This window comes from Monomorium pharaonis, chromosome 8 (assembly GCF_013373865.1).
Source record: "Monomorium pharaonis isolate MP-MQ-018 chromosome 8, ASM1337386v2, whole genome shotgun sequence".
In the NCBI taxonomy this organism is placed as follows: Eukaryota; Metazoa; Arthropoda; class Insecta; order Hymenoptera; family Formicidae; genus Monomorium; species Monomorium pharaonis.
Genome location: NC_050474.1, coordinates 10,717,993 through 10,790,081, shown reverse-complemented (window position 1 = coordinate 10,790,081; position 72,089 = coordinate 10,717,993). Strand labels below are relative to the sequence as shown.

Sequence of the window (72,089 nt, the reverse complement as noted above, 5' to 3'; positions counted from 1 at the left end):
ATTCAAATTTTTTTGCTATATTGTAATTCATTGTGATGGCCATTCCTTTATTTAACGGCTAAAAAAAAAAAAATATATAATCAGCTTTTACCGGAAAAAAAGGGGTAAAATCTATCCCGGCTGTAGAGGTCAAATTTTAATTTACACAATTAGTAGAACAAAAGAATTATAAGTAAAGTGCGTGTTATCCAAGATGAAGATTTCGATAATTTGCCCAATTGACAAAATATTTAGAGCTAAATTTTGGTTTATTTAAAAACTTTTTACAAAGAAAACTAGGTTGCATTTATAAAAAAAAATACATTGTCGTCTTCGTAAATTGAGTAAAAAATAAAAATTACGTAAACAATAAAACTATCGTATAAAATTTCAGAAATGTTCTTTTTCTTAAAATATTAAAACGTCGTGAAATGTTTTATAAAAAAAAAATTTTTAAAGTTAAAAGTTAAATCAGAAATAAAAAAATTTTTAGACGCTTGCATAACCATAGCTGATATCTCGTAAATAGAAAGAGAGCTTCGCACAATGGAATATTTACGACCAGGACAGGATGATATTTCAGGTAGAAATCAAAGTATTAACCGGTTATGGGAAAATTGCCAGTTCTGTTATAAGAAGGGGCATTTAGCCTCTAATTGTAGAACACAAATCCAATGTCAAATTTGCAAAATCCACGGGCATGCAGCCGACAAGTGTTACTTCCGCGATGCTCCATCTCAACAACCTGTTAATATAGTACAAGAAAATTACGTCATTTGCCAGTTATGTTCTAAACCCGGTCACCATGCTAAATTTTGTAAAATTTATAAAACTAATGAACAAAATAAACCTTACGTAATCTGTCAATGGTGTGATAAACCGGGTCACACGGCTAATAATTGTTGGAAAAAGCAAAATAAACAATATAACATAAATAAAAAATCAAAAATTGCATGCCAAATTTGTTATAACTTTGGGCATATAGCTAAAGATTGTCGATCTAAATTAGAGCAAACCGCAGTATCTGTAGATTCATTATTCTGTCACTATTGTAAAAAACGAGGGCATCTTCTTAAGAATTGTAAACTACGTATCACAAGTAATAATTATATGAATGAGCCGGAAAACTCCGATGGCTTCTTCGAAGTCAGGTATACAATTGGGGACCGAACGAGTTCCACATCCATGGGCGTCACAGAAAATGTTAACCAAAACGCTTGGGAACCCCGACCCGTAATGATAAACCTCGACAAACACAGTCGTCCGCCTACTGTTCAGATAAAAATTTGTGAATCAACTTCTCCTATAACTTTCGCGTTAGATACAGGTTATGAAATAAATTTAATTAAAGAAAATTTTGTGCCCAAAAATAAAACAATCAATTACGACAACATATTAGAATTAAATGGTATTTACGATTATCCAACTTACACTCTAGGAGAAATTAATTTACTTCTTTACGGAAAGGAAATAACTTTTCACATTGTAACTAACGACTTTCCGATCTTACAACCAAGTATATTAGGCAATGATTTTTTTTATCAAACTTCCGCAAGAATAAATTATGCAAAAAGACATTTAGACGTTTTTGGAATTAATCTACCCTTCTTTTCACCTGAAATGATTATAGTAGCACCGCGATTAAAATCACCATTTTACATTAGAGTAGAGAACCCTGAAATAAGAATCGGGGATATACCTAGATTAAAAATAACGCATGGAATTTATGCGATAGAAACTCTAGCGGAAGTTAGCTCAGGAAAGGCGTATATAGATGTTGTAAGTAACTTGGACGAAGAAATAGAAGTCCAGGTACCAACCCTACGTCTTAGATCTTTCTCAATTGTTGATCAAGAAGTCTCTAATAAAATTTATGAGGAAGAAATAAAAGAAAATATTAACAATAAAGATAAAACGAACAACAATTGTAACGTAAATTTGAAAAACGATGAAGACAAAATTATAAATGAAAATAAAAACATAATAGAAGAAGAGAATAAAACAATAAATAAAGAAATTCAGATGTTAAATAAAAAAGAAGGGATAATTGAAAACAAATCCGAAGACGAAATTGAAATTAAAGAAAAAGATAAACATACACTAACACAAAAAAATAAAAATTTGAAGGAAAAATCTATTCTAGAACAAAAATCAGGCTCCTATGCCTCTCCCGAAGTTCTAGATTCCCGAATTGGAGGGGGAAATTACCAAACCCCTCGTGAATTAAGTAGTGATCCAAAAGTCCTTGGAAATGAGGATTTCCATATCTCTCCTGGATTGCCCAGAGATCCAAGAATTCTTGAGGAGGGAAGTTACCAAACCTCTCTTGAATTGACCAGAGATCCAAAAATCCATGAGGGAGGAGATTTTCAAACATTCCTCGGGCTGCCCAGGGATCCAGAAATCCTTGGAGGGGGAAGTTACCAAACCTCTCCTGTTTTAATTGATGATCCAGAAATCCTTGGAGGGGGAAGTTACCAAACCCCTCGTAAATCAATAAATAATTCTGAAATCTTAAAGGGAAAGGAATATCAAATCCCCCTTAAAAATTATGATACAATAAAGGAAGATCTCCAAAATTCTATAATGTATTCTTCAGTCGATTGCAAGGAGGGAAGCAACCAAACCTCACTATGTAACACGACACGATTTTTCTTAAAGGAGTCAAAAACAAAGAGCTCCTTAGTTTATCTAAAAAAATTAAAATTCACAAGAATCGGAATAAATATAAAAAATAAATATAATAAAAATAACAATTCTCATATTGCTATCGAAGAGCTTATAAGAAGAACTAAGTTTTATAATGCAAGAAAATTATATGATTCCAAGAAGAAAAATAAACCACTTTCAAAAATCCTTGTATCAATGCAAGTCCAATCACAGAAGATAATAGAAAAATTCATGCGGAGAAGAAAATCGAAACATAAAGAAGAAATAAACAGCAATGAAATTAATGACGATAAAATTCTTAACCTTAATGATCCGGAAAATGCAAAATTAATTTCCACGATACTGAAGGACTCCAATGAAAAGGACAAAGGCTACGAAGACTTCAACTTCTCTGATGAAAAAAGGGGAGATTCATTATCTAACGATGTACCTGTTAAGAACTCTAACCAAATGTTATTTACATACGAGGAAATGTATCAACCGCTAAAATTACAAATTAAAGAAAAAATATCAGTCCATGAGTCTTTTAAATCTAACAAAATACAATTTCAAGACCAAAGAAATTATAAATTTATTACTATTTTATACTACATTATTAGTATGATTACTACATTGTTATACATTTATCATTACATTTGTCAACATTTGTCAAAATTATTCAAGAGCTTGAAGAAATATAAATACGAACCTGAGGAAATCGAGAACAGAAATGATCCCCCGGACAAAGGATACCTTACCTACGATGAAGACATAAAAGACAAGAAACAACTAGATTCGCAAGAACAAAAAAATAAAATTGAAGATAGAAATGATCCTCCAGACAAAATAAATGATATCAAGGATGATGGAAGAACACGCGACAAAGACGGAGAACTAAATAATGATAAACAAAACCAAATTTCAAGCAAGTTACGAATAAATCCTCCACTAGTAATATACAACTATTTGAAAATATTACAATCGATATCTACAATTTGTTAATATTATAAAAAATAATATATGCACTTCAACTATATTGACGAGAAATCTTTAGACTCCAGCCTATGGAAATAAAAAAAAAAAAAAAAAATCAATCAAGATTCTTATTCCAAGTTTTCTTACATTGAATAAACCAAAAATTAAATTTAAAAATTATACAGCCTACTCATCAGTAAAAGATAACAAAAGGCAACAAACTGACAATATTTGGAATCCATAAAAAGCTTCTAAAACCATAAAAATATTTTGCAAAATAATAAGTTATATTATCTCACTTTTAAATCACATGCTGCGACATGTATCTCTATCCATTTAATGGATCCTCGAATCACATGCTACGTCATGTAGAAAAATTTATACACTACATCCTTCTTCATCATTTCTAAACAATTATCCCGCCACGCAAAAAGGAACCGAGAAGAATAAATACGAATCCTTAGGAAAAGGGACAATAAATGCAACAATAATCTAAGCTCAAGCATCATGGCGAGAGCGAAGACAAATAATTATTGGCTGGAATCAAGATGAAAGACATCCAGCACATCACCAAGGATAGCAGCATATGAAATATAAATTTATAGTGGATAAGGAATAGATAATTGTAAAATTCTTTAATAATGTCAATTGTTAGTTTTATTCTTATAATACCTTTATTTTCGCGACAAAATAACATATAATTTTAGCCTATAATTGAAAGAATAACAAATAGAATAATAATTACGTAACCAAGATTGAATAATAAAAAACATATATAGATAAAAAAAAAATTAAGAATCTTTAATATTTTTCTAAAATTAAAAATATTCCTAAAATTTGTAAAAGAAAATAATTGTGTTAAAAAATCAATATATTCAAAGGTTTTAACTAAGCTACAAGCTTTAACTCAATATTCAATCTTGTTTATAAGCCTAATAAAATCTTAGTTTGATAAGATTCTATAATCTAAGTAATCGTTATTATTGCGTCAAAACAAAATATTCCGTTTAGAAATTTCGCGTGACAAGTCGAATGAATGATATACAATAATTGTCCACGCTGCAATTGCGTCTTTTCTTCATATATAAACCAAGTTAAATTATAAAACGAAGTAGAAAAATAACCAAGAAATATAATATAACTTAAGCGAATCAGACATTAATGAATATTGGAATTCATATTTAAGATACCTTTTCTCTCTATCAATATTTTCATCGACATTAAAGTTACATATATTAATAATTTTATATCTTCATTGTTTTATACTAAACATTAATTTAAGGTTCAAATTTATATTGCATATTTGAATAAGATATAATGTTACGAAAACTTGTTACATAACATTGTTCCATATTGCCAAAATAAGGCAATTTTAGAATTTAAATGTTACTATAAGACAAATTAATCATAGTGTTTCAGAAGTTTTCCTTTTCTATTAAAAGGAGATATATGAATATAATATAATAAATGCTTAGATAAAAGAATAAATTAAAATAAAATTATTTGAATAATAACAATTTAAATAGATCACCTGAGTGTCAAAAAACAAATCCGGCAAAATGCCGCTTTACTCTTACAAATTTTAAGCGAAGAATGAAACCTCGCTAATTGATTATTTGATCCAATTCCGGCACTTGATGCCGTTCAGATGTGTTGCTCTGTTTGAGAACTCATCTTCTGCAAAATCATAACTACTCTAACCCTGCGCGAAGATATCGGCAGGATGAATTGATTATTTGTCGCCCTCCTGAAATTAATATAAAAGAATTTTATTTGATGCAATATAAAAAGTATAACAGTGGTAAAATTGGCGACACACCTATATCAACAAATGTTGATATGCCTGTGGAATGCGATGCACAGGATCGAGAAACACTCAATTGTCTCTGGACAAAATCCGTTCTTAATGAAAAAAAAAACCAAGGAAAAAGGGAGAATAGAAAAACCTAGTTGACACTCACGTGATTCTAAAATATTTTTAGAAAAAAACAAGAGAAAAAAAACATAACGGTAATAATAATTTTAGAAAAAAAAGGGAAAGCTTCGAAATATATTTAATACAAATTTTTTTTAATTAAAAAAATTTATAAATTAAAAGCGCGTATACATGCGTAAAACAACTTATTAAGTGAATTATAATCATTATCTACTGCGTAAAAATGTGCGTACATACGAATAATCTAATTTAGAAATTAAAATAAAACATACACGTGTAAAGGAAGACGAAAGAGCAAGAAAGGATTTTAAAGATTGCCTTTTCCTTCCTCTTTCTTAACAGACAAGCGTTGATATAAATAAATACCTAAACGAATAAGGAAAGATAGGATATTAATGCGATACAAAATAAATATAATAATCCATGAAAAAGAGAAATCGTTGCTCAGCCTATTAAATTCTGCAAATGTTGTGTTCATACGCCCCCAACATTTGTCTAAGGCGGGGAGTGTTACGTCCGGCAGACTCCACGATTTCCCTTCGTCAGAGGAACAAATAATTTTACAAAAGAAATTCCGTTTCAACGGTCTCCGATAATTTTTATGTGTCTAGGATTAGTCTGTTAGAAACGTAATAACAAACATAGATGGACGAAACGACCAAGTAGATAATTCCGACTCCTTTGAATATTGAGTCAACAAATAATAAATTCTGAAGATAGAAATTCAAAAAACAACCATGGGATCTAAGCAAAGTTTCACGTTTGCTCACAAAAAATGAGCAATAAAGTATCTAAACATAAGCAAAAAATAAATAACCGTTTCCTCCATCTGCAACCCATACCGTAGCGCGTCTAGCACAATAGAAAAAATTATTTATCTCTTAAACCCAAAGGGAAGATAACCTACGCGATAGGTCGGATCCCTTCGATAAAATTGAAAGAATGTGGGAGGAAACAGAGAAACTTTCGACAGATTACTTAACGTATGATTGGGCAAAAAGGAAAAACTATTTCTCCAATAAGAAAACTTAGAATTCACCCACCACACAATCCTGAAAAAGAATCCTACCAATTAGAATATTTGAACCACCTATCTCTGGATCCTCCCCTTGTAAGACTCTATATATATATAATACCAAATCTTGAAGGGAGTCAGTTGTTTTTTTTATACCAGTTAGTAATAGTAGGCAATAGTAGTCAGTAATGAAAGTACCAGTAATAAGAGTTTAGCAGTCAGTAATAGATAGTCAGTAATAGTAATGGAGAGTAAAGTTTTAGAGTTACAGTTTTTAGAGTTAGTTAGTTAGTTAGTAATCATGTAGAATCAGTGCGCAAGTAGACTTTAGTGCCGTTCCATCCGGGCAAGAAATCTATTCGATTCCGACAAATTTGCTCGAGAACCAACAATGAGTAAGTCCCACAATCATAATTTCTCTGGTTTTTACGTTATTCATGGTAACATCTTCCTTCCATTTTAATTCTTTAAGACACCCTCCTATTATTTATAAATAATTCTCTCTTAGAGTTTTTCGTCCCCCTTCTTTACTCGGTTTGCGGATGCGAGCCTGGCAGCTCGAGAGTCCGACCGGTCGTTCCGGTGCGCGGATTCAGAGACGGTCATTCGAGAGTCCGACCGGCCGTTCCGGTGCGCGGATTCAGAGACTGTTGCTCGAGAATCCGACCGGCCGTTCCGGTGCGCGGATTCAGAGGCTGTTGCTCGAGAGTCCGACCGGGCGTTCCGGTATGCGAATTCCGCCCTTAGTGTTCGAGAGTCCAAACAACAATTCACGGTTTTAATTTTCAAGAGTCTGCACTTTCCTAACCTTCTCTCTCCGAATTACTTAAGATATAATGTAACTCACAAACAAAAAGCTGCCCATTAGTTTTACACTTCCGAAATTTATATTAATAACCTTTGTGTTTTTTTTTATTTTATTAATAACCCTTTGTTAAACTTTTAAAACTTTTGTAAACTCAATCGAAAATCTATTTTTATAACCCTTTGCGTATTTTTAAACATTGTAAACTCTTGCGAAATTTATTTAGAACCATTCTTATAATTTAATCTTTATAAATTCATAGCCAACAAATTATGTTAAATCACGACTTCAGCGCTTATTTGTATTTCTTTATATTTTCATTTTTATTTGTTATTAGAATAAATACTTTTGTTAATTTTATGTGAAACTTTATCATTTATTTTAATTAACAACGATCTCGTCTATCCCGAACAAAGACTGCACCTGGTCCGATCCCGAGTTAAAGCGATTCAATTCGTTGACTCGAAACTTGGACCGACGAACGTACGACTCGAAACGGGTTATAGCGGGCCTATCGGCACGTTGACCTATATTTTTGAGTCATAAAAAGTGCGTTCGACCCGAGGCACATACCCTCCTTAAACTGTGTGCCTACGGGAATTCTACACGTTTTGTTACGTTCTTCCCTGCCTTACCTGTTCTCCCTGAGATATCCTTCCTACCGAATAAAGAGTAAAATCCCATAAGGCTGGACGTAACACGGGTTTTTATTTCATTATCACATTTAATTCTATCGCCGTTGATGCGACTTTCTTCAGTCCGCGTCCGTCAGTTCTTGTCGTCTTTACGGTCTTTACGTTGTGTTTTGCGTCATGTGTTTCCGAAAGCCTTTGTCTGACGCGTCTACCGTTCGTGACGGTGAAGAGGAGAATCCGGACGTATTTTTTTCTCTTCCCGTTAGTGACATTGAGAGTGATGACGAAGATGATTTCTTCGATGAGTTTTTTGTAGTTGACGACGATTTTGCTGCTTTGACAGGTATGGATTTGTCGGCGGTGCTTCCCGCGGATGCTGAGTCTGATTCAGACTCTATTCATAGTGCTGAGACTGTAGTTTTGGTGCCACGGTCTTCGGATGAGGAGGCGTCTTTTTTATCTGAGCAACCATCCGAGGTGGACGTTTCGGCTTATCTAGCCGATTTTATCAGTGACCTTGAGTGGGATCACGAAGAGATTTTTGGATTGATTATTAGTTTGGACGGTTCCTTGCCCCAAGAAGGAGGGGAACCGGATATTGAGAAGGTCGACTAGCACTTCTCTTTTTCCATATATACTTTTATAGTGTTTAGTGTAGTTTTAATTAGTGAGTAGTGTTTTTATTTGGACCCTTTCTTGGCGATTTCTCTACGTACTGATGAGTTTTTCTTACTTATTTTTATTTTCTTTCATTCTTATGCTTCTATGAATGGTTTCAATCTATTTGCGTATACGCGTGTTGACGTTCTGCCCTTTTTTATTGTATAATTTGCGTCTGAGTGTTTCTCAGTGATTACGTAGGGTCCCGTCCATTTCGCGTCTAGTTTTTTGGATCTCCCGCGGCGGAGAGTCTCATCATACAGGAGTACTTTATCTCCTATCTTGTATCTTATTTCTTTAGTAGTTTTATCGTAGTATTTCTTGGCTTTTTGCTTTTCTTCTTTAATTTTCTCCCTTGCGATCTGGTTCGTTGCCCTTATTTTTTCTCGCAGTTCCTGTGCGTAATCCTCGTAGTTATACGTAGGATTCGGGGGTCTGCTCAGGGCTGTCGGTAGTTCGGCTTGTCTTCCGAAAACTAGTTCGAACGGAGTGAATCCAGTCGCCGTGTGGGGGGTAGTGTTATACGTATGCATTGCATACGGGATCCATTCGTCCCAGTCCGTCTGCTCTTTATTTATAAAATGTCGCAGATATTCCGCTAATGTTCGGTGCGATCTCTCAAGGGTGCCGTTGCTCTCAGGGTGGTAAGCAGTGGTTTGAATTTTGTCTATCTTCAGTAGCTTACACGCGTTTTTGAAAATTTCGCTTGTAAAATTTGTCCCTTGATCTGTCAGAATACATTCGGGTGTACCGTATTCTAGGACAATCTTTGTTACAAACTCCTTGCTTACCGTGTTTGCCTCTTGATTTGGAATCGGCATCGCCTTGCTGAATTTTGTCAGGTGATCTTGAAACGTTAGCAGGTATTTATTTCCATTTGCTGTCTCTGTCAGTGGTCCCACGATGTCCAGAGCGCATTTTTTGAATGGTCGGCTGGGGGTATTCGTAATTACTAACGGTATCTTATTTCTTTTGGATAGTTTGTTTTTCTGGCAGAGTTCGCATTTTTTAATATGCTTTTCTACATCTGCCGTTATTCCGGGCCAGTTATATTTTAACCGTATTCTTTTTAGGGTTCTTTCGACCCCTTGATGCCCTCCGGTGGGTGCATCATGGTATTCGTGTAATATTTGCCGCTTTTCTTCTTCCGTGTAGCTTTGCACGGTCTCATTATTTTCGTTTTCTTCGTTTCTCGTGTGTATTCGGCTGTGCTCTCCGTCTCTGTCTAACGCGAGCATTTTATCAGCCGTCTTCGTAACGTGAACCTCTGGTTTCACGTTGCGGCTCAACGCATCTGCGTTTGCGTTCGCGCGTCCGGCCTTATGTACGATTTCGTAATCGTACTCTTCCAATTTTAAACGCCACCGAATTAATCTCGATCCAGGGTCGTTTACACTGAATAGCCATACAAGGGGCTTGTGGTCAGTGATAATTTTAAACTTAGTGCCGTATATGTACGGTCTGAAATGCTTGACGGCCCATACTATAGCCAGTAATTCTTTTTCTGTTGTGCTATAGTTTTGTTCTGCACGGTTTAGCACTCGACTCGCATATGCTATGGGGCGGTCTTTGCCTATCGGTCCTTGCGATAGTACGGCTCCCACTGCGTAGTCGGAGGCATCCGTTGTTACGTTGAATTCTTTTGAGAAATCAGGATACTGAAGTACCGGTGCGGTCATTAGCTTCTCTTTTAGTATGTCGAAAGCAATCTGTTGCTCCGTGGACCATGCAAATTTTTCTGACTTTTTTGTCAGCTTAGTTAACGGCTTAGCTATCCTCGAAAATTCGTTGATGAACTTTTGGTAATATCCGGCGAGGCCTATGAAAGATTGCACGTCTTTCACCTTCTGAGATGCCGGGAAATCTTTTATCGCCTGTAATTTGGCGGGATCAGGGGAGATTCCCTCTTCTGAGATTATGTGTCCCAGGTAATTTACTTCTTTCCGCAGGAACTCACATTTGTCCGGCTGCAGTTTTAAATTGGCTTTTCGTAAGCGCTGTAGTACTTCCTTTAGACGTTTATTATGGTCTTCCAGACTTGAGCCATAAATAACTATATCGTCTGAGTATACAAGGCATTTTAGCCCTTGCATTCCCGTAAGAACTGAGTTCATCAGCCTTTGGAATGTTGCAGGTGCATTTTTTAAACCAAATGGCATTCGATTAAATTCGTAATGTCCATATGGAGTGGAGAACGCTGTCTTTTGCTTATCACGTTTTGCCATGGGTATTTGGTGATACCCTGACGCTAAATCTAGCGTAGTAAAATACTTGGCGTTTCCTAATTGGTCCAAAATTTCTTCGATATTGGGCAATGGAAACGAGTCGCCGATCGTTAGATCGTTTAATTTTCGGAAGTCGATGACTATCCGTAGTCGCGGTTTTCCGCTTGAGTCAGCTTTTTTTGGAACCACTAATAAGGGTGCATTCCACTGACTTGTACTTGCTCTGATTATTCCATCCGTGAGCATCTGCTTCATTTGATCATTTATTTCCTCCTTGTGCTTGGTGGGGAGGCGATACGGCCATACGTTTACCGGTGTCGTGTCAGCGCGCGTGTGGATCTCGTGTTGCACGGCGGCCGTGCAAGACAGGGGTTCTCCGCTCAGATGGAAGACGTCTTGATAATCTTCGCATAAGCGCAGGAGGGCCTGCCGTTCCTCTGAGTTGAGGTATTGCGTCCGTAACAATTGTCAAATCCGCTCCTTCCGAGGGAGATGAGATTTGTTTTTCGGTTCAGCGACCACGGTGTAAACCTCGTGAGGATTTGTCTCGCTTAAATCCTTTACCGTAACGACCGGTGTGTTGATCCGTATTGTTTTATCAGTGGTATTGATTACACTGATTGGACATAAAAAATTTTTTGGTTTTACAAGGCATCTGCCAATGTAAACTCCTGGAGCCGGTTCTTGAGCCCGTACGACTCCAGTTTTGTTTCAATTAGTCACGGCCCTTACAATCGTTTTGCTGCGAGGTTTTAACACGGTTTGTTGATATGATTTGAATTTCAGAGTAACGTCTCTTATCGTTAACTTTTCCTGGTTATAATCGCACGTTACTTGTTGCTTTCGTAGGAAATCTAATTCTAGGATGCCATCATATTCTAGCGAAAAGTCATCCTTTACTACGTACATCGGATGCTTTATCTTATGCTTGCCTAGCTCTATTGTCGCCTGTATTTTTCCTATATAGTGTAGACCTTGTGGCCTGTTATTCCGACGAGGGCTATTCTTTCATGGCGTATTTTGGTTTCGCCTTTTAAGTTTTTTACTTTTATCAACGAGAGTGTGGCTCCGGAATCGAATAACATGTCGATTTTTCCTGATTTGGTCTCTCGTATTGAAAGTGTGACTAAGTCGAGTCCGCTATCTTTGTGTGCGTCTCGCTTTACATGCGTAACTTGATACGTGGCGGCGGTGCCCGTCGTGCTCGAGTCATCGTCCGAGTTCTCGTCGCTACTTGCCGTATCGGTAGGTTTTATCATTTTGACGGCCTTACTTGTACGCTGTTTAGCGTCCTTTTTGGCTTTGCTACTGGGCGATCTTCGTCTTTCGGTGGAAGTCGTCCATGCAGGGTCCAGCAGTCGTTTCGGCTGTGGCCCGTTTTCTTGCAGTAACTGCATTGTTGTACTGCTGTATTTACTCGTGGCCGTCCTTCCGGTCGGGGTAATTCGAACCGGTTGGCGTATCTGCTGCTTCGGCAGTCTCTTCCGTCGTGTCCGATTTTTCCGCACTTTCCGCAACGGATGATCGGAGCACGGTTATTGCGTTGGACATTTGGCATATCCCGCCTATTTCCGTTGAGGCGCGTGCTTGCTCCCTTAACTTTTTCTTCCGCACTAGCTCCTGCGATTGCTTCTTGAAGCGTGTTGTACCGTTGGGCTCGAACTAATAGCTTTATTTCTTCGTGTAGCCCTATTTGGTAGTTGTAAAGGGCTTGTTCCTTGATGCTCTCAAGTATCGCCCGCTGCTGTTCTATCGTATGGTTTTTGCCTTCCTCCATGGATTCGTATAGCTCTATAGCCAAGTTGTCTACTCTTCGTCCAAATTCTTGCGCGGTTTCGTTTGCCTTCTGTTTCAGGGAGTTAAATTCGAGCTGCAGATGGGCAGTGCTGCGCTTGCCCAGATATTCATTTTCTAATTCCCTTTTTAACTGGTCGTAGTTTTCTATATCGCGAGTGTGGAAATCCATCATTGCTTTGAATTTGGTACATAGTATCGCGTCGAGGAGTATGAATTCGTCCGACGGATGTATGTTTTTCATTGCATAGGAGCTTGCGTTCAAAAATTCTCGTACTCGTTCTCTCGAAGTTCTATTAATTTCGGGGATCATATTTCGCGCTTCCTTTAAACTTAAATGGTAAGTGTTGGTCCCGTGCTGATGTCGTATATCTCGGGGTGAATGCCCATACGACAGATTTAACGCGTGATTAGTAGGTTGTCGCGTATTTCTAGCCGCTTCTCGCGGCGGCGGCTGTACTTCGTGTCGGTTTCCAAGCTGGAAACGAAGCTCGCGAATTTCGAATAGCAGATCATGGAGCATCATATTCTCCATGGGGTGCATCGGTCGCCTATGAATTTGTGGCGCCGTCGGTGAACTTCCGCTTTGTTCACTCAAATTATTACGGAGCGCTTGTGCTTCCTCTTCGGGTTCTTCCCGGATTACGCGAGGCGACGCATGTGGTAGGGAGCGTGTCGACGGTCCCGCTACGACTGTCCGCGTTGGTGAACGTGTGTCCATATTGTCGTTATTTATTAGACTAAAGTCTAGTTCCTGTATCGGAAACGCGCGTTCAGTCGTAATATTTGGCGAATTTGCTCGACTATTCAAAAGTCGAAGCGCGTTATCGAATATTTCTTCTAACGCGTCTTGAACAACGTTAAGCGCTGTATCAGTGTTTTGGTCGGATATTTACGTTCGAGTATAAGCGCGTGTGCTGAGTTCGCGTTTTATTTCGCGGTATCGTATGTCGCGTTGCGCTAGTGCGTTTGCATTCGTATGTCTTTGAAGTACAGTAGCTATCTTAGCTATGTCTTTTTACGGTAATCGCGGTTACCGGGGGTCAACCGATATTTTACTCTATTCGTGTTACAGTTTTATGTCGTCCTACGCTCGTTTCGCGTTACAATTTAATGTTTGTCGGACTTACATAAGTACGATGAGCTGCATGGTGCGGCGATCAGCTGAGCCTTGTCGCGGTAGGTCTCGGCGTCGTGTCGAGTTTTACTCTTATTGCTGACGCGCTATGTACGCTCCGGCGTGGCTGGCTTCCTGGCCTGTACAGCTGATTGCTCGGTGACGCTTGGTTCCTCTTGGATCTTCCTTTTGGCAGTGCAAATCCTCACCGCTGCCACCACTGTTGTACCCCTCGTTGTGAGTACGATTTGGGATCGCTGCCAGAGATCTCGCGAGGAAGGTATTTTGTCACTCACACCGTTAGTTGTATTGAACACTTTTATTCTTGTATTCAGTTACAGTGAATAGATCGCGACCCCGCAAGGCAGAGTGTCGCGTCTATGAGCTCGTTGTCCACGACCCCGCAAGGCAGAGCGTCGTGGTTGTGTGTTTACAATAAGTTATCTCGGCGATACACGACCCCGCAAAGCAGTGTGTCGTGTGTAGTCTTAGTTTGTCTACTTCGGATTGACCCGCTCCTCACCTTCTTTCGCCGGTTTATATATCCGATAATTCGGTAGTTGGATCGAAAGAAGGGGAGGATTGCGTGAGGGCGTAAATCGGTCAGTATTCCAAATTATTGCTTAGACAGCAAGTGCTGTCTAAGGAGCATTGTGCTATTTGTCGAGCGGATTGCGCGAAACCTCGCGCGATGCGCTTGATGCTGACTGCAGCTGACCGACTTACGTCATCGTGTTACTGACACCTTATCGTTATGAGTGTGTCACTCATAACACTGTGTCCGTTTATTACTGTGTCCGTTTATTACTGTGTCCGTTTGTTACTGTGTCCGTTTGTTACTGTATCCATTTGGTCTGTGCGCATTTGGTCTGTGTCCGTTTCGCACTGTGTCCGTTTGTTACTGTGTCCGTTTGGTCTGTGTCCGTTTCACTTAGCCTGCTGTGTCCGTTAATTACTGTACGCATCTGGGACGCTCCCCCCCCCACACACACACACACAGTGTCACGAACATTTATACATGCAGATATATGTGTATATATACATATGCGAGCAAGTTGACTAGTGTAAACTCACGTAGTAAACCTTAAAATGGCAATTTTCAAACATTTTTATCTCCGAAACTAAGCATAGAAAGGTCGCACAAATTGTAATTTTTTATTAGGGCTATAAGTACTACAATATATAAAAGAAAGGAAATTAACCGAGCTTTTTTTTATATAAATTGTGCGGGATCCTTTATATTATTGTCAAAATTAATTTAAAAAATATATAAGTTTTAATACACATTGTAATAAATTAAATATAATAGTAACTTTATTAATTAATTATATACATTTTTTACTATGTATCTTTTACTTTTCTATAGATTTAATTGTAGTTAAGAAATTAAATTAAAAAATTACCATTCTATAAATACATTTGTATTTATCCAAGCATTTTTTTGCGACTTGTATGTAACTGGTAAGTTTGTAATATTTTTTATCGACCGCGGTTAAGCAAATTTTCCAATTATACACTTTAACTTTAACTTGTTAGTTCCAGCAGTATTACAACAAAATAAAGCTGTTACACGATCTTTACAATTTTTTCTCCCTAAAGCTGATTTCTTTTCTCGAGGTGCTAAGGTTGTTTTTGGAAATGTTTTCCAAAAAATACTGCTTTCATTAGCATTACATATATTTTCTAAGAGAAGATTTTGTGTTTCAATTTTTTTACATATTTCATCACAAAATAATTTTGCAACTTCGGAGTTATTGGATTTCTCCAGATACTGTTAACTGACGAATGCTAGGTCTATTTTTTAATCTGTTCAACCAGCCATTACTTGCCTACACAAAAATAATGAAATTAAAATATTTATTTATAGACATTAACAAATTTTTTATATATTAGGCACTTATATTATGAAGAGTACTTTTTGTCGCCAGTAATATTAAAAATAAATTAATAAAGAATTGTCAAGTCGACTGTCTGGTAAATTCGTTTGTTAAATATACGACGTTTCGACTATCGATTTTGGTCCTTTTCAGGTATGAGTGAAATGCTTAATTACGACATAATAGTTTGATAATTTCGGACCAATGAAGAATGAAACATGCAGTATGTCCAATGTCGGTAAAAATATAAAATATAAAATAACTGAAGAGGACCAAAATCAGTGGTTGAAACGTCATGTATTTAATAAACGGATCTGTCAGGCAGTCTACTTTTTATTGATTTTTTATTGATTTATATTTTATACTTATATTAGTTATTTAATTCGTATGCTTGCACCAGTACATTTGTCAAGTTTTGGAATGTATAGATGACAATCATAATACAGTTATTGCAAATTATACATGTCCGGCAGATTTGTCAAAGATTTATCAAACATACCTAACAAATATGCTTGGACGTGTGTGACCTAACCTTAAAATATGTACTGAAATATTCGTTACTTACTGTAAAATTTGGAGAGCCCTTCAATAATTTATTTAATTGCAAAGCTTTTGCTTGCAAAATTGGTCCCGAAATGGGTTGCCCCAATGCTCTTGCTTGAAGAATTTAAATACACATTCTTCTAACATCTTTTGCATGAGAGGTTACGTTTTTTGCATGAGAAGTTACGTTTTTTGATCTTAAATTCTTCTTTATTTGATGCATTTATAATGTGATCTTTATTTTTTATAATGGTATATAAACATGTTTTTGAAATTTTTATATATCTTCAAAATTTCATTGTACGATTTTCCCTCTTCAATATCTTTTAAGATCGAAATTTTATTTTTATAAGTTAAGCATATTCGTTTCTGCTTTTCTAAAATATTACCTAGCAAACACAGAACATAGCAGCAACATTGCGGCAATGTTATAATATTGTAGCAGCATCACAGCAATATTACAACATGTTCTGTGTTTGCTGGGTAGCCATTTCTTAGTCTTAAATGAATTATCTCGCACAAATCTTTAAGAATACATCGTAACTGCTTACATAGTATGCGACTGCATTGCTATCCCTCACACACGCTACTCACGTGAGCCGAGTGCATATGGAGGGGATAGTTTCCGCTAACGCGGAGTACGCTAACGCGGAGTTCCACTGTACTGTACGTGTTTATTTTTTTATATTTTGCAATGTTTACCTTGACTATAAACTTAATAAGTATACTTATTGTTAGTATACTCAGCATTAAACTCTTCTTAAGAAGAAAAATAATTTATGCATTTTATAATCTAGACAATACAGATAGATGAGTAGTATATGGGCAGCTATGGGGCGTCAAAACAAACCCCCACTCCTCCTCTCTCTGGTGTCAAAACAAACCCCCTCTCCTCCCGTTTGGCCCTAGGTGGGGGGATCTAGACGGAATGACGTCACTGAAGGGGGAAAAGTTTAAGGAAGCGTTTTGGTACCTCATAACTGCCCAGAGCCTTGATTGGTTACCCTGAGCATACTACTAGATTTTGAATAGAGAGTGGGAGGACATTTAAGGAACTAGGGAGTCCTGTTTAACGGGGCGATTTGATTGGCACCCCATAGCTGCCCAGAGCCTTGATTGACTGGCATGTACATACTACTAGAATTTGAATAGAGAGTGGGAAAATATTTTGGGACTAGAGTCCTGTCAAAGGAAAATGACGAAGCTGTCGTGAGGAAGACAAAATGTCGGAACTTAGATTTGAACGTCTTGCTCAGTGGGGGATGGAGGACATAAAAGGGCGTGGAAAAGAAATAGAGAAGGACTAAAATTACAAATAAAAGCATCGTAGGCTACAAGGGAAAGTAAGGAAGTTAAAGAATGCAAGGAATGTGGGATTAACTTAACGCATTAACGGAAAAGTTAGTCTCTTTTTTGTCTACTTGGATGGTTAGAAAAGTTATTGAATACAAATTCCAGTTTCTTTTGGAATGCGATGACTAAGCAGAACAGAAATGTTTTTCGATTCTTACGTTAAAGAATAGTTTTGTATTATAGAAGGAAGTAAAAAAAATATATGTGGAGTTTAAAATAAAATTAATTTTATTTTAATACTCGGACTTTTTCATACAAAATACAGAGCAATTGTCAAAAATTAAACAAAGTTTATGCTCTACGTTTTGACAAAATTATATTGACAATTTCGTTACATCGCAGCGAAATCAGTTCCAAAAATATTATATTAAAATATGCCTCGTGGAAAGTTAAATCGTGGATTTGAGTACGTACATTACGTTCAATTTCTTCCTGATTTCCTTTTATTGTTAATTTTATAATCTCACAATCTACATAACTTAGCGGTAGTTTAAGTTCGATTTCTTGAAGTAAGCGACGCGCACACACATTGACGTTATCGCTAAACAATTTTTAATGTTCCAAATAAGCGTTGACACATTTGATTACATTTTGCAGTCCCTGAAATGTAGTTTTCTGCATCACTATTGCTACGGAATAGTTTCTCCGTTTCTTAGTCGGTGGTGAAGAATCCGCAGCATCTTTGGAATTTTCTTCCGAAAAACGATCTTCCTCAGTTTTCTTGTACGTTATTAATATTGATTTTGATCCATAGCTCGAAGTGAAACAAATGGAAATGTTTTTTATAGCAATGGCGTTCAGCTTTAATTTACCATCGCCGTTCAAGTACTCGCTCATGAGACTCATGTGTTCTTGAAATTGCAGCCACGAGTCAGCATCGAGAATAATACCGTCAGCATTGTTACCTATTTTTATTAATGCGGTGAAAACTCCATCGCACGTCGATTGTAATCCGACTTGTATTCTCTTCAAATGCGAGTCCGTACGTAGTGGTAAGCAGCATATGAAGCCGCTCGTTTCTTCCGTCGTCGAAGTTACGCGTTCCGAAATTATCGTAAATCGCCTGGTTCGAGGAGTTATAATTAACACTTTGTTGCTGACTGGCTATTGTTCTTTCTTCTTCTTCTTCTTCTTCTTCTGCGTTGTATAAAGACACAGAATGAAATCAGTGAATGAAATAAGGCACGTAACACTCACACTTTCAATTCGAAAGTTCGAGAGGGTTGAAGAAAACTTTTTGTTCGCGAAGTTGACGCTTCGGAAGAAGAATATTGAATGAATTCGCGTTTACATCACGGGAAATGCCCTTACCTCTGTTTGTAACGTGATAAAATTTGCGCACGCAAATGAGACAGTTGTGGGAAAACGTAAATAAAATTTTTGTAAAATAAAATTTTATTTAAATTTTTTAGTTTTAAATAATTACACTACGATAGCTACACAAAAATTCAAATCACAAAAATTAAATGTAAAAATTTATAAAAATTAAGTATTATTGATAAAAACATTTTGAACTAAAAATTTATGTAAAAGTAATGAGTAAAAATTTGAATTCGGAATGTGAAGTAACTGTTAGAGACGAGACAAGATCGAACTTGCACGAACATGTATTCTTTCTTCTCGAATCTAATTGTTTGCTGTTGGTTGTAAAATAATAAAATGAGAATGCAATTCTTCATCGACTCAGCTGAAATTTTTAAAAATCTAAATATAAAATTTAAGAAAAAATAATTAACATCAATTAAAGTACGCTCGGTTAAAAATTTAAGTAAAAAGTAAAATAAAAATTTAGAAGGTGAATTACATGCTACAGATAACTAGTCTGCGTATGATTCTATCTTTCAGCTAAGTAAGTTACTTCTGAAACAAAAATTATAGAAAATATATTACACATTTGATTTTATTAAAATATATATATGTATATTTATAAAAATTTATAAACGTGCGATTACAATTACCATTTTTCACTATTTATTACTTATCAATTATTATTTATTGTTTTACTAGGTAATTGTGATAATACCCAGTGAACACAGTAATATAGCAGCAGTGTAACAGCAATGTAACCGAATATAACAGGTTACGTTACTCTGAAATTACACGTAACTTACATGTAAGTTACAATTTCCGACTCAGCAATATAACATGTTATAATTACATGTTATCTAACCGTTACACAACAGTTACAAAGAAAAATAAAATAAAATAAAAATTTCATTTTTTGAAATTATTTTTATCAACAGCACATACTACATTTAGAATAAATTTTTATTAATTAATTAAATTTAAATTATGTAATTTTTTATTTTATTCTTACTTGCCGCTGCAAGGTTTGAACCCGGGACCTTAGGATGACGAACCTTGTACTTTACCTGCTACGCCAATTTGACTCATAGATATGGGTACTTGTTATTGTCTACATATACTTATATGTTATAAACTGACGCAACTATATTATTTTTTATAAAAGCAATTAAATTTTGCAAAACATATTAAAAATAAATAGCATTAATTTATTTACTTATTAATTTCATTGTTAAATTTATCTTTTTCTATAACCTTAATAACTAATTTGATGGAAATTGCGATCTATTTAGCACTAATCTTTGAAGCGTTCAAATGATTAATTAGATGGTTAACTATATAGATCGTAATTCTAAGAAAAAATTGAATAGTATACATTTATTATTCTGTTTTTGTTTAGCACGTGATGAATTTCAATTTTGTGCATTTTTTGTGCGCAGTAATTGTAGACAAACCATTATTTTTGAAAACATTATCTTTATAATAATTTTTTTTATTATCAAATAGATCTGTCATTCAGGATGTTATAATGTTGTCTGATTTCTGAGTCAACTACGATGCATCGTTCCGTAATAACATTGATACGAACGTGTTATGTTACGATTATACAATTTTTGTTAAATAACTATAACGCCAAAACGATGTATAACAGCTATATCACTTGCGTATAACAAATATTACGTAACAGGTTATTTCTATGTCATATAGCACCTACATATCACAAGAATAACAATGTTAAATTACATGTAACTTCCATGTTATATTGCCGCTATAAAATGTGTTCACTGGGTAGCTACTATATTTCGCTATGCAAATTGATATACATATATATGTGTTCACTGTTTTTATGTGTCTAATTACCTAGGTATTATATATGTGTTACTATTGAATATCACTTATTGAAAATTTATATATTGTTTTGTAACTGAATTTCGATCTGTTGGTGATCTCGGTTTTTGAGAAAGTTAGGATTTTTGATGGTTTGTTACATGTCCTGCAAGTTTGATTATACTAAATAATAAAGTAACAACTGGAAAAATTTGTCTAAGCCGTCAAGATGTCTAAGAACGGAAGCTGTGACTTTAACAGGCCCACATCACCTGTCCATATTATTGCGTCGGGAAACCAGAATGCAACTCCCAAGAAGAAACGTAAACGTGATTCCCCGAGATCTGATCTCTCACCTAAAGATGTAAGCACACATGATAAGTCCTTACCTTTGGAATATACTCATCCAACGCATTTCACACCTGAAGCAGTTAAAGAGGTTATTATTGGAAACACGGACAGTGAACCAACAGTTAACGTAGATGTGGATATCGCATCGGAAAGACTGAATTTCTTGAAATCTCAGTGTAGCAATCGGTACTCAAGATCAAACACAGGACCCTTTCTCATCTTTGTGAAATCTTTGCCGGGCAGACCAGGATTGAATATTGGCAACCTACATCCTACAAGTATAGGCCAAATACTATACAGAAAAAAAGGAATCAAACAACAACCATATATACGATAATATTCTGAATATCAGAAGAAAAGGAAAAAACTTAATCAGTATCAATTTTAGGTCTCTGGAGGAAGCCAATAAATTTTTGGATACGGAGGATCTCCTCCCTAATGATTGGGTAGCCTATATACCGAGCTTTAAAGTGCTGCGTACAGGAGTGATTAGAGATATTTCTCCGGATATTTCAAAAGAAGAATTCTTGGAGGGCTTGGAGTGGCCGGACATCTATCAGTATAAACTAAATATAATTAAAGTAGAGCGTCTGAAATTTCTTGATCGGAAAAATAACAACTTATTAAAACCATCATCATCCATGAAAATTACGTTCGAATCTAATCTACTTCCGGAATATATATACTTATATAAAGTTAAACATAGGATACTACCTTTTATTAACAAGGTAAGGAAATGTACCATTTGCTGTAGATGGGGACACTCAAACAAACTATGTAGGGGCACGCCCAGATGTGAAAAGTGCGGTAGAGACCACGAATTACGTGACTGCAACATAGATTTACTGAGATGCTCCAATTGTGGGGGCGACCATGGTGCCTTGGACACGATTTGTCCATCCTTCCTCCACTTTAAACTAATCAACTATGTCATGGCTTATACAAATTGTTCTCAATTTTCAGCGAGACGTCTAATAAAAAGCAAGGAAATTACCTCTACCTCTCAAGTAGCACAAATTTTTAAGTCTTCAGTCTACATGGATTGGTTTATATAAAATAACCGTAATGAGAACAATCAAATTATTCTAATAGTCTGGTTAATTTGAACAAAACGTTTTCTACAAAACCTAAAAGGGATAAAAGACCGTTTCCGAACCAAAAGACCATGAGCGGAGACGAAAACGTATCATATCCACCTACAACAATAAGGAATTGCTCGACTCAACAAAACCAAGATAACCTCAACCCTTTCTTGGTAGAACAAGCGACTACAAGTGTAAGGCCAGCTTCATTAATTGAACTTGAATATAATAGTCACCGCAGGGGATCTCAAAACTCCCGAACATTCTCGATACGTTCCAGGGAACGTGGTTCACGAAGACAATCACGGGATTCGTGTATGATTCCAAGCCTTAGTAGTATCTACCGCAATGAAAAGAATTTGAATACGGGTGCTATTTTGAATGATATTACTAAACTTCTAGTTTCAGAAAAACCTCTGGAAAACAAATGGAGGGAATTTGTTTTTGTTGCCGCTTCAATTTTTGGAAATGAGGATCCCCAATAATATTAAATCTTGTGGTATATCAATGGGCAGAGTTTTCACATTTTGTCTGTTAGAAATGGATCTAAAAGTTCTTCAGTGGAATTCTAGAGGCATTATCGACAAAAAGCATAAACTATCTAACCTGAACATGGATTATGATTTAATATGCCTACAGGAAACTTGGCTTTCTCCGAGGAATAAAATATCTTTCAATAACAACATATAATATCTTTAGGACGGATAAAAATGCCAACGTGATTGGCGGTGGTACGGCTACCCTGGTTAAGAGCAATTTGGACGCCAAATCTCTCAACATTGGTTTACCCCTTAATACGGGAATCGAATACACAGCAGTATCTATTATGGACAAGAAAAAATCTAAAAAGAGAATGTTGTTTGTGTCCTTGTACAGACTTCCTTCTAATCATGTAAGCATGAACTCATGGAACAAAATCTTTACGGTTTTGTCGAATTTGTTGTCAGAATTCAACGTCTGCATATGCGGAGACTTTAACGCCCAAAACATAGCTTGGGGATCTTCCGTTACAAACTCGGCGGGTAAAGCTTTGGGTGAGATTGTGGTTGGATCTCCATTCATGATTTTGAATGATGGTTCATGCACTAGAATTTCGGCCAACCCGAATTATGTAAGCGTATCAGACTTGACTTTGGTTTCTGGACAATTCTTATCTGCTTCATCTTGGTCGGTCGGCCCAGACCCGACGGGAAGCGACCACATTCCAATTTCGTTTTTGATTGGGGATTTCTCTTCTTAAACTAAAAAATTTAATACTGATCCTTCTCCAGGAATTTATTCCAAAAGGAAATTGGATATTTTTCGTATGGACAAGGATATGTTTATGGAAGCCACATCAGAGGCTGTATCTTCTTCGGTGAACACGGATAGAAAGGAAGCTGAGTTTTACTTACAGTGGGAGGAAATGATAATCGGAAGTGCAATCCGTTCTGGAGCTGTCCTGATGGATGGTAGTGGCGTGAAGAAGAGCTTCGACCTACGGAAGTGTCGATACAGATATACACCAGTAATTAGAAGGGAAGGCAGAACCCGGGATAAGCCTTGGTGGGACGAGGAATGTAAACGAGCTGTGGAGAAAAGGAGAATTGCCTATGAGAATCTTAGGAAATGCCACTCTCGGTATAATTTGTAAGTATATAGGAAAGTTTCAGAGGACACCAGGAAACTTATCAATAAAAGGAAAAACCAAAACTTTAGGATCTTAGTAAATGACCTGAACTCCACCTGGGCACCAGAAATTTCTGGCAAGTCATTAGTTCGTTCAGAAAAAGTTCATTTCTGAACCCCGTTAATTCTCCTGTGAATCATGTCACGCCGGCGATATATGGAACCATAAACAACATGGCACCCGACTAAGTGAGCCAACCTTTTGATAATCCAATAACTTCTGCCTCCGCTAAAGATTTCGAGATACATTTCAACATGTATGAGCTTCTCTCAATCATTAACAACTTAAAAACTGAAAGTACTCCGGGGCCAGACTGCATAAGTAACGCTCTCCTCAAGTTGTTGCTTATCAAACCAATTGAATCGCTTCTATTTATCTTTAATAAGATAATTGTGGACGAATCCTTCCCAGCGAATTGGAGAAAGGTGGACGTGGTCTTGATTCCTAAGCAAAATAAGGGAAGGGCTTCAGATCCATCTCACTAGCATCCAACATCTTAAAAGTATTTGAAAACTTGATTTTAAACAGATTCGATAAATTTGTGGAAAAAGAGAACTTGTTGCCTAGAATACAATTCGGCTTTAGGAGGGGCAAATCATGCGAAGATTGCTTGGCACTATTAAACCTTGAAGTTTATAGAGCTTTTTCTAGAGGGCAGATGTCGGGAGCCCTCTTCTTGGACATAAAATCTGCATACGACAATGTGAATCCGTATATTCTATACTCTATGATTAATAATCTCAATATTCCAAAATCTTATAAAGCTTTCTTCAGTAACTTCCTGGGTCTAAGAAGTGCGAGCTTCTTTGAAACTGGTACTTGGCTTGATAACAGATGGATCCAAAGGGGCCTCCCCCAGGGTTCGTCCTTAAGTCCCATTCTTTTTAATATCTACGTAAAGGACATCCTCTGGCACATCTCATATAACTGCCAAACTATTTAGTTTGCGGACGACGTGGCGATAGTTTGTTCTGGTAATAACCTGGAGGCCATCAAAGACTCATTATCTACCTCTTTTACAAACGTCGAAGATTGGCTAAAGTCACTTGACTTAGACTTATCGGTTTCCAAAACCCAATGTATAATCTTTAACAGGAAAAAACCTACTGTGAATACTGGTTATCTAATACCGGATTCAAAATCTATTGAGATGAGTAAAGAGATAAGGTATTTGGGCATGATACTGGATCCTGGTCTAAGATGGAGAAACCACATTGAATATTTAAAAACCAAATCAATGAAATATATTAACATACTAAAATGGATAGCTGGATTATCTTGGGGCATATGCCCGTCTTTCTGTTTAAAGTTTGTGAACGCATAGGAGCTCAGATAGAATGGGGAAGCATGTGGTACATAAGTGCCGCTTGCTCCTATGTTAAAATTTTGGAAAGGATCTTATGCCAGGCATATAAAGTAGCAATTGGCTTGCCCAAGTCTACACCAAATAGAGTTTGCTGGAAATTTAGCCAACAAAAAAGTCTTACTGGTCGCATAAGTATCAAAATGGATAGATATGTTTGTAAATTAATACAACTCAAGAATAATATCATTATAAATAAAATCAAAAATTTTTACATTGCAACACAAACAAAACATTTGGCAGATAGGAATGTTCCTTTTTTAGTGAAAAGATCTCCACATATCAGACCATACGAGAAGTACCTTCATATATGGGATATCCACCCGGTGTACCATTACCCACGACCATTCGTCCAAGAAGAAGTGGAAATTGATTTCAGATCGGGCAAACTGGCCTTGATGTGTAACAACCCCCATGCTTTCAACAATTTAATAGCATTCAATTGTACTAACGAAGAAGAGATTGTGATTTATACGGATGGATCCAGAACGGAATTGGAGAACAATACCCATTTGGTTAATTGTGCTGTATTCATTCCTCATACTGACACATATTATAAATATAAACTTAATCATTTTACCAGCTCCTTTACAGCAGAGTCGGTGGCACTCTATAAAGCCATAATGATATCACAAGTTCAAGGTTGGAAATACATTAATATCTGTACAGATTCAAAAAGCAATTTAGATATTATTAACTCTACGTCAGACATATATAAAAATACGATTGTAAAACTCAATCACTGGATGGAAGACATTAGAAATTTAATTAATAATATACATAAACAGGGTGGTAGAGTGCGTTTCTCATGGTGCCCAGCTCACAAAAACATTGCAGGTAATAAAAAAGCCGATTCGGCAGCCAAGGATGGTGCGTTGATGGGGGAACTCGTGGAGGATAAGGTTACATTTCTGGATATCTTGAGGTTTTTGAAGACGGATTATAACAAGATTGAAGATTTTTTCAGGACGATTAATAAAGGGACAGGAATTTATTATATGGAGAATTTTGCTGACTTGAATATTACAAGGATATCCAAATACGGTCCGAACCGCGCTCAACAGAACGTTTTGTCTAGAATGATAACGGGTTATCCATACACTGGGGGAACGAAGCACAAGTTCGGTTTAATTGAATCTCCAGCATGCGAATGTGGTTGCCCTTTCTAAGATATCAACCACATTTTTTGGATTTGCCCCAATAATAGTGAAGCAAAACAAATACTCTGTAATAAACTTTTTAACTATAAACACTATGCTCCTTTCACAATAGAATCCCTATTCATTAAACTGGACAAAAAGTTAGCCAGAGCCATCATCAAATTCGTAGAAAAATGTAATTTACATATTTAAACAGTAATATATCATTATGTACTAATAAATAAGAAATTTGTTGAGTTTCTCGCCAGGGTATCTGCTTTGTAGGTTCGCATGGATTCCCCGAAACGCCCGGGGACTCGGCCATAAACAAGAGGAACAAAGAAGATTAGTTAAGGGCACAGCTAACCCCCACAACTGCTGCTCATAAAAACCTTGAAATTGTGGTGCTTTGTCTCGAAAGAGACAGAAATCCATTGGGTTAAAGAAAAAGAAGAAGAAGAAGAAGCAACAATGTGGGTAATCTTTTTGGTTTTTTCTTAAACAATTCTCTTTATCTTCTGAAACATAAGTACAGAAGCGAGATAGAACTGCACCAGACTTCACTTGTTTGCGTCCAGCAACAAATTCTACTTCCAATGGCAAAAAATGTATCTAAATAGGGGAAAATACAAATGTGGTTTGAATTCAACAAAAAATTATATTGTTACATCTTTTCTGAAACGCAAAGTCAAAGCAAACTGCATATTGTTACTAACCTCATAAAGTTTTTGAGAACTGCTAGGTGACCAGTTTTTGCTTCTTCCAACTGCAGCAATCCATTTTTGTTTTAATACATCATCTTTCGGGTATCTGAATAATAAATAGCCCTTATCGCTATTATTGATGCATTTATAAGCTGTGCAATTTGATGGCATAGCGATAACGTTGTTTGTAATAGATGAAGAATTAATTACCTAAAAGTATTCTACATCGTCAAATTAACAGCTAGATATTCTTTACATTTATTACAAAATAAGATATACTTCGTAAATATACTCCGAAATATAAATAATATCGTAAATATACTTCGAAACATAACCAACGATCTGTTCTGCATTGGCGTCGCATGACCAAATTCTGTATGTAATCGTGATCGTGCCAGCCAATCGCGGAGTGTATGGTCACGTGACCAGTTGTCGCCTCTCTCTCCTAGAGGCTCTCTAGGTCGCATGAAAAAGGTAGAGCACTAAAAACGTAGGTATTCTCACGTTCACCATTTTTCTTCAAACTAACAAGTAACTAGCATAATGTTTTACATATATAATAATCACAATAACCTTTAAAGTCTCAAGATCATAAATATCGTGTCTTCGTTTCATTGTCGCATAAAGTTTGGTGCTTCCAAAGATTATTGACGTATATGTATATAGGGTGTTTGGTAAAGATTTATGCAATTTTTATAAGCAGGTAGAGCGCATTAAGCTGAACATAAAATCCTCATCGTTTTTCCATTTTCGCAATAGTTAACGAGTTATAGACTTGTAAAATTTTCTGTATTAACCCGGCCTACCGGCAAATGCAAGCACGCCGAGCGTCCGACCGCGGCGGCCGCCCCTCCCTAGCGCTTGAACCTTGAGATTGCTAGGCGCGCGGGGGGAGTTGTTACAACAAGCGGCAATGGCTACGCACAATGTGAACGTGTACATACATGTGTACAAAAAGATATCAGTTCTAATGCTTAAAGAAGCAATTACTAAATTTATTTTTTTTAATAAATAATGATTATTTTTAATAAAAAAATTTTTTTTTGTGATAGTCTTAAATGTCGTAAACTGTCATAAATTTTAAAAGAAGCTATTATCGTGTGTTCAAAAACAAATTTATTTTTCTTTAAACATTAGAAAATTTTATCGATTAAAATGGAAATAACAACCAAATAAAATGTTTGTTTCAACTTTATATTCTTAATTAAAAATTAAATACCGAGGATATTTATATTTTTAATAAAATTAATCCTTGTGATAGACTTATAATACACGGAAAAAACTTTATGGTAAAAATTACTATGGTAAGTAGTAAACGCGTGACAAGGAGGAATTATGAAAATTTTTATTATGTTTTTCATCAAATTACGATAATATTTACACTACTTATATGATATAACTCTCTGAAATTTCTTTTTACAGTTCGTGGTTACTATCATAGATAATAAATCATACATAATTTTATAAAATTTTCTCCGCGTAGATTTACAAATATATAAATTTATTAAATGTTTGAAAACTTATAAACAATATTTATTTAATTCAAGAAAATTTTAGTATGTAATGTGTGTGTGTGTGTGTGTGTGTGTGTGTGTGTGTGTACATACACGAAAATGTTAAACATTATTTGTTTTGTGTAAAATGAGGTGTTTATTATCAATAGAATATTCTTTTCAACCATTAAAAATAAGATAATTATTAAAAAAAATTAAAATTAAAAGTGAATAATTGATTTTCTTAAAACTAGAATCATATTTTTCTACGTGTGCGTGTATTGTATAGTAATCAGCATGAATAATAATAGTGATATAAAATCGTGAACTAAGGAATGATTATTCATTTTCCTGTCACAAAGTGATTATTCTTTTCTGCGTATGTACGTACATACACCACACACACACACACACACACACACACACACACACACACACACACACACACACACACACACACACACACACACACACACATTACATACTAAAATTTTCTTGAATTAAATAAATATTGTTTATAAGTTTTCAAACATTTAATAAATTTATATATTTGTAAATCTACACGGAGAAAATTTTATAGTAAAATTATGTATGATTTATTATCTATGATAGTAACCACGAACTGTAAGAAGAAATTTCAGAGAGTTATATCATATAAGTAGTGTAAATATTATCGTAATTTGATGAAAAACATAATAAAAATTTTCATAATTCCTCCTTGTCACGTGTTTACTACTTAGTAATTTTTACCATAAAGTTTTTTCCGTGTATTATAAGTCCATCACAAGGATTAATTTTATTAAAAATATAAATATCCTTGTTATTTAATTTTTAATTAAGAATATAAAGTTGAAACAAACATTTTATTTGGTTGTTATTTCCATTTTAATCGATAAAATTTTCTAATGTTGTTTAAAGAGAATAAATTTATTTTTCAGCACATGATAATAGCTTCTTTTAAAATTTATGACAGTTTACGACATTTAAGACTATCATCAAAAAAATATTTTTTATTAAAAATAATTATTATTTATTTAAAAAAATAAATGTAGTAATTGCTTTTTTAAGCATTAGAACTGATATTTTTTTGTACACATGTATGTACACGTACACATTGTGCGTATCCATTGCCGCTTGTTGTAACAACTCCCCCCGCGCGCCTAGCAATCACAAGGTTCAAGCGCTAGGGAGAGGCGGCTGCCGCGGTCGGGCGCTCGGCGTGCTTACATTTGCCGGTAGGCCGGGCTAATACAGAAAATTTTACAAGTCTATAACTCGTTAACTATTGCGAAAATGGAAAAACGATGAGGATTTTATGTTCAGCTTAATGCGCTCTATCTGCTTATAAAAATTGCATAAATCTTTACCAAACACCCTGTATATATACAAAACATACCTAATTTTTCATGCTAGTTAAAAGAAAAATGGCGGACGTGAGAATACTCACTTTTATAGTGCCTTAAAAAAACGCCGCGGGGGCCGTTCTCAGGTTCCTTTCTGCTCAAACGGTCGATTTCAGCAGCACGTGAAAAGGCACCTTTATTCTAACTTGTTGCACCAGGGCAGCGATCATATAACTTTTTTCTTAGGGTGCTGTCCCATGGTAGCCGGAATCCGGAAAACGGAATCTCGGAAAAGTAATGGAGAGGGTTAGCCAATCAGAATCAGCTTATTGTTCCAAGTTTTTGATGCCCTCGTTCCCCATGGAGTATGTTTTACGGAATTCGGAAGGGTATTCTAACCTCAAAATATTTTTAATGAAAAAAAATTTCTTTATTATTATATAATATAATATAATATATATAAATTTTACTTTTTTACTAATTCTTTTATTAACGTAAATATTTTTTTTTGATCTAAAATAATAAAAATAAATTTTCCGACTTTTAATTGTATATTTATATTTTATCTTCTAGCTACATTATCCAGTAAACACAGTAATATAGTAGCAATGTAACAGCAATGTAACCGAATATAACAGGTTACGTTACTCTGAAATTACACGTAACTTCCCAGATAGCCACAAATGTATGTATGAGCACAAATTGTTCTCATATTGCTAATAAAGATGTTAGCATCTTGCTACGCATTTACGTCGTCCCTTGTGCTGTTATTTGCTAGCATTCGACACTGATCTTAAGTAATGCTAGCATAATGTTCGAAACGTGCAAAGAATTTTATTTCCGACATCGAATGCTAGCAAACAACAGCACAAGGGACGACATAAATGCGTAGTAAGATGCTAATATCTTTATTATATCATACTGGCTATCTGAGTTACATGTAAGTTACAATTTCCGACTCAGCAATATAACATCTTATAATTACATGTTATCTAACCGTCACACAACAGTTACAACAAAGAAAAATAAAATAAAATAAAAATTTTATTTCTTTTAAATTATTTTTATCAACAGCACATACTAAATTTAGGATAAATTTTTATTAATTAATTAACTTTAAATTATGTTATTTTTTATTTTATTCTTACTTGCCGCTGCTAGGTTTGAACCCGGGACCCGGGATGACGAACCTTGTACTCTACCTGCTACGCCAATTTGACTCATTGATATGGGTACTTGTTATTGTCTACATATACTTATATGTTATAAACTGACGCAACTATATTATTTTTTATAAAAATATATAGCATTAATTTATTTACTTATTAATTTCATTGTTAAATTTATCTTTTTCCATAACCTTAATAATTTGATGGAAATTGCGATCTATTTAGCACTAATCTTTGAAGCGTTCAAATGATTAATTAGATGGTTAACTATATAGATCGTAATTTTAAGAAAAATTGAATAGTATACATTTATTATTCTGTTTTTGTTCAGCACATGATGAATTTCGATTTTGTGCATTTTTTGTGCGCAGTAATTGTAGACAAACCGTTATTTTTGAAAACATTATCTTTATAATAATTTTTTTTATTATCAAATAATAGATCTATCATTCAGGATGTTATAATCTTGTCTGATTTCTAAGTCAACTACGACGCATCGTTCCGTAATAACATTGATACGAACGTGTTATGTTACGATTATACAATTTTTGTTGAATAACTGTAACGCCAAAACGATGTATAACACCTATATCACTTGCGTATAACAAATATTACGTAACAGGTTATTTCCATGTCATATAGCACCTACATATCACAAGAATAACAATGTTAAATTACATGTAACTTCCATGTTATATTGCCGCTATAAAATGTGTTCACTGGGTAACTAGCATAATGTTTTATATATATAATACATTGCAATAACCTTTACAGTCTCAAGATCATAAATATCGTGTCTTTCATTGTCGCATAAAGTTTGATGCTTCCAAAGATTATTGACGTATATATATATATATATACAAAACATACCTAATTTTTCATGTTAGTTAGAAGAAAAATGGCGGACGTGAGAATTCTCACTTTTATAGTGCCTTAGAATACCTACTTTTTTAGTGTTCTAACTAAACGTACGTTATAAACGTGCTCTTTGGTACCAATCATAGGTTTATGTTCTTAGTAAAGACCTATAATCAAAGATGCGCCAATGGCCCCCCACCATGACTGCTATCCACCATCTTGTACCCATACGGAGACTGGATGGGGGCTGGGGCCGGGGGCTGGGGTCTGGAGTAGTGGAGATAGTAAACAATGCGAGCCTGCTCCAAGTTGTACGCAGCTATATAACAGATGCAAATTTAATTTTTCTTGTTCTTCCTGAGTGTATCGTCAAAATATAGTGACCCTCGAGAGTGCAGAGATTGAATTACCTTATAATTTCTGACACATATTCCTTTAACCTATACACAGAGCACTCTCCCCTCTTCCTCGCCCAGCATGGGTACGCAATGGCGGATAAACCATGTGACTCAAGTGACCAATCAAAATTGTGTTCGCCATTGACGAATCTTTGATTATAGGTCTTTAGTTCTTAGTAGCTGCACTGCTGTACTGGGTATCAATCATGTAATTTTTCCCCTAGGGCGGAAACGTGAAAAGTTTTAAGTTACTGTCTCTTTCTATTCGACACCAATAGAAAGAGATAGGCCGGAATTCATAGTCGAATCTTATTCAAGTTCCAGCTTAGGGCCACCGCACAAACTCTTCCATAACGCGTTACGTTACGTTAAGTACTCCATACGAACCTAAGTTGTACTTAAAATTTAACTTAAATCAACGCACAAAGAAATCCTTAACGTAAGTTCTTAAGTTCTTACGTTAAGGATTTCTTTGTGCGTTGATTTAAGTTAAATTTTAAGTACAACTTAGGTTCGTATGGAGTACTTAACGTAACGTAACGCGTTATGGAAGAGTTTGTGCGGTGGCCCTTAAGCACGATCTTGAGACGTCAATGCTGTTATTTCATTGGTTAAGTAAGTCTCCAGTCGGCTCGAAGCTAGACATAAGACAATGCTTGAGCTTAAGATCGGTCTATGAATCCCGTCCATAGTTACATGAAATTTTTAACTTTTCACGTTTTCGCCATGAAGTAAGATTTCCTTAAGCATTGGGTGTTTACGATAATGGCTATCCGAGTAATTTTCTCTAGGACCGAAATATATGATAAGCACAGCCATCTACTACCATCATGATTTGTGACAACTCAATGCTGTCTGGTATAGCCAAATCAACATCACGAGCGAGTTGCGAGTTGCGAGTTCCGTGAGTTTGCAACAATCCATAGCGTGAGGCAAGTGTCAAAACTTAATGGGATAAGAAGCTTGCGATAGTACAGAGTCTTCCATTCAAAATGCTTTTTTACTCGTCTCGATACGATGATTTTTCGCTAAGATACGCGCATTTGAATAAAAAGGTAGTTTTTTTACTTTAAATGCGTATATCTCAGCGAAAAATCATCGTATCGAGACGAGTAGAAAAGCATTTTAAAGGGGAAAATCTGTTCTATCGCATGCTTTTTAGAAACCTTCCTACCTTTATTACTCGCGTAGTTATCGTTGTTAGAAGTTTAGTGATTTTTTGACAAATTTTAGGTGTATCGTTTTTTTTTTCGACTGAGTGTATATACAATTGCTTGCTTTTCACACTTTTATGATAAATTTACGAGCAAAAAGATATGCTATTTTATTATAATATTATATTCTTAAACTATTATAAAATTATATTCTTGTATTTTTTATTACTACTAGAACAACACAGGCGCGCGCTACGCGCGCGCTATTTAGTTTTTTACTTTTTAAAAATAACAATTGCAATAATAATTATATAAATAAATAATTATATACAAAAAGAAAGGAAAACGAAATAGAGAGAGAGAGAGAAAGAGAGAGAGAAACAGAGAAAGTATACTTACATATATTAATTTATTATCTAATTTTCTTTCTTTTTTAAAAATATTATACACATAAAAAAAGAAAAAAGAAATACAATATACACAACATACATAAATCTTCTTTAAAGTAATATGATATTGACACTGAAATGTAACGAAATGTTGTCAGCTCTGACTCTTCTTCTTCTTGTTTTTTTTTCTTTAATTTCTTCTTAGCATTAGAGATTGACAACATAGTTTGAAAAACAAAATTACAATTGCTAATAAATTATTAAATACTTTGACATTATATGTGTACTTTTCCATATAAAATGAGATCAACATCTTTTACAAAAATCAATACAGAAAACTAACTTCCGAAAGTCTTTTGTTCGAGTAAGATACTTCACAATGTACAAAAAAAAGTTACAATTGTTAATGAATTATTAAATACTTTGACATTACATGTATCTTTCTATATAAGATCAACATTTTTTGGAACTTTATATACATTAATTAATTAACTATTATTGTTAGTTATAAAATAATATTGTGACATATGCATGCACACGTACGCGTGCACATATAGAAATTAATAAATTTAAAAAAAAAACAAATAAAAAATAATCAATAGAGAAAACTAACTTTTGAAAATCTTTCGTTTGAGTAAAATAATCCACAGTATACACACGCACGGATGCACGCACTTCTCTCTTCCCCCCCTCTCTCTCTCTCTCTCCGTTTCTCCCGGTCTCTCCCAGTCTCTCCCGGTCTCTCCCGGTCTCTCTCGATCTTTCTTCGTCTCTCCCGGTCTCCCCCCGTCTCTGCCCGTCTCTGCCCGTCTCTCCCCGTCTCTCCCCGTCTCTTCCGGTCTTTCCCCGTCTCTCCCGGTCTTTCTCCGTCTCTCCCGTCTCTCCCCGTCTTTTCCCCTCTCGACCCGTCTCTTCCGGTCTCTCCCGGTCTCTCCCTGTCTCTCCCGGTCTGTCCTTGTCTCTCCCGGTCTCTCCCGGTCTCTCCCCGTCTCTCCCGGTCTCTCCCCGTCTCTTCCGGTATAGATAACCATTTATACAAATTTGACAGCTGTCAAAATTCAATCGCAATGATTACTCTCGTAACACGAAGTAAGCGCAACGAGAGAACCAATCGGCATCGCGGAAAAGCGACAACAATACTTCGAGAGATGCGAGCATCGATGCCATGCCCTTTTTTAGAAAGGAATACAGATTATGAAAAAAGTAAATATATTAATATAAATACATATGTGTATGCGCATGCAATTTTACACAGTAAAAATAGACATTGATAAAATTACCTTTATAGTTACTAAATATTGCATGTTTGGTATTTAATATATCAGTATTTTCTTTATCAGCTTCATTGATCTCACTGTTTGATTCTATAACATTAAAATCATTGTCATCAGTTTTAAATATAATTTGCAAATACTTTTGTTAACAGAAAGTATTAATAAAATTAGTCATTATACCTTCTGTATCACATACAATAATTAAATTCTCATTAGTGACTTCTTTAAAATTGTCATCAACAGATGATTCATTTTCTACATTTTTAGTTAATAATTCCTCAGGAATGCAATTGTCATTTAAGATTCTCTGATGTCGTTCTAAAACAATATATTATTGGTTGGTTCTACATCATGTAAGATTCTCTATTATCGTTTTAAAACAATATATTATTCGCTATTATCTTTTGATAATTATATTAATAAAATAAAAATGTAATTACCTTGTATTACTTCATCTGATAAATTTGATGAAAATAATGTCGGTGCCGTTGTCATCAAATTAGGTGCTATTGCAGCAATATCAGGGTCAATTTCAGCAGATGTAGGTTCAGGCCCACCAGCTGTTGACAGACGAGCTTGTTTTTCATGCGTAAGAGCATCTCTCTGTGTTGATTTTAGATTACTCCACAATTTTTTAAGTTGTTGAATACTTCTCTGTAATAATTTATTACATTATTAAATGTAAAAAAATAAAGTATTTATAATGAGTGGCCTTTACTTGGACACAGTACAGATGGACACGTTGCAAATAGACCAAATAAACTGTCCATTTGAACATTATTTTGTGTCTATTTGCAACGTGTCCATCTGCACTGTGTCCAATTGTACTGTGTCCAAGTAAGCCCCTCCCATTCATAATATCGTCGGCTAAATTATAAAACCTCCTAACTCCATTTTTGGACAAAATTGAGATATTATGTGCATATTGATGTACATATTATGTACATTGATTAGGAGGCTTTCTAATTTAGCCTACGATATAACTTAATATGAGACCTTGCGACAATAAAGAAAATATTAAGAATAAAAATTTAATAATAAATATTAGAAAAAAAAAGATCTTTCTCTTCCTCTCTTGCCTTAATATTTAATATTTAATTTCTATTCCTGATTTTCTCTGTTATACGCCCGATCTGACATTGTCTTAACCCTAAATGTCATATTTTTCCCAAATATGACTGACATTTCTATTTTACACAATTAATAGCTAATTAAAAAATTATTCAAATTCTTACCTTACTTGTAATAATAAACGATAAATTGTATGAATCACGAATCTGGTTCCATGCTTCTTTTTTGTCTTTTAAGGTTGTGGCATCACTTTTTTTTCTTTCGATAATGTGCAAATATTTTGCCAAAATTCGTAAAAAAAAAATTTTTTCTGTATCAGTATAATGTTTCTTATTACTTGCCATTTTTCAAATAATAATTTTTAAATATATAATAATGCGGCGCCAGAAAGAAATCCACCAAAATTTAATACATTAATAATAAAAACGTGTAAACGTGAAACTTGCAGAATTCTTTGTAATTTAAACACAACACTTCATTGGCTGATACATCAGAAAAATCCCGAAGATTACCGAAAGTAAAATAAGATCATCTTAAGCGTTAACTTCAGTAAGAAAATCTTAAGCAAAAGAAAGTGTCAATTTCTTTACAAAGATCGTCTTATTTTAAAACTATGAATACATAATTTAATGTCTTAAGCTTTTACAAACAAGATGGTCTTAATCAAGAAAATCTTAAGAGAATGCTTGCGTCTGGACTATGAATACCGGCCATAGATTGAAAGTAAAGCACTAAAAAAGTAGGTATTCTCAGGGTGCCATTACATGAAGCGCGGAAACGTGGAAACGCGGAAGACAAATTTACTAGATTTCCGCGATCCGTTCCGTTTGTTTTGATTGCCTAATATTACATGGAGCACAATTTACGCGGAAAAGCGGAATAGAGAATTAAAAAATAAGAATGTTTAGCGGTATTTATTGATTAAGATGCTTGTATTTAATAGATGACATGAAAAGATATGTATACTAATACAAATTACAATAAATTAAGTAAAGATACATTTTAATAAAGAAATATAACGTTTAGTTATCACCATATAGTCTCGCTTTTCCGCGTAAATTGTGCTCCATGTAATATTAGAAAAATAAAATTGCGGAACGAGCGCATCAAATGTTCTATTCTTTTTCTACTGTTGCAGTCGGGTATAATGTGTATTCTTATAATGTTTTATTGATTCCAAATCTGTTAATTGAAGAAAAAGTTATTTTATATTTTGTGTATTTTATTATTTTAAGGTAGCAGTACATCATGAATCCAAATATTATGTTAATGGTTATTATAAAATTTCTCATGCAAGCAAGAGATGAACCGATAAGATATGCAGAGATAACAATGCAAAAGGTTATTTCAATATTTTATTTGTAAAAGATTTACAATTTCTTGCCACAAATTATCTTTCTTTAATTTCGTCTTTTGATTCAGTGGAATAAAATGGTCCCACAAAGCCCTTCGAGTACGAACCAACTCAATAAGCAACTCATCTTGCGTGACTGCAGATGTAGTGTTCAAGAGTGTTAGGATTAGTGGGGTTACACTGGTTTAGTCACAAAAAAAACTGTATTTCTAGTCTATTATACACTATTTACATAAATTAAAAATGATATACAGTAGTGGATACGTTCACTTCTCAACGCACTCGCAAACTTGGTTAAAGGGAACGCGAATGGGTTGATCGGAGAACCTTTTACGCACTTGGTGAGCGGAATTCAAGCGAAAATTATTAGCGGTGCTTAGAGAGCGGAAAAAAATGTGACTCTTCGCGCGAAAGCGGAGACGCGTCCGTACAATGCTCTGGTGAACGGTCGAGTGAGCTGGCGACGACGAACTCCGTTTACGACAGTTACGAAAAACTCGGGAAGATCGAAATGAGCCAATTGAATTCCGCCGCACCGTGATTTTGCGTGCTTAACTCGTGGCACCTCTTATTGTTGTTGTGGATGGAGCGTGTGAGATCTGTTAATCTTCTCTCAAAACATTGCCTTATTTGACAATGTTTAGCAAAGAAAATCTCTCCGACCAACTCTCAACAATGCTGGCAATGAATTTAAGAAGTTTTGGTGTGGAGAATGCGAGAATCTTAAACATGTAAGCTGTACAGCTGTTTCCTTTGTACACTGTACACCTTCAATTTCATGCCTTTTTCCTTTAAAATAAATAAATAAATAATAATTAAAATTACTATAAAATAATCCAATTGCCCGTTCCAAACATTTAACATTATAACATGAATATAACAACATAAATAATGGCCTTTCTTATAAATTACACTACATAAGTACATAAATATATTAGCTTTTCATGCAACTGTCACTATAATCATTTATGAAAGGAATTGTTTAACATACTCATAGTGACTACAGCATTGTCGTCTACATTTATACCCAGCAAACACCAATATATAACCATTACATTGCTGCAATAAAACGGAATGTAACAGATAATATTACATGAACGTTACATGTAACATTCCTGTTAGTTATAATTTCCCACTCATGTGATGTTGTAGTTATATAACACAAATATAACATAGAACTGAACTGTTAGATAACCATAACCGAGATGTTTTGTAATGGCAATATGAACTATTATATTGCTGTTATAAAAAATACAGTGTTGTTATATATTTACATGTATATATTTTAGCACATAATTCCCAGGAGGTCAAGTACTTAAATTAATTTCACATAAAACAAAAAATACTCTTTGAATGCAATTTCGTTGTTTTATGTAAAATTAATTTAAGAATTTAACTTCCTGGAAATTATAAGTGCTAAAATTATAAAGAATAGATATAATTATGAACGAAAAAGATAACATTAAAAATAGTCTTTTTAATAAACTTCTTAATATATTTAACACATATTTATCAACAAAATAAGCTTCCCAGCAAACACCAATATATAACCATTACATTGCTGCAATAAAACGGAATGTAACAGATAATATTACATGAACGTTACATGTAACATTCCTGTTAGTTATAATTTCCCACTCATGTGATGTTGTAGTTATATATCACAAATATAACATAGAACTGAACTGTTAGATAACCATAACCGAAATGTTTTGTAATGGCAATATGAACTATTATATTGCTGTTATAAAAAATACAGTGTTGTTATATATGTACATGTATATATTTTAGCACATAATTCCCAGGAGGTCAAGTACTTAAATTAATTTCACATAAAACAAAAAATACTCTTTGAATGCAATTTTGTTGTTTTATGTAAAATAATTTAAGAATTTGACTTCCTGGAAATTATAAGTGCTAAAATTATAAAGAATAGATATAATTATGAAGGAAAAAGATAACATTAAAAATAGCCTTTTTAATAAACTTCTTAATATATTTAACACATATTTATCAACAAAATAAGCTTATATCTAAACAAATATATACATATTATACTTTATGATTATTAGTAAAATATTTTAAAAATAACTTTTAAAAACAAAAAACGAGGGAAAATAAGAGAAAAACATTAAATAAACTTCACGTAATGTTAAACAAAATTATAGCTCTGCTCCAGATGTCAATCACAATCTCAACGTCAATCACAACATCTCCTATAGTTTTATAAAATCCGAAATTGTCAGGACATGATAGTAACATGAGAGTGCAAGCGCTTCCATTTGAGTTCAGTTTTCTGTAAAAAGAAAGTAATAAATAATATTATATAACGCTCACCAATACACTAAACATATATAGAATATTAAATACGTATTTAGAATATTCGGATTGGTACGAATGAACTGTCATGCGCATGTACGCATCTCGCTATTTTGCACGCCAGTGCACGCGTCTGCACGCGCAACGCCGTAACATGATGATATGCGCGAGGTTAGTAGCGAGTCAGTTTTCAGTTTTATGCATAATTTGCATATTTTACATCGTGAAGGGAAATACGGCTGTGCTTAATTTAAAGTTTAGTCTAACACTATGGATTGTATAATCAGATAAGTCTCACAAAATTTTTATTTTTTTGTATGGAGTAAGTATTCTGAGATAAGATAAATACTTTGTGTTATGTTTTATTTTTAGTTATATTAAAAGCAAGAGAGGAAGAAACACTATTTGAGCGTAAAGTAGAAGAGTAGACGAGTAAGGAAAGAGAGATCAACCTCACAGCTTGGAATTTACAGTGTGCCGAACAGAATATGTGGACCTTGAAGGTATCAAATAACATAATTTTACTAAAAAAGTTATAGGATAAAGTGAACAATTTATTTTTTGTGTGAGAAAGTATCTATTACAATCTAACTTGTTCCGAGAAAACCTTTGCAAAAGATTTAATAAAGAACAAGCAATTTGATGAGATTATCATATCATTATTATCATATTTATTATTCGAATTTTAAAGAGAAACAGTAAGAAATTTTATTAATACATTATTAAAAAATTGTTGGCTGTTACACCAAAATTCTCTTTCTTGTAAGCTGATGTATGCTATTGATAAAAAATTCACCGAAGTTCATCCCTGTTTTAGCTCAGCGAACCATTATATGTATAGAGAATTGACAGAGCAATTCATATCAAAAGGATTATCTAAAGGTGTACTTCCTAGTTCTTCAAGTATGTTATTTTATGGCATTATCTTATGGCAGGCTAGGTAAGAGAATAATGACAAATGTTATAATTTTATTTTAATATTGTATTGCAACTGTGTGGCTCTTAAAGGTATCGTACAACCATCTTTTTTAGATTACTGAAATAAACAAAAAGCGTGAAATCTGATCTGAAACAATTACAACAAAGTATACAGACTAAATATCACTCAACTAACCTGCCGATGATGTGGTCACAGGCTGTAATATAGGAAATATGTTTATGAATGTCAAAGATTATCTGTAGGTCTTAGTCATTTAGTAACTGTCATGCATTTTGTGTCAGCCAGATATACGCCTCAAAATTATACTGATAAAGCTCTTAGTTACATTAAAAACTAAAAAGTAAGTATTTAAATACTCTGTTGTTCCCAAAATAATTTATTCTAATTAATACAATTCTTTTCATACATTCACAATGATCACATTCAGAATTTTTATTTATATTTTTGATTCTCTAACTTAATTGTTTGTAAATTGAGGCATATATAAGACGAAAGACTACAAAATAGGCATATATGAGACGAAAGACAAAATAAGATATTTTTATTTATAGAATAATTTAAGAATGACCAGTGGATGTGCGTATGATTATCTGGAAATGTGGACAAAAGTGGAACTTGAGAAGGAACATTTGATTATTCCCATCTCTAATTTGCTGGGTTTTATTCTAAAAACATATAATGGCTATAATTTATTCTTACCTGTTCTAATCCTTGTGAAAATTTCTTCAGCTTTTATAAACTTCAGTTATTCTTTACGTTCTTTTAAATTTTAAGAAGAACAGTTGTCCGAATGATGTAAGAATAATTGGCAGAATCCTGTAATATAAAATTAGTTTTAATATGATACGTCTTTATAAATTATATTTATAAGTTTATAACTGCCTTTATATATTGCATGATTTACACATATGCTAGGTGACTTTTGTAACTAGAAATGTATGTAAAACTAGCAGCCCAAATAATAAATTATCTTTAAATTTACTTAAGAAATACATTATTTAAATATAAAAATATGTAGTTGTGCGGATCAAAACAGGAAACATATCGCTATGTATTTTGTCAATAATAGGGTTGATAATATACATATCTGTTAGTTTTAACTTTAACGATAAATTTATTGCTTCGCAAGATGGAGTAGAACTTTTATCTGCCATACTTTTTTGTTCATTTTGTGCAAAAATGCAGCGAATAAGCAACGTATACAATTTTGTCGAAATTGTATGATGGATCTAAAATGTATAATTATCAATGTACGTCAATTCCACAATACATGTGTTGTATCGAATTAACATGTAGTATCAAAAATAAAAAATATATAAAGGCGGTTATAACTTATAAATCTATTATGTTGTTGCTGACTAAACATAACCTACAAAACATGTAGGAAAGATTATAATAAGTTATTTATGATGTATATTATACATAAAAATAATATATGTTAATTAAATGCAGCAACATTTTCTACACCTTTTTATATAATCTTTAATAAATGTTGACTTAAAAAACATAAAGGATTACCTGATTAAAGTCAAGTTGCAAGAAAACAACGTCTCTCTTTCGTCATTATAGCATCCACTAGCGGAAAGCGCGCCTAATAGCACGAGATGTACGTTGTGCGATTGAGGTTAGAGTCTCACAAGATTCAAATTTTATAATATCCATATAACATAAATAAAACAATTGTTGTGTAATCACGCAACATTGTGGTTACATCACTGTTCGGTTATTGTAACATACAAATAACGGAGTAATATTATAGCTTCATAACTTTGTTACATCACATATATGTAGTAAAGTTTCGTAACTATAATATAAATAGAGTGTAACATCTGTTACATTACATGTTACTCCCACGTTATATTGCATTTATATTTGGTATTTGCTGGGTAACGTCGGTATTTTTATCATAGGCAACAAAACAATGATGATCTAGTATTGTTCCACATGACCGTCGTAGAATAAAACCACAGTATCCACACTTTGTAGTCTGCAAACATATACAAGTGTTTAATAATTCTCTTTATTTCATATAAAGTGAGGTTATAACTTTGTTTAGTAGATATTAATAATAATTCTTTTCAATTTAATAATGTTTTCTTATTATCATTTTATTATTAATTTATATAACACTTGCTTAATTGATACTTTTTACAAAAAATTTATACATTTTTTGTATAAAATCTACGATTAGATTAGATGTATGATTAGGTTAATTGTATATTAATTTCGATAACAGAGTATAAAAAATACAAAAATTTTTCTGCAAAAATAACAAATTAAACTATTACGTTTATTGTCTAACAAAAATACACAAATATTATACTTACTGGACCGTTCATTATAAACTCGTACGTTTTTATTACACTTTATTTTAGGACACATTAAATTCCGCTTTTCCGTTGAAATAAATAGAAGGAAACAACGGAAACGCGGATTCTAGTTACTTTCTTTCCGCGTTTCCGCGATTCATGTAATGGCACCCTCACGTCCGCCATTTTTCTTCAAACTAGCAAGTAACTAGCATAATGTTTTACATATATAATACATCGCAATAACCTTTAGCCCGGATCTACAATAGTGTAGTGAGCCTTATGCCATAAGGAATTAACCAATTATATTCGATTATTCTTCTCATATTCGATTATAATTGGTCAATTTCTTAGGGCATAAGGCTTACTACACCTATTGTAGATCCGGCCTTACAGTCTCAAGATCATAAATATCGTGTCTTCGTTTTATTGTCGCATAAAGTTTGGTGCTTCCAAAGATTATTGACGTATATACATATATACAAAACATATCTAATTTTTCATGCTAGTTAGAAAAAAAATGGCGGACATGAGAATACTCAGGGTAACGTCCCATGGAGCGGATTACGCGGAAGCGGAACGAGCGGATCACCAATCACGGGATCGTTCTGATAGAACTCTTTTAATAATTTCGTCAAAACGATTCCGTGATTGGTGATCCGCTCGTTCCGCTTCCGCGTAATCCGCTCCATGGGACGTCACCCTCAGGGTGCGGTCCCATGAAGCGGATTATGCGGAAGCGGAACGAGCGGATCACCAATCGCGGGATCATTCTGATAGAACTCTTTCAAAAATTCCGTCGAAATGATCCCGCACCCTCACTTTTATAGTGCCTTATTGAAAGTGGTCACGAAAAATGTTCCGTATGTGGCCAGGTTTGCCAAATGGAATAACTTGGACCATCTTGAAGTTTGTATATGTACATAGGTATTACATTTAGTTGAGGTAGTAATGAGTAAGTGTGTGTATGAAACATTATATACACACACTTACTAAATTATTACTAACTCAACTAAACGTAATACCATGTACATATACAAATTTCAAGATGGCGACGAAATGGTCCAGGTTTTTCCATTTGGCAAACCTGGCCACGTACGGAACATTTTTCGTAACCAATTTTTCCGCTCTACACTAGAGCACTAAAAAAATAGGTATTCTCATGTCCGCCATTTTTCTTCAAACTAGCAAGTAACTACCCAGTGAACACAGTAATATAGCAGCAGTGTAACAGCAATGTAACCGAATATAACAGGTTACGTTACTCTGAAATTACACGTAACTTACATGTAAGTTACAATTTCCGACTCAGCAATATAACATGTTATAATTACAGGTTATCTAACCGTTACACAACAGTTACAAAGAAAAAAAAATAAAATAAAAATTTCTTTTTTTTTTTTTTTTTTTTTTTTGAGATTATTTTTATCAACAGCACATACTATATTTAGAATAAATTTTTATTAATTAATTAAATTTAAATTATGTTATTTTTTATTTTATTCTTACTTGCCGCTGCTAGGTTTAAACCCGGGACCAGGATTACGAACCTTGTACTCTATCTGCTACGCCAATTTGACTCATCGATATGGGTACTTGTTATTGTCTACATATACCTATATGTAAACTGACGCGACTATATTATTTTTTATAAAAGCAATTAAATTTTGCAAAACATATTAAAAATAAATAGCATTAATTTATTTACTTATTAATTTCATTGTTAAATTTATCTTTTTCCATAACCTTAATAAATTGATGAAAATTGCGATCTATTTAGCATTAATCTTTGAAGCGTTCAAATGATTAATTAGATGGTTAACTATATAGATCATAATTCTAAGAAAAATTGAATAGTATACATTTATTATTCTGTTTTTGTTCAGCACATGATGAATTTAGATTTTGTGCATTTTTTGTGCGCAGTAATTGTAGACAAATCGTTATTTTTTAAAACATTATCTTTATAATAATTTTTTTTATTATTAAATAGATCTGTCATTCAGGATGTTATAATGTCTGATTTCTGAGTCAACTACGACGCATCGTTTCGTAATAACATTGATACGAACGTGTTATGTTACGATTATACAATTTTTGTTAAATAACTGTAACGCCAAAACGATGTATAACAGCTAGATTATTTGCGTATAACAAATATTACGTAACAGGTTATTTCCATGTCATATAGCATCTACATATCACAAGAATAACAATGTTAAATTACATGTAACTTCCATGTTACATTGCCGCTATAAAATGTGTTCACTGGGTAGCATGAAAAATTAGGTATGTTTTGTATATATATATACGTATATTGTATATATATATCAATAATCTTTGGAAGCATCAAACTTTATGCGACAATAAAAGACACGATATTTATGATCTTGAGACTGTAAAGGTTATTGCGATGTATTATATATATAAAACATTATGCTAGTTACCCAGTAAACACATTTTATAGCGGCAATATAACATGGAAGTTACATGTAATTTAACATTGTTATTTTTGTGATATGTAGGTGCTATATGACATGGAAATAACCTGTTATGTAATATTTGTTATACGCAAGTGATATAGGTGTTATACATCGTTTTGGCGTTACAGTTATTCAACAAAAATTGTATAATCGTAACATAACACGTTCGTATCAATGTTATTACGGAACGATGCGTCGTAGTTGACTCAGAAATCAGACAACATTATAACATCCTGAATGACAGATCTATTTGATAATAAAAAAAATTATTATAAAGAATAATGTTTTTAAAAATAACGGTTTGTCTACAATTACTGCGCACAAAAAATGCACAAAATCGAAATTCATCATGTGCTGAACAAAAACAGAATAATAAATGTATACTATTCAATTTTTTCTTAGAATTACGATCTATATAGTTAACCATCTAATTAATCATTTGAACGCTTCAAAGATTAGTGCTAAATAGATCGCAATTTCCATCAAATTATTAAGGTTATGGAAAAAGATAAATTTAACAATGAAATTAAGTAAATAAATTAATGCTATTTATTTTTAATATGTTTTGCAAAATTTAATTGTTTTTATAAAAAATAATATAGTTGCGTCAGTTTATAACATATAAGTATATGTAGACAATAACAAGTACCCATATCGTCGAGTCAAATTGGCGTAGCAGGTAGAGTACAAGGTTCGTCATCCTATAAGGTCCCGGGTTCAAACCTAGCAGCGGCAAGTAAGAATAAAATAAAAAATTACATAATTTAAATTTAATTAATTAATAAAAATTTATTCTAAATGTAGTATGTGCTGTTAATAAAAATAATTTTAAAAAAATGAAATTTTTATTTTATTTTATTTTTCTTTGTAACTGTTGTGTAACGGTTAGATAACATGTGTTCACGCGTGGCTTCGGCTGAGTGGTGGATCGTCAAAATCGCTGATTCGATTTAGCGAACTATCGCGGAGCGGAGCCACCGATCGGTCCCGTCGACCGGGAGATTGTTGCGACTGCGTCGCCAGTTTTGATGGGAGCGTGCGAAGCGGAAGAATTTTTGAGCTCAGAGCACCGACAGACCGGCTTCGAAACAGTCACGTCGCGTGAAGCAATATCGGTCGCGGATTGTCTCTCTCTCTCGGAGAGTCCGTACGCGCCGTGGAAGCGAAGTAGTGCGAGCGAAGGTACTTGCTTTTCTCTATAGCGATGAAGTTTCGATCAACTCTGATCACTCTGCGCGATTTCGGAAGCATTCGTTAAATTCGCCGGCTCCCGCGCTCGACCAACACGCAAGCCATTCCACGGAACTCCTCATATGCGGAGCACTCGCCCGCTGCATGATCGTTCCGTGATCGTGGTGACTTGCGAAATACGATCTGTTATGCATTGTGAGAGTGGAGATTAGCAGCTAAGTTGATTGTAATTTAATGGAGAAATAAACTGGGATCTATTGCTACGAAGCTAGTTCGTTAATTCCCCATCCTCGGATCATCTCACTCAGAGCTCCAGTCGGAGCTCGAACCAGCATCGCTTAGAAAAAGAAGAGAGGATCCACCAGCATCACAGGAACTTAACTAGAGCCGTGAAACTTCTGACAACATGTAATTATAACATGTTATATTGCTGAGTCGGAAATTGTAACTTACATGTAAGTTACGTGTAATTTCAGAGTAACGTAACCTGTTATATTCGGTTACATTGCTGTTACACTGCTGCTATATTACTGTGTTCACTGGGTAAGAACATAAATATAAAATATATTTTATAAATTTATAACTATTGTTACCACATTTTAATATATTAAAATATTAAATTTGTATGTATACACAGAAAAAAAAAGTAATATAGTCAATAACATATGTGATTGCGGGCTGCCAACTACATATAATACTCAATACAATAATATTTGCTATTAATGCAAGTACAATGTTGATACTGCAATAGCATATATTATTGTATTAAGTATATCTGTAATTGGCAGCCCGCAATAACATATCTTATTCAATATATTACTTTTTTTTTCAGTGTACATATATATAGATTTTTCTTATAAGGCCAAAATATGTGCAATAGTTTTCTTTAAAAAAATTTCAAAATATAGGTAAATGTTTTTGGCTGTCACAGTAGGATGATCCTTTTAGAAATTTAATTTATTTTATGCAATTAAATTTGCTTAAAAGATGATACGTACTTGAACATTTAAGGAGAAGTATCCTTCTTTATTTTTAAATATTTCATCGATATTTTGTAATCTTGTATGTACTAAACGTACATGTACAATCAATTGTTCCATCAATGTTAGGAACCCAGTGAGAAACGATAATGAATTCGACATCAATTCGACGTCGAATCGACATCGAAATGATGATTTCGATGTCGAATCGATGTCGATTCGATGTACTATTTCTCACTGGGAAGACCAATCGCTCCAGGACCATGGCCAAGTTGTTTAAATAAACGTTTGTTTTCAGATTTAGCTTCGTCAGAAATGGGCATTCTGACATAACGATTAATATTACTAACTAATAAAGTTAAAACACGATAAATTGTCCTGGGAATGATAGATTGTGAGATTTGTGCAACATCTCTCACAATAAGCTGAAATATAAAATTATTTTTGTAGAATCAATTTTTTATATTGTCTAATAAATCTGTATTGTTATTAATTTATTTTTTTTCTACACATATTGTATATATTTTTAACTATAATACAATTAACGTATAATACAATTAACGAACATCTTTTTTACCTGAAAGCTTGCAGTTGCATAAAATCTGAGACAAATCAATAACTGCATGACAGGAGATATCGATAATCCTCTGTTATTTATTTTAGCAAGTCCTTCCTTTATTATTAGTAAAATTCCATACATAATTGATTCTTTCAAAAACCGGAATCTTTTTTAAACTCATTTTTATTTCAAAAATTAAAAGGATTGTGACCGTCTCAATTATATCTTTTTGAAAGTTGTATTTGTAATTCGTTTTCTTCATTTTCTTTCTCCTCTTTATTAGATAAGTTAATATCTGAGATTTCAATATTTCTGGGTTTTTCAAAATTCATTATAAATGTAAAACTGTCGCAACTTATAATTAGGTTAGCGTTTACTTCTTAAGTTCACTACAGACACAACTTGGTGAAGATCGTCTTATTTACCGACATATATCTCAAATAAGACGATCTTAAATGACTATTATATGAATACGTATCATCTTAAGCTTGTGCTTCTCTTACGGAAAAAACACTAAAAATAACACTTAAAAAAATACTCAAGTTGAGTATAATTTGGGACAAAGGGTAAACACTCAATTCAGTGTAAACACTCAACTTAAGTGTTCGCTCTTTAATTTACTTTTAATTAGTGTTATTACTTTCAACTTGAATGTTCGCCATCTAATTGAGTGTTAATTTCAATGTTAATCCTAAATTTAACAATAACACTGAAATTAATACTCAATTAGATGGCAAACATCCAAGTTGAAAGTAATATTCAAATTAATACTCAAAGCCAGCTGAACACTCTACAGTTGAATGTTTATTTTAGATATTCGTTTTATGTCCATTTTTACCAATGCAGATTAATTTTAATCTCGGTTGAACTTGCTTTTCTTGTTTTTGTTTTTATTTAATATTTTCTAATCTAACGTTTGAGTGCACATTCAATATTAAGTGTATACCTTCAACCGATAGATGTTGAGTGTACATCCTCAACGTTTTAGTGTTCACATTTTATGTTGGAAGTATACACTCATTTATTGAGTGTCATATCCAAATGTTGACAGCATACTTTCAAATATTCAGTATTCAAATCCAAACTTTGGTACACTCAATCATTGGGTATACACACTCAATGTTCGAGTATAAACACTCAATTTTTAGTGTAAATATTAAAGATTTGAGCATATACACCTAAATTTGGGAGTAAACTCCCAAAATCGAGTATAAACTCTCAAAATTAGAGTGTTTTTTCCATTAGGGTTATATTGAATAAGAAAAGTTTATGAAACACATTTTGGCGTTCTGAAATAAGATCGTCTTGGTCAAGTCACAACTTGAGGTTTTGCTCAAGTCTTTGCTTATTCGTCGACTATGAAACTAGAGGGCATCTTAAGATCAAACTTAAGACGGTCTTGGAAATAAGTCTCGACTATGAATACGGGCCTTATAGTGCCTTATGGCGTTTTCAACCCATGCTGGGTTAAGTCCGGATCTACAATAGTGTAATAAACCTTATGCCATAAGGAATTAACCAATTATATTCGATTATTCTTCTCATATTCGAATATAATTGGTCACTTTCTTATGGCATAAGGCTTACTACACCTATTGTAGATCCGGCCTAACCCGTTTCGGTTTCCTTTCCTCTAGAACTGGCCAATCACAGTTATTCCCTTCTTCAGAAGAATGGCTGTGATTGGTCTTATGACGTCATTAATCGCTCCCGGAGCGATTAACCCAGCTCAGTCGAACACGCTATTAGTAAGGCACTATAAAAGTGAGTATTCTCACGTCCGCCATTTTTCTTCTAACTAGCAGGAAAAATTAGGTATGTTTTGTATATATATATACGTCAATAATCTTTGGAAGCACCAAACTTTATGCGACAATGAAACGAAGACACGATATTTATGATCTTGAGACTGTAAAGGTTATTGCGATGTATTATATATATAAAACATTATCCTAGTTACTTGCTAGTTTGAAGAAAACTCTTACGAAAAAAACACTCTAATTTTGAGAGTTTACACTCAAAATTGAGTGTTAATACTCGATTTTGGGAGTTTACTCTCAAATTTAGGTGTATACGCTCAAATCTTGAGTATTTACACTAAAGATTGAGTGTTTATACTCGAACATTGACTGTGTACACCCAATGATTGAGTGTTCATACTAAAGTTTGGATTTAAATACTGAATATTTAAAAGTATACTCTCAACATTTGGATATAACACACAATAAATGAGTGTATACTTCCAACATAAAGTGTGAACACTGAAACGTTGGAGATGTACACTCAACATCTATCGGTTGAAGGTATACACTTAATATTGAATGTGTACTCTCAAACATTGGATTAGAAAATATTAAATAAAAACAAAAGCAAAAAAAGTTCAACGTTCAACCGAGATTAAAATTAATCTGCATTGGTAGAAATGGACATAAAACGAATATCTAAAATAAACATTCAATTAGAGTGTTCAGCTGGCTTTGAGTATTAATTTGAGTATTACTTTCAACTTGGATGTTTGCCATCTAATTAAGTGTTAATTTTAGTGTTATTCTTAAATTTAGGATTAACATTGAAATTAACACTTAATTAGATGGCGAACATTCAAGTTAAGAGTAATAACACTCTAATTAAAAGTAAATTAAAGAGCGAACACTCAAGTTGAATGTTTACCCCTTGTCCCAAATTACACTCAACTTGAGTATTTTTTTAAGTGTTATTTTTAGTGTTTTTTCCGTAAGGGAAATGGCAGACGTAAAAATACCTACTTTTCTAGTGCTCTACTATCAGTTTAGTCCGCGATCTATACACAATAGGCTTGTTCTTTTTTGTCGCTGCACTGCTGTACTGGTGCAATAAGTTAGAATTGGTCTGTTCTTTTTCGCTGCACTGCTGCACTGGTGCAACAAGTTAGAATGAGAAAAAATATATTTGTCTCACTTTAACTTATTGCACCAGTGTATCAGTGCAGCTAAAAAGAACAGGCCAAATAGGAAAAAATATTTCTGTCTCATTCTAGCTTATTGAACCAGTGCAGCAGTACAGCGACAAAGAACAGGGGCTCGATTCTTGAATTCATTCGCAAGAGAAACGTATTCGCAAATTCTGTTCTTACAGAAAAGTTGGAAATTTATTGGCTATCGTATGACTTTTAACCAATAAACTTGCAACTTTTCTGTTAGAGCGGGTATTTGCGCATACGTTTTCTTGCGAATGAATTCAAGAATCGAGCCTCAGGCCTTATATTCGACCCAACCCGATAGTTCACAATGGTGGAAACGCTCGCAGACTTGTTTGGGTCAAGCCACTTTTTGACGATCCCTGACCCATCTTAGGCCATACAACATAACGCGTGTAAACAGTTTATTAGTAGTTCCTCTCTGTTAGTAGCCTCCCAGTGAACACATTTTATAGCGGCAATATAACATGGAAGTTACATGTATTTTAACATTATTATTCTTGTGATATGTAGGTGCTACATGACATGGAAATAACCTGTTACGTAATATTTGTTATACGCAAGTGATATAGCTGTTATACATCGTTTTGGCGTTACAGTTATTCAACAAAAATTGTATAATCGTAACATAACACGTTCGTATCAATGTTATTACGGAACGATGCGTCGTAGTTGACTCAGAAATCAGACAACATTATAACATCCTGAATGACAGATCTATTTGATAATAAAAAAAATTATTATAAAGAATAATGTTTTCAAAAATAACGGTTTGTCTACAATTACTGCGCACAAAAATGCACAAAATCTAAATTCATCATGTGCTGAACAAAAACAGAATAGTAAATGTATACTATTCAATTTTTCTTAGAATTACGATCTATATTCCCAGACAGCACCAGATATCGTACGAATATTATACTCTCATACGTAATGTACTGTGATCATACCGAATATACGTAAAACATTCATATAACGTCTCAATAGAATGTCATTTTGATATATCCTCAAGATAAACTTAGAATATAGCGACTGAACTTCGCAACTCCTACTGAATATACTGAGATTATATCTAATATACTCAAAACATCCATAAAATATCCTATGATATATCTCATGTATATCTATCACATATTTCCAAAATATCCGCGTAATATCGAAAGTGAATCATGTCAACGCTATCTATGATCTGTAACGTTACGCATTTTCGTCTGCCGTGTGATGCAGACACGTGGTGAAGTGTAGGGTGTGAACGTGCGAACACGAACTCACGGACAACGTGGTTTTCTCAGGAATTACGCCCAGATAACTCTGGTATGTACATAAGATATAATATAGTAACGTAAACTATAATAATATATATATATTGTATATATACATATATTATTTAGGTTATAACCTACAATTATCTGAGCATAATTTCCCAAAGCACCCCAGCGTATTCAACAGATATTACGCTTCATTTTTTGCGATAGCTTCCTGATGTGCGAAATGATTAATTCCTCTTCTTATTTCTTCTTGCTAATTCTGTATGTTTAATTCCTTGTTCCTTATTCCTCTCATTATGCATGAGCCCATATAATGTGAACATATTGTAGACATATTGTGAATATACTGAAGATATACTTTAGACATACGTATAACATTCTTAAGATATATTCGGTATATTCTCATAAACTGCCAGCGAAATTCTATGGGATAAGGCAACGCGGACATAGTACGTTATGAGTATATACTCGCCATATCACAGACGTATCTCTAATATTATACGAATATTGCAATATACTTTCGCAATATCCTATTATCGTTCTCATAATCTACATGTGCTGTCTAGGTTATAGTTAACCATTTAATTAATCAGTTGAACGCTTCAAAGATTTTAGTGCTAAATAGATCGCAATTTTCATCAAATTATTAAACTTATGGAAAAAAATAAATTTAACAATAAAATTAATAAGTAAATAAATTAATGCTATTTATTTTTAACATGTTTTGCAAAATTTAATTGCTTTTATAAAAAATAATATTGTTGCGCCTTGCGGTACAACAAAATATTTTTGCCGTACCTTGCGGTGCGACAAAAGATTTTTTGGGATTCGTTGCTGCCCAAGGAGTTAAAACTCACGGAAAGAGGCGGTTTTGTAGGCAGGGTCCTCAAATCACTCACTCACTGATTTTAATTTAAACTGATATAAGATTTATTTCTGTTGTTGTACACTGGTTGCGGTCGGCGAAGGTGCCGCGTCGTGTTACAATAGATTAGATACGACGCGCGACTCGGAGTTAACGCGTCGTCTCGTTGCTCGCTTGAGGCTTGCTAGCGGCTAAGTCCCGAACTCTTAATACACTTGTACGGGCCGTACGTATCGGCTTGATTTCCAATTACTGATCCCGCTGGCCGCTGTTCGGCAGCGGCTTAAATAATGTCGCGGGTTTAATTGTTAGTCGGGGCATCGGGCCCTCCGCATGACCATATATGGTCATTCCCGCGCGCATCCGGCGCGCGGGAAATATTTGCGAGTTTAGCAACAATTGCCAAAATGCAGGTATGCATTTCCGGTGGCATGATTGTTGCTAAGCAGGCTTCGCTACTTCTTTAAGGTGGCTGATGCGTTGCCCAGTGCGATGACCGGCCGGCAGCGCACGAGGCATGTGTCACCTGACACCTTGTGATAGCGAGCCTTCCTCGGCGAGCTATCTTATAATTTTAATATTTTATTTCCTTTATTCTATAATATAAATTTATTGGTTGTGAGTGTTTCGCTCACAACAATATAGTTGCGTCAGTTTATAACATATAGGTATATGTAGACAATAACAAGTACCCATATCGATGAGTCAAATTGGCGTAGCAGATAGAGTACAAGGTTCGTCATCCTAAGATCCCGGGTTCAAACCTAGCAGCGGCAAGTAAGAATAAAATAAAAAATAACATAATTTAAATTTAATTAATTAATAAAAATTTATTCTAAATTTAGCATGTGCTGTTGATAAAAATAATTAAAAAAAAATAAAATTTTTATTTTATTTTATTTTTCTTTGTAACTATTGTGTAACGGTTAGATAACATGTAATTATAACATGTTATATTGCTGAGTCGGAACCCTATAAGCGCATAATATTATTTAATATTAAGTAATATTTTAAGAATATTCTTAGAATATTAAAATAATATTTTAGATAATATGATAGGAATGTTAAATAATATTCTTAAAATATTAATAGCAAGTTATATGTCCACTGATAATATTATACAAATATTAACTGAATAATATTACTTAATCTTATTATAATGTTATATAAATATTAAAATAGTATTGTTTTTTAATGTTATAATGATATTCTGAATATTTAAAAATAATGTTATTTAATATTATAATAATATTATAAATTATTGAAAACATTTTCCGTGTAATTAAACCGACATTAAATTGATTTTTTTTATTGCAAAAAACATTGATTAATATTATTCCGATAAAATATTTCTTACTGTGTGGGTTATAAGTATTCTAATAAATAATTTGTTAATTTAAACAAATTATTACTAGGTTATAAATAGTCATAAAATTAATGTTAGGAATAATTATAAACATTGTTTATTAATTAATACAAAGGATATATAAAAAAGTAATAAATTTTATTACTTTTATAAAATACAGTATTTTGTATTATATTTTTAACTGACAGTATACATTTTTCAAACTGTATAATCTTTAAAAAATTTAAAAAAAAAACAAAAATCATATAAAACATAAAGTATTGATAAAATAAAACACTGTCATTTTCAAATTTAAAGTTTCTTTTTGTAAATAACATGAGTTGTAAATTAAGTTCTAATTGTAAGTTAAATTCCAAGAAAGATAATTTTAATTATTCTTGTCTTTTTTTAATCGATCTTATGTGTGAGATAACCAAATTTTAAGAGGTGCGTTTACATCCCTTTTACATCTTTGAATTTACTTCTTACACCTAAAATCATTGAATAAAAAGAATTAATTTTAACTGTAAAGAATATTTTTATAAAAAAATTATTAATGTAAATGTTTTTTTATCAAAATATATAAAATCAAATTTACACAAAATATAGGGTACATAAAATTTTAAGCGCAAAAAAATATAAATAAGGGGTTTACTTAGTTGGAATTTAAAATGAAATTTTTTAAAAACTTTGTAAAAAATGTATTAATAAAAATATATTACCATAGAATAATAAAACTTGAAGTATGTACAAATAAATTTTTTTAGATAAAAAGATTTTAATATTTCTTTATTGTTATAGTTTACTTTAAGCAAACATCTGTAGTTTAAGAATCTGTTTTTTCTCTTTCGGTTTTTTATGATTCAACTTAATCACTTTAACATGGCATATTCCCAGACAACACAAAATCTTAAATCGGTAAATAAGACGTCTTTAAGATCTATAATTGGTGCTTTTACCCTAGTACATTTAATTAAAAAAAATACCTGCTGTTTCATATATGAATTATATTTCATATTTTGCCATCCATTGTGTATTTATTTCAGCACATGATTTAATTAAATTAACAAATTGTGCTGAATTTACATATAGGCCAAAATGTATACTTTTTATCATTTGTTAACCATTGCTTTGGCATTGTGACTAAGCCATCATTTAGTAAAATAATATAAAATGCATCTTTTGTTTGGTTTTTTTCTGAAAAATAAAGATAAAGTTATGCACGTATATACTATTAATATTTTGTTTATTAAGTTATTTTACACAAAACTTACCGATAACGCTCATAATTGACTATATTTCTGTAAGATTAATATTTATAAAAAGCAGGTTGTCGTAGAAAGCATTTCTATGATTTTCTTACTTGAAAAGGTCACATTAAAAGAAACAATCTAGAATCAATTTTTGTTAGTAAGTACGTTTATTTTACATAGCGTATTAATGGGAGCGTCTCAGATGCGCACAGTAATAAACGGACACAGCAGGCTGAATGAAACGGACACAGTAACAAACGGACACAGACCAAACGGACACAGTAACAAACGGACACAGACCAAATGCGCACAGAGCGAAACGGACACAGTGCGAAACGGACACAGTAACAAACGGACACAGACCAAATGCGCACAGAGCGAAACGGACACAGTGCGAAACGGACACAGACCAAATGCGCACGGACCAAATGCACACGGACCAAATGCGCACACTGCACATGCGCACACTGCACGTGCGCACGGATCAAATGCAATCCATGTACATTGCAAGCAGAGTAAAGTCCACATAGGTTAGCGACTTGGACGGAGTGGGTGCGGGAGGGGGGCCGAAGGCCCCTCTTGCACCCCCCCCCCCCGTGTGTGTGTGTGTGCGTGCATGCAAAGCATTCACTGCATCACATGGGTTTGCGACTTTCCGTGTATGCATTTGGTCTGTGCGCATGTGCAGTGTGCGCATTTGGTCTGTGTCCGTTTCGCACTGTGTCCGTTTCGCTCTGTGCGCATTTGGTCTGTGTCCGTTTCGCACTGTGTCCGTTTCGCTCTGTGCGCATTTGATCTGTGTCCGTTTGTTACTGTATCCGTTTTGCACTGTGTCCGTTTGTTACCGTGTCCGTTTCGCACTGTGTCCGTTTATTACTGTGTCCGTTTGGTCTGTGTCCGTTTGTTACTGTGTCCGTTTCACTCAGCTTGCTGTGTCCGTTTATTACTGTGCGCATCTGGGACTCACTCGTATTAATAATGTTATAATCATAACATTTATAATGTACATTAATTTGATTTAATTTTGTTGTCAAACATAAATGATTATTTAAGAAAAGGATATATAATCCTTCTTGGATAGATGCTAGAAAATAAGATGTAAATGTCGTAGTCGTGGGCGTAGAGTAAGACAGAGAAAAATGTTTACATAAATAAAACGAAAAAAATATTGCTCTTACGTCTTTCTATTTTATTTTTTTTATTCCATATCCACATGCAACTACGACACTCACTCTGCTATCAATTTTCTAGACGATCTTTATTACGTATTGTAATTTATATCAATCTTAAATAATTATTTAATGCAATAAATCTTATTTTACTTAAGATACTTACCATTAAGATATTACTAATTTATGTTGAATTATTACACGTGATTACGTAAACATTAGATACTATAAAAATGTGACACAGTAATCGAACGTCCGAGTACATGCAAGAACATGCTCGCCGTGTCTAGCGTCTGCTCAACTGTGTTCAACGTACATACTACATGCGCAGGAAGATTTGGCATCGAGCTGCGACTATAGAGGGGAAAAAGAATTAATGGCAACAACCAATCGTATGTGAACGCTTATTAAGTCTGTTATATGATTAGTTCTTGCTTGTAGTTCTTCTTCCTCCGTCCACAGCGGCGGCTTGGTGCCAAATCTTCAAAACTGTAGCGTTGTACACGTGAGACGTGAGTGCGTACACAGCGAGCACGTGTTTTGACGTGCTTGCATGTGTAAATCACGACGCGAATTCATCGCAGGACAATTTTTGGGACGCGCAATACGTCACGGGGACACGATGCACGCTGAGATCGCACGGGTTCCTCGCGAGTGAGAAAAAGAGAAAGAGAGAGGAGTGAGCGAAGAAGAGAAGGAAGGGAAAAAGAGGAAAAACGAAGCGGGGAGGGGAAACGCGAGAGTAACAGAAGTGCGTGTGGCCGGTGTGGCGGTTGACCTGCCGCCACATACAGCCATTACAGCCCAGGTAGCAAGGTGACGTTAATACGACGTCAATAATTCGTCATTTAAGGTCGCAGACGTCATGTTACCAAATTAAGACGTAATAGTAACGTCATTTTTTGACCTATTAATTACGTCAGTCATTTATCCATCCTACAACGTATTTCCGACGTCATATTCTTGACTAATTAATAACGTCAGTTAATTGATCATTTTACGACGTATTAATAAGATTTTATTAGTGACTAATTACTGACGTTAATTATAATTCTTTATAATAATTGACGATTTGACCTCAAATGACAAATTATTGAGGTCTAGTGGACGACACCTTGCTACCTATAACTATCATTATTTAAAGATTGGTTAATAAACAACATTATTAAAATTAATATAATATTTTATATAATTAATACTATCAATATTTTAGAATCATCCCAGGCAGCACATAATATTTATGATAAATATTTATTAATATTTATTAATATTTATTTTTTCAAAATATTATATAAATATTTTACACATATTTTATATATACGAAAAAAAAAATCTTTATTCAACATATTAAAATATAAATTAAATATTTTATATAATATTTATGATAAATAAAAAATAAAGATTTGTATAAGTAATATTTTGTAAATATTTATAAATATTTCATAAATATTTTTATAATATTTATGATAAATCTTTATGATTTGTCAAATCTAAGACCACAAAAATATTTATAAAATATTTAGATAAATATTGCGTTTTGTCTGAGGTATAATTTAGCTTTATCAAAAGAACAGAGCAAAAACATATTTCTATAAGTTATTCTACATGTTATTTTGCATATGTAAAAATCAGGAAAAAAACTGTAAATTTATATTTATTTATAAAAATATTAGTTAACTACAAGTTTCATGTTTCTCGCATCTATTGAACTGATCTATAACAAATATGTATTCATGATCATCAAGTGTTCATGGATCATCACAAAGGGCTAAGTAGCGTACGATCTTCGAAGTCAAGCAACGTCGACGGCGGTTCAGAGTTGGATGGGTGACCGCGGAAGTTAGGCAATTCCAAACGTGACTATGGTGTGGTGGGTCGTGATACTTGTTGAGAAACAACGTAGATTTTTTTTTACATTATAATTATGTTATTTCGATATTTTCATAATGCAAGTACTGTATATATAGGACATGTACCCGAAATATTTTCTAAAACGTCAAAATAACGGCTTTTACTACCTGGGATAGTCATAAAAATGACGTTAAAATGTCGTCTTTATTAAATGTAACCTAAAAACCTGTTTTTTCATAAAAATAACAATAAAATACCGTCAAATGTACGATACTACCCAGACAGCACAGAACATTCTATGGACGTTCATTTTGTGTCCATTTTTCGTCCACACGTCCATAGACATAGAATAGACCATCGTATGTCCGATTTCAGACATCCATTAATGGCCAATATTTGGACGTCCATATTCATTTGGGCCCGTATTCATATTGTCGATTTTTAATTATTAAAGCAGTCTTAATTACTATCTCAGTACACATGATGATTTTCCAGACCCTTATACAATGGTCCCAGTAAACCCAGAACATAGCAGCAACATTGCGGGGAAGCGTCCTAGATGCGCACAGATCGAAACGGACACCACCAATCAGATTGCTGAGCTAGTTAGAGTTAAGATAAATTTATAGAATTTGTGTCCGTTTCGATCTGTGCGCATCTGGGACTCACTTCATTGCGGCAATGTTATAACATTGTAGCAATATTATAAAATGGCTGCAATGTTGTTGCAATATTCTGTGTTTGCTGGGGTCGTTCGTGTCCTTAATTTTTATCATTTCTACAAATATATAGAAATTATTAAGTAATTCGTATGTATTATAATATATTAATATTTTTAGAAAGTGTATGATTATATATTAAAAACTAAAATTGTATATAAATGTTATGATTATAGCCGACAATATTCCAACAATATTCCAAGACATATATTTATATATGTAATATTTTCAAATTTTATCAGTGTTTATAATTTATATATAACTTTAATTATAATTATAATATCGATCTGTGTCAAGTTCTTTTATAATATTAATGGCAAACACGACGAGCGAGTGGAAGATACGAGAGACAATAATAAGTGGACTGTATGCTTACAATTTATTTGTTACTTTGCAATGGTGTATAATTGTGCTGAAGCAGAATGAGTCAATAGAACTACAAGTTTTTTGGAGAACTTAAAGGTAATTAAGTAGTACACAAACAACAGAAAAAAGATAATTGATTAAAAGTTACTAAGAATAATTTTGTTAAAATAAGGAAAAAATAATGATAGAATATTTTAATCTTAAGCTAGAAGCATGTAAACTTATAATTAGTGTATTATTGTATTTAGCGTCGATCGCATTGTATTAGGCGTCGATCGCCTTTGACCTCAAGAGGACGACCGACGTGAGCGCGTGAGTGATGCCGTAAATCGTAGATCGCCTCTGACCTCAAAAGGACAATTTTAGTGACAGATGTTTTTACCTGTCGCCTCTGATCTCAAGAAGATACAGATGATATAAGCAAACCGCCTCTGCAGCCTCGTGTAAAAATGCAAGCCGTCTCTGCAGCTTAGTGTGAAAGCCAGCGTGAGAGACGTGATGTTGGTTCATTTATCAGATTGGTCTCTGGGATTGTAGTTAGGGCTTTGCCAATTAGAAAGTGTCTTGGAGTTAGCACCGAAAAGTCGTCGCTGTCGTTGGTTAGTGGGCATATTGGCCGGCTAAATACTCCGCACGAGCGTGAAGCGGGATCTTGGTGTTACTTTTGCGTTCAGATTTGACACAACGAAGGTGCGTGTCTGGCGCCCAACATTTGTGGTAAGTCCCGCAGATCGCTCAGCGATAAATTAGGCAGGTATAATTAGGCGATAGGAGGCATTCGAGGGAACGTCCATCCTCCCTCCTCCTTTTGTACCGTTTTTGATCCGCGTCGCGATTCCGCACGGCGGAACGCAACGAAAACGCATGACAATATATGTATATACACATTATATTATATTATATATACATAAATCTCTTAATTACAATAATTTAAAATATTGATTTATTATGTTGTATTTTGTTTCATTTAATAAATATTTGATTCTGCATTTCAAATTTATTACTGCTTATATATAAACTTCTTATTTATATTTTTTAGACATTTATTTTAGCAATAGTTACGAATACTAGGACATTAAAAAATATGTCCATTTGAGGTTGTTTTAGGTGCATTTCAGGTCCATTTAGGAGCGTCCATTGGAGGTCCGTCGAATCTTCCCAAATAGCACTGGATGTTTCAAGGACGTCCATTTTAAGTCCAATTCAGGTCCGCATGTCCATGGACATAAAATGGACATTCATAGGATGTCAATTATTGGAATTTAAACGGATGTTCTATTCAGAACGTCCTATGTTGGATATTTGATTTATGTCCGTACTTGGATCTTACTTTTATATAATTTATCTTTATTATTTTTATTATATATATACACATATATATATTATTTACAATATTTATAATTAACGTTAATTTATAAATAATAATAAATATTATTTATAATTTTCAAAGGGTTTATTTTAATTGTCCTACTTTTAGATATAATATAAAATAATATGAAATAATACGTATTATTTTTTAATTTATTATTAACATTATTAATTATTGGTATTTTTTAAAATGTTTGTTGTAATATATTATTGTTTCTTTTTTATCGTTTCTTTTTTATTTTCGTTTCTTTTTCGTTTTTTTTTTACCAAAAGAGGGATACAGCAATTGGTGCGGATCAAGCGCTGTCTCTGTCTAACTAGTAGCATAATGGGCGCTAGGCAAAGAAAGAAATTGACCCGGACCACGTCTCCTTTTTGTCTTTCTGCCGGACACTTTTCAAGAGCTTTTTGCAGGAAATGCGCAGTCCATGCTTTATGTCGATGATTTTTACAAAGTGTGGATTAATTAATCCACTATTGCAGCAAGCCCTTTAATTGAAAAAGGCCCAAAAGAAATAATCAAACCATAATAGGTCCAAAATTTGGTTTATTTCGAACTTTCTATGAATGTCCGAAATTGTGACAAACGTATATCCCATGGACGTCCATTATAGGACTTTCTATGAATGTACAAAGTTGTGCCAAACGTATATCCTATGGACGTCCATCGAATGTCCGACGGACCTTATTTGGACTCTTAATGGACGTCCGAATGTCCAGAAGCGGATATCCACTGGACATACAATGGATGTCCTTGTGCTATCTGGGTAGCTTCTTGAAAATGACGTCAATAATATGAAAATAATGACGTATTTTTGACGTCAATATATGACGTCGTTAAGATGAGACAAATGTACGTCAGTTTTACGACATTTAGACGTCATTTTATCTCGACATTATGACGTCTGGTTCGTCATAAAATGACCAAAAAATGCCATCAATTAGACGTCACCTTGCTACCTGGGAGGATAGCCTTCCCCCCTCCCCCTTAGGATTTCTCTCGACTTACATTTAGGCCGGAATTCATAGTCGAATCTTATTCAAGTTCCAGCTTAAGCACGATCTTGAGACGTCAATGCTGTTATTTCATTGGTTAAGTAAGTCTCAAGTCGGCTCGAAGCTAGACTTAAGACAATGCTTGAGCTTAAGATCGGTCTATGAATCCCGTCCTTACACTCCGTCGCCAAGAAAATAATTAAGGTAAACTTTTGTCGGATAATGCATTAGGGCTTTAGATAACCTTTTGAGTTACACTGCTTTAGTTCGTGTTGACGCTTATCCGAGCCTCTTGTTTTGTATACAGCAATGCCTACATTTTTTCTTATCCTTTTTTTAATGACAATGTTTTAATATAATATTTGTAAGTATCGAGCTTTTTTGTATGCCCAGATAGCACACGGACGTCCTTAGGACGTTCTCAGGACGTCCAGGACGACTTCGTGGATATCCTGAGGACGTCCTGATTTTATCCCGGGACGTCCTCAGGACATCCTGAGGAATAGCAAACGAGCGCCACTTTTTAGTCCTCAGGACATCCTGAGGACAGTCTATCGGACATCCTGAGGACAGTCCATCGGACGTCCTGAGGATACCATAGGATTTTTTCAGGACATCCTCAGGAATAGCAAACAATGACCACTTTTTGTCAGATTTTTTAGATTTTTTTTTTAGGATTTTTGATAAATGTATCGATTTTTTATAAGAATTGAAACGTTTCTCAGAAAAATTTAAAAAATAAAAAATTCCGATTAATTTAGAAAATTTTTTAAATATTCCTAAGTATTTTTAACAGTTTTTGAGAATTGAAAAAAAACTTTAACAAAAAATTAAAAGTTCTAATTATTTCTACGATAATTTTGTAAGAGGAAGAAGACTATACATGTTTCAGCGACAGTTGTACCTGTTAAAGCATGTTTAATCTCTGTACCCGAAAAAACGGTCACCCATCCAAGTATTAACCATCGCCGACGATGCTTGACTTCGAAGACCATACGCATCCTAACGCTTCGTGATGATCCATGAGTACTTCTTGTTTATGCATACATATTTGTTATAGATCATTACAATAGATGTTGTCATAAGGATGAAACATATATAGTTAACTTATATTTTTATAAATAAATATAAAGTTTTACAGTTTTTTAAAATTATTTTTACATATGCGCGCGAAATAGCATGTGGAATAACTTATTAAAAAACTGTTTTTGCGCCGTTTGTATAAAATAAAATTAAAAAATTATTTAATGTCATTTTTTATAATTTTTTAGTATTGTTAATATGCCATATTGTTTCAATAAGTGTAGACATTCAATCTGACTTTAAAGTCAACATTTTTACACATTTGATTTTGCAATACATTCTAGAAATACGTACGATATTCAAAGATTTCTCATTTGCTATATTAATTTACGTTTTTTTAAAAAATTACTATACGTCCAGGATGTCCCTGAATACTATTTTAGGATGTCCTGAGGACTTTCGTAGGATGTCCTGAGGACTCTCTTAGGACGTCCTAAGGACTGTCTTAGGATGTCCTGAGGATTGTTTTAGAACGTCCTGAGGACTTTCAGGATATCATATTCTTAGAACATTCTGTGCTATCTAAAATGTCTGGTATTTATACAGTTATTATATTTAAGTTTATCTTCAGACATTTTGTAGCTAATGAAACTCTTTATACAATATTTTAAGAATAACGTTTTTAGCTAGAATACATATATCCTCAGGACATCCAAAGGATGTCCTCAAGACATGAGTAAAATTTCAATTTATATTAATACTATTACAGAATTTAACATTCTAAACTTACTTTAGAAGTCAAATTTATACATAAAATATTTACAATAATACAACTATTATATCCTGACAAGATCCCAGGACATCCCGGGACATATTCAGAATGATCCTGAGGACGTCCTGTGCTATCTGGGTGTACAGGTAAAGTTCTTGAATAAATGCATTGTGTTAATTTTATGATTAATATGAAGTGAAGATGATTATAAATGCAAAAGATACTTACATTGATTAATCTTATTTAATTTTTTACGTATTTTTGCTCTAAAGGTTATTTATGATATAAATGTGTATTATGTGAATGTTGATCTGAATAATTTAATAACTTTATCTTTTTTTTATTGTCAGGAAAGCAAAATGGGTTTCAGCCAACAGTTTGCTTAGATGAAACAACTATTTAAAACACATCACCTGTGCTTGAACGCAAGAGTTTCAACATAAGAGTTGATGTACACTTGTTTAATGAAAAATTCTGTTCAATAAGAAAAATTGAAATACTGTGTTACTTTTTTATGAGATCTAATGTTAATATAGTCATTTAATTTTGCATAGGCTTGTTTAGCAGTATATTAATGGTAAGTACTCTAAGTAAAATAATATAGTATAGTAAAATGTGAAATAATTAAAAATTATTATGCATTACGTATTAAAAATTCTGCAAGATTGTATAAAAAAACTACGTAACTTTATTTTAAATGATTATTTGTGTTAAAATCAAAATTAAATTAATATATTATAAGTGTTGTATAGTTGTTATATATTATTTATATGCTATATAAAATAGATAATCACTAGTCAAATACTGCTTTTTACAATTCCTTTTGATGTATCTTTTCAGACAAGAAGATTTTAAAGTACTTTAGTCTAGCAACATTATCTCACAGTATATTTAACATGTATAAACCGATTTTCAGAAATTCATGAACAATTATTGGTAAGAAATTTACCTTTTATATAATGATATATGAATATTTTTATAGAATATTTTGTTTAAAGTAAATAATTTAATATTAAAATTTGCATAAAAATATATATATTTTTATGATAAATAATGATAAATATATATTTATCACTATACTTAAACATTAAGGCAACGGCAATCTCGTTTTAAAAACAAAATCATATCATAATCTTAAAAATGTTAATTTTATTAAAAAAAGATTTTGTTAATTTTATTGAAAGTAGTATATTAAAATAATAAAAACGTAGTTATGCATTTAAATAATTAAACTAAATTGTCAGATATTTTGTTTATAATATTATTTGTAAAAAATAATTTGATAAATGTTTGATTATATAAATATATAAATTTGTATTTAAAAAGTTATTATTTTTTTAATAAATATTAAATTTATTATTTTATTTATTTTATATTAAGGTTATGTCGTAACTTGTTTTTAACACGAAATCTCGCTTTCTTAATATGTATCTCAATTAAATATTGGGCAAAAATTTAATTACTTATTAATATATTACAGGATAACTTGTATGATGTCGAAACGTTTTAAAAAAGATATTTCGGATTTAAGTGATCGTCAGTTCAACCGTCGCATAAAAAATGAAACGGAAAAAGCACTTGGATATGTTTTCGAAAACATAAAAGATGCTTCGTATCACATAATATGCATGGATTGATACATGTTGTACAAGATGTAAAAACATTTGGATTTTTAAACAATTACCATAATAAAGATACAAAAAAATTTATTTTACAAGCTTGTTTGGAGCACGTTAAAATTTGTATAATAAAAAATATTGAAATATATTTAAGTGTATTATTTATTATTACTTTTTGTAAAATAAACTATTTACCATATAAAAATGTTTTAAATACTTATAAATACTTCATAAATGTAAAATATTAAATATAAAAATGTTTAAATGTATTTAATATTTTATGTACATTTTAATAACATTTTATAAATATTATAATAATATCTGAGGAATATTATGCAAACATTTATTTTTTACTAAAATAATATTTTATGATCATTTTTATAATATTCTGAGTATATTAAAATAATATTTCAAGAATATTATGTGGACAGGACATATAACATCAACAAAATATTCTCATAATATTATAAAATATTACGTAATATTTTTGGAAGATTATAATAACATTATTTTTATTATAATATTCATATAATATTCTAGGAATATTGTGCGCTTATAGGGAAATTGTAACTTACATGTAAGTTACGTGTAATTTCAGAGTAACGTAACCTGTTATATTCGATTACATTGCTGTTACACTGCTACTATATTACTGTGTTCACTGGGCTACTTTAGGTCGGGGTATAAGTTAAGGCCCTCACATATGAATTGACATAACCGTAACAGTAAGGTTTCGATCAATTACGTACTTGAATGAGCCGGTTACAGCAGGTTACCGTTATGGTCGCCCAATCCGACGCGTCAAAACCTTACGTTATGATTATGTCAATTCATGTGTGAGGGCCTTTAGGGCATAGGTCAGGTCATGGTGAAAGGATATAAGGGGTGCGTTCGGGGAGACGCTATTAGCGCTATCAGCATCAGTTTATCCTTGTTCTACTTTTAATGAGTAATGAAGATGGACTGATGCTGGTAGCGCTAATAGCGTCTCCCCGAACGCACCCAAGGTGTGCTCATACCACAGACTTCTATAATATACTAGACTGCTAGGCTCGTTATATATTCTCCATTTAGTGTGTACCCGAAAAGTATGTACAAATAGGAGCTCATAGGCGGCAGACTGAATTACCGATTGGAATGTGGCTAATATTTTATAGTCCTACGATTATGGATTACTAGAGGAGTGAGTGAGATGTATGATACAATATATACATATATTATGTGATTATGAGAGCGTTCTTCTTGGACGCTTATGCGTACTTATGCATTAAACGTATTATTCTTTTGCTCTTGTAATATAAAAGAAAAAGATAAAATGACAATAACTAAGGTATGTGATAAAAGGCTGCCCAAATATATATAAGAAAGCGGTATACATTTCTTTTCGTTTAAGTATTAAAACTAAAGGACAAATGATATAACCTCATTTTAAGAGCATTTTTGTATAAAATAACCTAATATTAATGATATTTATTAGTATTATTAAGTATCATTCTTTAAATATATATATATACATATATAAACATTTAAAAAATGTCAACAAATTACTCGTAGCAACTATATGTGACATTTATTGGCATATATATATGTACATATACATTCCACTTGACGAACAATGTACATACATAGCAGATGACACATTCCGATCGGTTATTCAGTCATGTACAACATGTACATTATATACTGGTACGCCTAGGGAATCAAGGTTAGCAGTCTAGTATATTATAGAAGTCTGTGGCTCATACTCAAGACGAATTTCGGTACGGTTCTGCGCAGATTCCAGATGCGGCCATTTAAAGAAAGAAAGAAAGAGAGAAGAGATCCTTTCTCTCTTTCATTATTTCTGTTCCTATTGCCTGTTGTCTGGCATTGTGTTTAGGCCCTATTATGAAAAAGTTAGTCTCTTTATTTTTATCCCAACTTATCAAATTTAATTATTTTCATCTCTAATAATTTGTAATTATTTAGAATAAGGTCTTTTTCCGAATTATTGAGAATTGGAGTTTGAATACTTTGGTCTGGATGATATTGAGGTACTATTATGATATAACAAATTGAAAATACCGCGGCAAGATGGCGGTATCTGGAAGTAAAGACCTATAATCAAAGATGCGCCAATGGCCCCCCACCATGACTGCTATCCACCATCTTGTACCCATACGGTGACTGGATGGGGGGACTGGGGCCGGGGGCTGGGCTCTGGGGCTGGGGTCTGAAGTAGTGGAGATAGTAAACAATGCGAGCCTGCTCCAAGTTGTACGCAGCCATATAACAGATGCAAATTTAATTTTTCTTGTTCTTCCTGAGTGTACCGTCAAAATATAGTGACCCTCGAGAGTGCAGAGATTGAATTACTTTAAAATTTCTGACACATATTCCTTTAACCTATACTGCTCAACACAGAGCACTCTCCCCTCTTCCTTGCCCAGCGTGGGTACGCAATGGCGGATAAACCATGTGATTCAAGTGACCAATCAAAATTGTGTTCGCCATTGGCGAATCTTTGGATTATAGGGGTACGTTCCGTTTCACGCATGATACGCATGATGCATCGTTTATCCTTGTTGTTTGTCAAACGTTAAACAAGGATGAACAATGCATTATGCGCATCATGCGTTGAAACGGAACGCAGCCTAGGTCTTTACACAGAGCACTCTCCCCTCTTCCTCGCCCAGCGTGGGTACGCAATGGCGGATAAACCATGTGACTCAAGTGACCAATCAAAATTGTGTTCGCCATTGGCGAATCTTTGGATTATAGGTCTTTACACAGAGCACTCTCCCCTCTTCCTCGCCCAGCGTGGGTACGCAATGGCGGATAAACCATGTGACTCAAGTGACCAATCAAAATTGTGTTCGCCATTGGCGACTCTGATTTAGGGCCGCAATTCATAGTCGAATCTTATTCAAGTTTCAGCTTAAGCACGATCTTGAGACGTCAATGCTGTTATTTCATTGGTTAAATAAGTCTCAAGTCGGCTCGAAGCTAGACTTAAGACAATGCTTGAGCTTAAGATCGGTCTGTGGCCGGTATTCATAGTCGGATCTTATATTTAAGATCATCTTAAGTACTGTCTTAAGATGCCATCAACCAATCACAGAGCCGTATTAGCATCTTAAGACATTGCTTGAGACGATCTTGAAATAAGATTTGACTATGAATACCGGCCTATGAATCCCGTCTTAGGTCTTTATCTGGAAGCAACTTTTCATTGGCTGTTAAAAAGCATATGCGTATGCTTTTTAACACCTTGGGTCTGTTCGCGTCACATGCCCCAACATGCTCCTATTCACCCCAACGCACGCCAATACGTTGATTCCGATGACGCCAACCTATTAGAATGCGTTGGAGTGAGTAGGAGCATGTCGGAGCATGGCGACGCGAACAAACCATATATACATGGGGTGCTTTCCATTTAGTGACACAATTCGACACAAGTATCGTTCTATCTTTGTTACTCGTTGAACATAAAAAAAGATAGAACAATGCTTGTGTTCACTTGTGTTACTAAATGGAAAGCACCCATGGATGAGGAATTGCTATGGTTTCATGTAGACCGAAAGTGTGTCCAAGATCTGTGTAAGAGAGAAAGGTATATCATGGGTGCGTTTGGGGAGACACTATTAACGCTACAAACGCTAACGCTATCTGAACTGTTCGTGGAGTCAATAGCGCGGTAGTGATAGCAAGTTCCGTGAACAGCTATAGCGTAGCAAACACTGTTGTTGGGCAGTTGATTAGCCACTGCCAGCAATATTAACAAAATGTTTATATACAGGGTGTCTGGTATTTTTTTATGGGATTTTTATGAGCAGGTAGAGCGCATGAAACTGAACAGAAAAGTCCTTACCGTTTTTCCATTTTCGCAATAGTTAACAAGTTAGTGACTTGTAAAATTTTCTGTATTAGCCCGGCCTACCGGCAAATGCAAGCACGCCGAGCGCCCGACCGCGGCGGCCGCCCCTCCCTAGCGCTTGAACCTTGAGATTGCTAGGCGCGCGGGGGGAGTTGTTACAAGCGGCAATGGCTACGCACAATGTGTACGTGTACATAAATGTGTACAAAAAAATATCAGTTCTAATGCTTAAAGAAGCAATTACTAAATTTATTTTTTTTTAATAAATAATGATTATTTTTAATAAAAAAATTTTTTTTATGATGATCTTAAATGTCGTAAACTGTCATAAATTTTAAAAGAAGCTATTATCATGTGCGCAAAAACGAATTTATCCTTCTTTAAACAACATTAGAAAATTTTATCGATTAAAATGGAAATAACAACCAAATAAAATGTTTGTTTCAACTTTATATTCTTAATTAAAAATTAAATAACAAGAATATTTATATTTTTAATAAAATTAATCTTTGTGACAGACTTATAATGCACGGAAAAAACTTTATGGTAAAAATTATTATGGTAAGTAGTAAACGCGTGACAAGGAGGAATTATAAAAATTTTTATTATGCTTTTCATCAAATTACGATAATATTTACACTACTTATATGATATAACTTTCTGAAATTTCTTCTTACAGTTCGTGGTTACTATCACAGATAATAAATTATATATAATTTTACTATAAAATTTTCTCCGTGTAGATTTACAAATATATGAATTTATTAAATGTTTGAAAACTTATAAACAATATTTATTTAATTCAAGAAAATTTTAGTATGTAATGTGTGTGTGTGTACATACACGAAAATGTTAAACATTATTTGTTTTTTGTAAAGTGAGATGTTTATTATCAATAGAATATTCTTTTCAACTATTAAAAATAAGATAATTATTTAAAAAAAATAAAATTAAAAATGAATAATTGATTTTCTTAAAACTAGAATCATATTTTTCTACGTGTGCGTGTATTGTATAGTAATCAGCATGAATAATAATAGTGATATAAAATCGCGAACTAAGGAATGATTATTCATTTTCCTGTCACAAAGTGATTATTCTTTTCTCGCGTATGTACGTACATACATCACACACACACACACACGCACACACACACACACACACACACACACACACATACACACATTCATACTAAATTTTCTTGAATTAAATAAATATTGTTTATAAGTTTTCAAACATTTAATAAATTCATATATTCGTAAATCTACACGGAGAAAATTTTATAGTAAAATTATGTATGATTTATTATTTATGATAGTAACCACGAACTGTAAGAAGAAATTTCAGAGAATTATATCATGTAATGTAAATATTATCGTAATTTGATGAAAAACATAATAAAAATTTTCATAATTTCTCCTTGTCACGCGTTTATTACTTACCATAGTAATTTTTACTGTCAGAGGCTGTTTCGATAGCGCGTGAACGTCATTGGAAGGGAGGCAGGGTTGTGCAAGAAATTACGCAGTGTATTACACACACAAAAAAACTAACGTATAATTAATCTTGATAACGTACACTTCAAATTTACACAAAACAACAGAAGAAATGACGTTGCGTAAGTGTGCAATGACGTCGTTGCGCACTGTCGCGACCGAGAGCAAGTGCTCGTCCGGAAAGTAATTTTGATTGTAAGTTTACGTGAACTAACAATCGAAGATTGCAACGTGCCTGTAAGTCGATCAGAGACAGACTGGCTGCTCACGCGTCTTCGCGTCGCCCGGACGTGCCGGGTTTACCTCCGTACATCTCTTAAACACGCATTCGCGATCTCGCGTGGCCACGAATATGATCCAGCCGCATATCACTCTCTGAGCGTCCCAAAGAAACGAGAGACATTCCACGCGATTCCGAACATTTACCATAAAGTTTTTTCCGTGCATTATAACCCACACAGCAATGTAATATTTCAGCAATATTGCAACAATATTACAATATTGCAATAATATTATGTAGTAATATAGCAGTCATATTACAGAAATATTGCTGCAATATTAAATGTCCGCGAAAATTCATCGCCAAAATATTATTGCAATATTGCAGTAATATTACAGAAATATTACGATATACTATGGAAATATTATAATAATATTATTGCAATCTGTTTGTAAAATTTCAGTAATATTTCTGCAGTATTATAATATTGTTGTAATATTGCTATAAGGGTGAATTTTAGTGGACGTTTCGGCTTTTTATCATGAGAAATAAATTACCAATTGCAACCTTATATATGTATGTGCATATGCCGTGCATGTGTGTATTAAGGTTGCAGTCAGTAATCCAATTTCCATGGTAAAAGGCCGAGACATCCATTAA

At 33.6% G+C, this 72,089-nt stretch overlaps 3 protein-coding genes and 4 long non-coding RNA genes across 8 annotated transcripts; 3 read left to right on the top strand and 4 right to left on the bottom strand.

The window, feature by feature from the left end:
• The first annotated feature begins 20,924 nt into the window (after positions 1-20,924).
• Positions 20,925-22,969, top strand: LOC118646828. The gene is made up of 2 exons (XM_036290557.1): positions 20,925-21,173; positions 21,331-22,969. Exons 1-2 carry the CDS (start codon positions 20,925-20,927, stop codon positions 22,099-22,101), a joined length of 1,020 nt encoding a protein of 339 aa, XP_036146450.1. The 3' UTR covers positions 22,102-22,969.
• Positions 22,970-35,019: 12,050 nt separating this feature from the next.
• Positions 35,020-37,277, bottom strand: LOC118647038 (myb/SANT-like DNA-binding domain-containing protein 3). The gene is made up of 4 exons (XM_036291163.1): positions 36,317-37,277; positions 35,522-35,735; positions 35,262-35,399; positions 35,020-35,171 (listed from the first exon to the last, which is right to left on the bottom strand). The coding sequence occupies exons 1-4, from the start codon at positions 36,494-36,496 to the stop codon at positions 35,020-35,022; spliced, it is 684 nt and encodes a 227-aa protein (XP_036147056.1). The 5' UTR covers positions 36,497-37,277.
• Positions 37,278-37,422: 145 nt separating this feature from the next.
• On the bottom strand, positions 37,423-43,104 carry LOC118646826. Its single transcript, XM_036290553.1, has 5 exons — positions 43,093-43,104; positions 42,630-42,752; positions 40,940-40,961; positions 39,844-39,850; positions 37,423-37,686 (listed from the first exon to the last, which is right to left on the bottom strand). Exons 1-5 carry the CDS (start codon positions 43,102-43,104, stop codon positions 37,500-37,502), a joined length of 351 nt encoding a protein of 116 aa, XP_036146446.1. The 3' UTR covers positions 37,423-37,499.
• Positions 39,641-42,612, bottom strand: LOC118647039. Its single transcript, XR_004964357.1, has 3 exons — positions 42,284-42,612; positions 41,465-41,581; positions 39,641-39,802 (listed from the first exon to the last, which is right to left on the bottom strand). It is a non-coding gene; the product is annotated as an uncharacterized LOC118647039 (long non-coding RNA).
• LOC118647040 lies at positions 39,809-40,961 on the top strand. The gene is made up of 3 exons (XR_004964358.1): positions 39,809-39,996; positions 40,198-40,328; positions 40,643-40,961. It is a non-coding gene; the product is annotated as an uncharacterized LOC118647040 (long non-coding RNA).
• An 11,959-nt stretch (positions 43,105-55,063) lies between the features above and the next one.
• Positions 55,064-57,957, bottom strand: LOC118647046. 2 transcript variants are annotated; one of them, XR_004964366.1, is made up of 3 exons: positions 57,310-57,957; positions 55,708-55,918; positions 55,064-55,212 (listed from the first exon to the last, which is right to left on the bottom strand). It is a non-coding gene; the product is annotated as an uncharacterized LOC118647046 (long non-coding RNA). The 2 variants fall into 2 exon arrangements; XR_004964365.1 differs by lacking the exon at positions 57,310-57,957 and adding an exon at positions 55,996-56,172.
• Positions 57,958-64,288: 6,331 nt separating this feature from the next.
• Positions 64,289-65,745, top strand: LOC118647036. The gene is made up of 3 exons (XR_004964356.1): positions 64,289-64,815; positions 65,079-65,174; positions 65,719-65,745. It is a non-coding gene; the product is annotated as an uncharacterized LOC118647036 (long non-coding RNA).
• Positions 65,746-72,089: the final 6,344 nt, after the last annotated feature.

Excerpts from the sequence above, each read along its gene's own strand:
- LOC118646828 (XM_036290557.1), top strand. The coding sequence starts at position 20,925 with ATGTCTAAGAACGGAAGCTGTGACTTTAACAGGCCCACATCACCTGTC. Across the intron at positions 21,174-21,330 it reads ACAGTGAACCAACAGTTAAC|GCCAAATACTATACAGAAAA; the intron begins GTAGATGTGGAT and ends CTACAAGTATAG.
- LOC118647038 (XM_036291163.1), bottom strand. The coding sequence starts at position 36,496 with ATGGCAAGTAATAAGAAACATTATACTGATACAGAAAAAATTTTTTTT. Across the intron at positions 35,400-35,521 it reads ATCAGATGAAGTAATACAAG|AACGACATCAGAGAATCTTA; the intron begins GTAATTACATTT and ends ATATTGTTTTAG. Across the intron at positions 35,172-35,261 it reads TATTGTATGTGATACAGAAG|AATCAAACAGTGAGATCAAT; the intron begins GTATAATGACTA and ends TTAATGTTATAG.
- LOC118646826 (XM_036290553.1), bottom strand. Across the intron at positions 40,962-42,629 it reads AGCAAATACCAAATATAAAT|CCTGTGACCACATCATCGGC; the intron begins GCAATATAACGT and ends CCTATATTACAG.